Consider the following 72,089-nt stretch of genomic DNA (forward strand, 5'->3'; position numbering starts at 1 on the left):
CAGTTTCACAGTGAAAATACATTCTTAAAAGGAATGGTTTGAACTGAGCAGGGACTCTGGCTTGGTATCTTGTGTGGAGTAGCAGTGCAGATGCTCTTGCTTCTCTGCATCACCTTGTGCACCAACTGGAACAAAGAAGTAAGATTATTAAGCCTGAGCTTGAGTGCATCTTGATTTAGACTTTTTGTTTCATCTTATTCTCAATGTCGCTTGTTGGGTTTCTAGGCGCTGAAGGCCAATGACAGAGTTTTCAGTTCGTCTCTTCCTGTCGGCAACACGTTAACATCAGGTGGTAGCGAGCATCCAAATGGATGCAGTTTTGTTGGTAAGGATGCGCAAGGGACCATTCAGGGGACAAAGGGTTCTACCACTCCGAGCACAGGTTGATGGCATCATGTACTTGCTGCTTTGCCTTCGGTTAGAAGCTTTCTTCATCCTTGTGTCTAAGAAAAAAAATGCACTTAGGAATCTGTAGCAGAGGACTGAAGATGTATTCAATTGGTTTTAGAAGTCTGCACTCTCGGTAAGCAAAAATTCAGGTTTAAAAATGCGTTGCAAATGCTGACGAGCGTTAGTAAGACAGAGATACATAACGCCTACGCTCTGAGGAGAACTCGTCTTCAGCCCCAAATTCAAACATGTCGCCATGCCATTAGGCGCATTGGAATGTGTACGTAGGAAATTTACAAAACAGTTACACTGTTTTAGTTTGTTTCGTGAATGATTGGGAGATTAAGCGCTGTAACATCTAGAAAATCAAAGTTAACAGTCAGATTCAAAACTATTTTTTCTCTAAAAAAATTCAAAACTATTTTCAAAACCCATCTTGTGCTCTACCTCCTCTTCTGGTCGAAATCTCCGGCGTCTCCTGTTTTCATTTGCCGGCCCAAGTCCCAGCCCACCTTGTTTGTTTTGTGTAGCGCAAGCTATTGTCGCAAATTTTGACCAATAATTAGAGATACTAAATAAAATCAGTTTATAAAACTAACTCCACAACTCCTGCGTTACTTCGCGAGATAAATCTAATGAGGTATTTGACCGCACGATTAAGGATAGTTACTGTAGCATCACTATAGCCAATCATCGATTAATTACCGTCATTAGATACGTCACGCAAAATTATACTCATCCGTGAAAAATTTTTGCAAATAAACTTCATTTAGTACTCCATGCATGAAAGATTTTTTTAGCACGAGTAGCGCAAAGCAACCGAATGGGGCATGTGTAGTGCTCCCCTTGCCAGGCTGCCTGATAAATTACTTCGGCCTGTCAAATCTAACCTGTGTCAAGCCTACTAGAGCCCCGTTTGGTTTGTAGCGTGCTAATGAATAGTGACATTTTGACCGCTAATTATGGTGTCAAACAAATCCAGTTTACAAAACTAACATCAGAATCCCCGCGCTAGTGACCCTGAAGAATCTAACGAGGCATTTGACCGCGCGATTAGATGATGGGTACTATAGCACAACTGTACCAAATCATCGATTAATTACCGTCATTAGATTCGTCGCAAAAAGTTACACCCATCCCTAAATTTTTTTTATAAATTGACTTCATTTTATACTTCATACATAGAAAATTCTTTTGTAAAATGAAATAGCGCAGCGTGACAAACAAGGCCTAGATGCAACTTTCGCCCGTTTGGTGGAGCTTTGTCTACGGCTCCTACCCACGCCACATCAGCCTCGGGGAGCTGTAGCTCCACCAAACGGCCAGGGAGCGGTTTCCACGGTCGTCAGCAGCCGTTTTTTTGCAGTGCATGCAGTAGCCATAAAAATCAGCTGCATGACTCTGACTCCAGCCCCGCACTTGAAGCCCTCTGCGAGCCCTCCCAAATGAGCTCTTTGTGTGTGTGTGTATGCATGCGTGGCTAGTGTGCTCTCCTTGTTTGCTTTTTTCCTTTTTCCCTCTCAACAATTGACCGGTCTATCATTTGTTTTTTTCTTAATTTGTATCTTGCATTATTTTTTCATCTCTTTTGTTTTATTTTTCCTGTTTCCTTTTTAATTCTTTTTTACATTTTTCTATTGCAGCCCTGAAAAATAAATGATTAGTTTCTTTATATTTAGTTTCCTTTCCAATAGTTTTGTTTTATTCTATTTTTTCTTTTTCTACTTACTTTTTCCCTTTCTCATACTTACTTTTTTTAATCCTCGTATGATGTCGTTTTGCTCTAGTTCATAATTCATGACATGCACCTTTTATTTTTATAATTAAATCAAAGAAAATAATATTTTTTTTATTTTTTTTTGAGTTCACATAATTTAGTTTATGCATATAAACCTTTATTCCCGTAGTTCGTACAATATGTTCTTCGCGTATAGATCTCTACTCTGTAATTTTGTACAATTATTGTAGGAATATACATTATTTTTTTATTATATAACTTATTCTCAGTGCATAAATTTGGTTCCATGAGTTCATATAATTTGTACTAGATATAATTATTTTTATTTTATGAGTTCGCATAATTTGTTATAGATGTAAAGATCTTTGTTTTATGGTTCACATAATTTATTCGAGGTGTATAATTATTTTGTTCAATGATTTCATGCAAAGAATCTTAAAACTTGATCAATTTTTTTTAAAAATAATCTAACTATGTCAAGTGTGGTGTTATTCTGAAAATCTTATCATAAAAAACAAAAGACGCTACACATGTTTTGAACAACCCTCCGTAGTGGATCCATATATTGAGGAACACAAGAAGATTATGTGCTCTTAATTCCAAGGGAAGTATGATGCTTGGATTACATGCCAACACATAGATAGTTTCACCGTTTGGATGCTGAAACATCTAATGTGTGGTATGGACATAGATTAGTAGCTAGCATGGCTGACTAGGGGACCATATTGGATAATCATGACATTCCAAAGATATGTGCGAACTAAATGGCGAGGAGGCTCGCGGAGGAGGAGGGCGGCAACGATGGGGCCATCGGAGCCCACGTATGACACGGAAGCGGCACCGACATGACAAACGGGGCGTACTATCAAGGAAGGGTGCGGCGGGATCATTGAGGATCTCTGTTTTGTACGCATGCACGATGTACCACTCTCTACCTCTGCTTTGTGCGCCGACTCCGCCCCTTTGCTTACAAAAGGGAAGGGAAGGCTCCATGCGTGGGGGATCCGATCCGAGATCCTGACTCCGAGTGAATCAGGCACTCCATACACATACCCAACAACCCACAACGAACATACCCACTCAAGAAACTAGAGATTCGGGACCTCGCTCCCTTTTTCGTCCATTTGTAACCCCTACTACAAACAAGTGCAAGATATACGAGCAGCCGCAAGATGGACATAGGGACATTCCACCCGAACTAGTATAACACTTGTTTCTTCTTGCGTACCATCTAGGCCAGACGCACAAAGCATGAGAATTACTAGCCGGTGGTTTAAAACACTAACAGTTAGCGTGACAAGTAAGGGACTTTTGCGTAAAAGGATGGGACTTTTAGCGCATCTAATGTATATTCAGCAGGCTCGGATTGGATCTCTCCCGTCCAGCCCACCAACTTCATCAGCGCCAACTCATCGTTGAGGCCATTAAGGGATTTCAGTTGGGCGCTCTGCAGGCCCATGCCCCTGTGAGCGACACCACGACCCCAACCGTGGGAGCACGGAACACCAGCTCAGTGCCTTCCTAGGCACTCGACTAGCTTAGGAGGATCTACGCTGTGTCCTCTTCTCTTTCGCCAATGTCATGCTGCAACTCTCCGGAGGGAAACCGCTTTCCCGAGATATTCTCGCCGGAAATGCCCCGACGACGTTCTCGTTTGCCCTGTGCAACATAGCGCAGGTCATGCCGCGGCTCGCGGCGCCGCACGCTAGCCCGCTGCCCATGGACATCGAGTACGTGGGCATTGTAGATTACGTCTATGAATCCATTCAGGACCTTCTCGCGAGGAAATTAGATAACATCTCCGACTCGTACTCCAGCAAAGGGAGGCACCACCCCTCGCTTGAGTGCTTCAAGGCAAACACTCCAGACGGGCATGTTGTAGACGGTGATGATGGGGAGGCTACTTCCCCAATCGCTCCTTGTGACGAAGACGAAAGGGGCGCAAACACCCCACCACTCCCGCTTCGCGAACAGCTAGCTATGGGCCCGGCAGAAGGACCCCGACGAGGAGCTGCTCCAGCTAGAGCACAAATGTGCTGAACTCGAGTGCGAGCTGGGTCGCAAAGGCTATGGTTGGTGCGCGCATGCTGACGGACGTGTTGTGAACCAGCACATCTGGGAGGACCGCGGAGGACTCTTGTGTTTCAACCGGCCTAGCCAGAACATCATTGCAACGGCGACAGTGCTCGAGGTGATGCTAGAGTCTGCGATGTCAGAAGAGCATAGCGATCGCGAGAAGCTCCGCGCGTTCCTCCAATGTGCGGCGGAGCAGCAAGCCGAGAGCTCGGCCTCTCGGTGATGCGCGCTCAGCATGGCCAGCGCCCTCAACCAATACAGGGTGCTAAGGACATCTCCATCCACCAAGCACTGCCTAGGGGCCAAGCGCCTGCCAAAGCTCCTATCAAGAGCCGTCTTGATCCTGACCGAGACGCACGCAACACCCTGATGAACACCTATAGGCGTGGGCAGAAGCAGGAGCAGGGCGAGGGCAGCCGCTGCCCCCATCCACACCATGGAGGGTGCTACGACAGTGCAGAGGATAGGAGCCCCAACCTCGATGCTCCAGGGCCTAGGGTGTTCAGCTTGAGAATCCACAACGTGGCTTTCCCACAGCGGTATTGTTCCCCAACCAACATCACGAGGTACACTGGGGAGAAGAACCCTGGCCTCTAGCTCGAGGATTACTAGCTTGCCTGCCAAGCTGGCAGCACAGATAATGGCTACTTTATTACCTACAAGCTTGTTGGCACTCTTTAGCCTAAACGAATTACTCCGCAAGCACAGAGACCGATTGAAGCTTTCACCAGGGAATATACCTGGGATATCGAATCCAAGGAACGATAAGCTTCGACTAGTGGTCTGGAGCGATTCAGCCGGACCCGCCAAGGAGAAGAGGTATGAGGGTAGAGGGTTTATCTCTAGATAGATTCCTAGTTACTAAGCTAACCTGATAGTGTTACTAAGCTAACCTGATAGACTACTAACTTGTTCACGGGATTCCTCACGGTGTTGAGCTGCTTCATCTCGTGCCTCGATGAATGAAGCCTCCCCCTTTACCGGCTTCTGAAGAAGACTGAGGGGTTCACGTGGACACTTGAGGCTCAGGAGACACTCGACGGCCTTAAGCACCTCGTGGCCAGAACCCTGGTTCTCATCCCATCGGTCGACGGGGAGCTGCTCCTTCTCTACATTATGGCGACCACTCAAGTGTTCAGCGCAGCCCTCGTCATGGAGCGGGAGGAGGAGGAGGGATAGTCTTCAAAGTGCAACACCTCATGTACTTCATCAGTGAGGTCCTGGCTGATGCCAAGACACGCTATTCTCAGATCCAGAAGCTTTTGCATGCCGTCCTGGTCACCAACAGGAAGCTGCGCCAGTACTTCAAGTCACACCCAGTGATGGTGGTTACATCTTTTCCCCTCGGTGAGGATGTATAGAACCCGGACGCCACTGGGAGGATCGCGAAATGGACCCTCAAGTTGATGGTGCAAGAAATTTCATACGCCCCGCGGACCGCTATCAAATCCCAGGTGCTGGTGGATTTTGTCGTGGAGTGGATTGAGATCCAGATGCCTCCGGTGGCAGTCGACGAGGAGTACTAGACGATGTACTTCGACAGGTCAGTGCTGAAGAATGGCACGGGCGCGAGGCTCATCTTTGTATCCCCGCTTGGCGTGCAGATGAGGTTCGTGGTCCAGTTCCATTCCCCTGCATCTAACAATAAGGTTCGTAAGTCTCAGTTCTCAAGTCCGAACATCAGAAGCAAAACTATGGCCGTCAATTGTATGTTCTAAATTTTGTGAACAAATATGTAAGCCCTAGGTTAATTAAAAGATTAAATATGTCATCATATACATCATCAAGCACTAAACCTGATTAGATTGCACTTAGGGGTGAGAAAACTACAGGGCTAAGCCCTCTCAATCTTATAGAGGCGGACTGTCCACCCCTATATGGTGTCCACCCCTATATGGCGGACTGTCCTCAGTTCATCAGCACAACCCATTTCAGTCAACCACGACCAAGTAGTCTTTGCCATGTCAACACCCCTGGAAGGTCGCACCCCACTCGCGGATGGTCCGCTAGTGCATTCTAAGTGCGTGTCAAACGCGTAAAACTTGAACGCCACACGCCCCTCTTACATTCCTGAGCTTGACCCACACCAAAGCACCTGATGCCCTCTCTCTCCCTCCCCATTCACTCAAACTCTATTCTCTCTCTACCAAACCCATGGATCAGCTTCACCTTCTCCCCCACCATTGAAGCACCTCCACCTCACTAGAACAACGCTAGAGGATGCCAGAGATCGACTCCATCTTCTTCCCTAGGGCGGAGCTTCCCCCAACAAGCTTCTTCCTCAATTTCATTCCCTTCATCAAGCTTCAAGCAAGTAGGATGAGCTCGAGCTTCTCCAAGCCCTCTCCACCATCTTGAAGCCCTTTCCGGTGTTTCACTTGTCTCTAGTGAGCTCATCCCCTCCCCGATCGTACTGCCCTAGGTTTCGAAGCCATGAAGCCACTTAGAGCACTTTCACCATTGTTGACCTAGAGCTTTGAAACCTCAATGCATGTGAGATTTAGCTACCAAAATGGACTCCCCACACTTCTAGAAACCTTTAGGAACAAACCCCATCCCAAACCATAGCCGGAATCGCCGGCGGCAAACTCGCCGGTGAGCCTCGGCCGTGGGGCGGACGGTCCGCCTGTCATGGCCGGATAGTCTGCTAGTCACCCAACCCAACCAACAGCGTTTTTGGGCCTCCCTAACCTTCTAGAAATTTGTGAGGCGGACGGTCTCTGCCCTAGGGGTGGATGGTCTGCAGGTCATTTTTTAGCCTTACGCAGAAACACCCAGAGACCATGTTTTTCACCCAGAACGGTCCACGGTTGGCCGGCGGATGGTCCGCCGTTTAGAGCCGGACGGTCCACTTCTTTCAAATCGGACAGTCTGTATTTACCCATTTGTTACCCTTGCATATAACCATAAATAATCTGCCTATATAATATATGTCTAGCCTCTTTTATCATAGTTTTGCAATGTTGAAGTATGCTTTCTCATATCATTTGCATATCACATTGAAATCATTTATGGCATAATTATTTATCAAGCATCATTTGCACTCGTATAGAGACCGTGACGCTAGAGCAGGAGGAGGGTGAGCACGAGTCAGAGACTGTGGGTGATGACTGCACCGTTGAGAATCAAGGAAGGCACCTATGCATCTTTTACCTATATTTTGGATCAATGAAGTATATGTGACCTTATTGCGCATAAGTTACTATATGTATTATTGTTTGCTTAGAACCTATTCGATGCATTACCAACCACATGCATAATAATTGGACAGTAAGTCAACTAGCATGAGTCACACCTTGCCATGATCAGATTCGGTGCGAGTTGTGATGGAGTGTGATCGGCGGGTCCAGTGCACTTGTCATTCCCGACTGTTCGCTCATAGTCGGTTGTGTTTGTGTGAAAGCTTGAGGATGGATTAACACTTATCCTTGGTTGTGGGTATGTTCGTTTGTCTTGTTCTCGTCTGGGAAAAGTTGTACACCTCTGCGGGGTTTTTGATCTATTACAATAGCCGTGCTCTCGGTTGTTGAGCATGCTCTTTGAGGTTCACTCTAATGTAGAGTTTCGTGAATGAGTTCATGGAAGACTGAACTCAAATTATACATGATCACTTTAATTATGCAATTGTATTGACGTATGATATAGTGATCATAGATGCTATGTCGTTTGCTTATTATAACTTGATCAAAGTTAGATGTTTTTTATGCAAAATTAAATATCATGACCAAATGCATTCTTCTTGAAGTCGGGCAAGTATATACCCATATTGGATAAGTCCTGCGAGTATCCTTTGTACTCATGGTGCTATGATTAAAGTTGATGCAGGTGATACGCAACCGGAAGTCGCCTTTGGGTAATTCTATCCACGGACGAAGGTGCGAGTGAGGAGGAGTAGATGTCTGCTGGCTATGAGAAGGGCACTATCGACATAGTGTTAACTTTTTTATTTTGTGTTATTATGGAATGAGCGCACTTTCCGCTGCAAACTCAAAAGACCTGATGTGACTATAACCTCTTTTGTAATGTAAATTGTGTTTGGATATGCTTGTGTAATGGTTTTACTGTTGTGCGAGTGGAGTGTGTTTAAATCTTGGGCAATGTTCATGACACATTCCAAGAACTAGCGGGATTGGTTCTTTTTAATTGAGTTGATCAATAGATGATGACTCGATTAAATGGGATCAATTTGGACTGATTACTCACAAAATAGGCCTAAATAATTGTACCACGTCAACTAGGACAGAGGCATGAACCGACAAAATCATCAGGATAAAAGAACCCAACATGAATATCTTTATGGCACCGACCAGAATTGTTTAGGAGCTCAAATGGAAAGTTTTGAGTTGGTTGACCACATTCTTATTTTTATTATCCGATTGGACAGACAAATAGTTTCGGAACTTATAACTTCTTTATTATGATCCTCGCCTGTAAAAATTATAACGAGGACAGTTGGATGCAGACCATATCAACGATGCCCGATCCTGATAGATCCACTACCATTGCCACAACCACAAGTCCACAGCCAAGTGATGACGCAAGAGCAAAGCATGCCAAGCATGGAGGCGCCGCTCCTCACCCTCACGGGCACGGAGAAGAAGCAAGGAGAAGGCCTGGAGAGTCGGGTGTGGAGTGAGGTCAAGAAGCAGCTGTACCTCGCCGGGCCGCTCGTCGCCGGGCAGCTCCTGCAGAACATCGTCCAAATGATCTCCATCATGTTCGTCGGACACCTCGGCAAGCTCCCGCTGGCTGGAGCCTCCGTGGCAAGCTCCTTCGCCACCGTCACCGGCTTCAGCTTGCTGGTAGGCTTTTCCCAGGAACCCAAGGAATAGGATAGATGTTGTGTAAAATCTACTGGCCAGTGACCACGGGCGTTCTTGCCAGGGAGGCATGGCATACAGCCTGGAGACTCTGTGCGGCCAGGCCTTCGGCGCGGCGCGGCACCACGTGCTCGGCGTGTACAAGTTGCGGGCGATGGTGGTGCTCTCCCTGGTGAGCCTCCCGGCGGCGGCGGTCGGGGCCTACACCGGCGAGATCCTCGTGTGGTGCGGCCAGGACCCGGAGATCGCGGTGGTGGCGGGGAGCTACATCCGTTGGCTGATCCCGGCGCTGTTCGCGTACGGGCTGCTGCAGTGCCACGTCCGGTTCCTGCAGGCGCAGAACGTCGTCGTGCCGGTGATGCTGAGCTCCGCCGCCACGGCCGTGGGTCACGTCGGCGTCTGCTGGCTGCTGGTGCACCGGCTTGGCCTGGGCAGCAATGGCGCGGCGGCGCTGGGCACGGCCGTCTCCTACCTGGTCAACCTGTCCATCTGGGGCTCTACGTCAGGCTCTCACTGTCCTGCAGGCAGGGTTTACAAAACCGGTGGGAACCGGTCCGGTTCCGGTTTGGGCCGGTATCAAACTGGACCAAATTCAAAATTCAAATTTGAATTCAAAAAAATAAAAAATTCCCAAAAAAATTCTAAAAATACTTTAAGGTGCCATTTAACATACTTTTCTGGCATTTAAAGTTAAACCAAAAAAGAAAAGGAAAAAAATGAGACAGCCCATTAAGGCCCACTTGGTAAACCGGTCAAACCGGCCAGTATAACGTTCCAAACCGGTTACACATGCGATTTTAAATTTGAATTTGAATTCAAACCGGTCAAACCGGCCAGTAAACCGGTCTAACCGGCCGGTATACCGGTACGAGCCGGTTGAACTGAGTTTTTTGAATTAAAATTTGAATTCGACCAGTACCGACCGGTTTCCGGCCAAACCGGACCGGTATACCGGTACCGGACCCCGGCGGTTTGGCCGGTCCGGTCGGTAAATGAAACCCTGCGCGGGGGTTCTCCCGGGAGGCCTTCTCTGGCATCGGCGACTTCCTGAAGCTCGCCGTCCCGTCTGTTCTCATGGTCTGGTGAGCAAGAAGATCCGTACTGTACCCCCCATGTGGTTTGCTGTGAGATCTGGATCGTTGCCTTAATTAGGAAATGCGCCTGCATGCGGTGGCTGCAGCATGGTCTGGTGGTCCTTTGAGCTCCTCGTGCTGCTTTCTGGTCTTCTCCCGAATCCCAAGTTAGAGACAGCTGTGTTTTCCATCAGGTGAATATTCTATGTCATAATTTTGGCCTTTTTTATTTTAGAAACTACTACATTAAGATATGCTAATGTTACGAACATAGATACATACAAATGATGGACCAACGGTTAGCCATAATCCATCGTCTTTGCTCAATTGCTCTCTTTCTCTCTCTCACACACACGCACACATATTTATTCACACTTTAATGCACTACTCATTGAGATACCTTGTAATGGTTATTGGACTGTGATAGACTCTAGTAATAACATATTACAAATATATGTGTTTTGATCAATATCCATTGTTTTTCAGCTTTGCATGACCTTCATTTGCGTATAACACTTGTTTAAGATAAACCCTGCCTTGGCCTGTGTGTGTTTAACATGAAAATTGCTACATTTCTCACTTCTTCCATACATGGATAGTACGCGTGGTTATCATGGTGACACACATATCATTCGTATATTCATTGAATAACATTTTTTCTATATAATGCTAGAAATGAAATCGGTAATTTAGAAACATATATATAGCAGCACTTTGGAATGTTTTTCTATAAGGGTAGAGACAGGTAATTTAGATGCAGATTTAGAAGATTAATTTATGTTATTTTCAAAAAATAATGAAGGTGAGTAATTTAGATGCCAATATAGGGGGCTAATAATTAAGATTTCTTTTCACAATAGCATAGGTGGATATATAATTTCAATAAAGATGTAGGATGTTATTTAAATTATCTTTCATAATTGCAAAGGTGGGTAATCTAGATATAGACTAGAAAGGCTGGCGCGGCGTTGCCGCGCCATTAACTGTAGATTAGTGATTGTTATAAAGGCTAGTGTTTTTTTTTGCAAAATTTTAGACTGCAGGATATTTTTTTAGAAAGTTTAGGGTTTGTTTAGTAAAAATGCAGGGACTATGGGTTGATTTTCACAAAGCTAGGGGATTTTTGGCAAAATTTTGGACTGCAGTTTGATTTGTAAAAAGTCCAGGGTCTTTTTCATAAAAATATACGGGCTGCGGGTTGATTTCTGTAATCTTGAGGGATTATTTTGTAAAATTTAGACTACATGTTATTTTCTAGAAATTTTAGGGTTTGTTTAGTAAAAATGCAGTGACTACGGGTTGATTTCCGCAAAGCTAGGGGATTTTTTGGCAAAATTTTGCACTACGGGTTGATTTGCAAAAAATTCACAGTTTTTTATAAAAATATACGGACTACGGGTTGATTTCTGTAAAGTTGAGGGACTTTTCTGTAAAATCTACATGCGATCCGATGGTCCATAGAATGCGTCAATACAGATCAAGTCATAGAAGGTAGCGATGCATCTCATAGAATGTAGGTCATGGAAGGCCGTGCATATTTGAGCATTAAAAGGTGTGAGCGTAGAAATATTCGAGCATAGAAATCTATAATTCATGGTTGTGCTGATTATACTTTCACATGGCATATAAATTCTTATATGGAAACATATAAACTAATATCTATCTAGAATTTGAATCAAATAGATATGTTGCTCAAGTACAAAAATCATCTGTCATGGAAACTGCCATATGAATCATCATAGAAACTACTAGTAGCATAGAAACATAGGGCTGGTGTGTGGCTGCTCGCGCGTGGGGGAAGCAAAATTCAAATTTGAATGTCCTGGACGGGGGCTTTCTTCACGCGTGCGCTGGGGCTCAAGAGCGGGGCGGCGACGCGGTTGGGCGCCCTTCCAGCGCTAGGTCTTTAGAAGATTTAGGAGTTACATTAAATTATTTTTCATAATGGCAGAGGTGGGCAATATCAAAATATTATTATACACCCAATGGCTATTATGTTATCAAAATGTCTAGGATTTATCTATTTTTCTAGCATATCTTGTAAGGACAAACATGGAGCCTCTAGTTAGTAATAGTAAGATTACTCAGTTTATTTCTTCATCTCTATTCAAAGTTCATTTTTAACTTTACATCTCTCCTATATATGTGCTTGTTTGACATGGATATCGATATGCTCATACCTTCTTACATATATGCATGCGTGGAACATGGTGTGCCTAGAGACACGCGTAATGAACGTATAATTACAATACTGGAAAGTGGAACATCATGCACGTACATTTTTTATACTTTAATAATAACTATGGTAGGTAATTTGGATGCATATTAGGTTTACTTTAATTTAATCTTAATGATGTCATGTACTGGTAATATAGATATAAATTTAGAGGGTTGTTTTAGATTATTTTTCATAATGGTATAGGTGAGTAGTAGACATAGGTCGAGAGATCTTTAAGAAAATAAAATGGATCTAATGGTTATTATTAACAATGATGACTATAGTCTAACGAATGGATTGTCAGATGTTCCTAATCTTTTTAAGAATCTTTAGAGCGTACGAAGTATCTTCTTTTGTTCTACACATCTAATAACGAGGAAGTTATCAAGTACACAGTCATAGTTACACCAACCCTTGCCGTCGCCATCTTTCTCGATGGCTTGCAGGGTGTACTGTCTGGTAAAGAAGAAATATATTTATTTTACAAGAACATTTTTGTAGATCTCACAAATTCTTGATTGGTAGGAGTAAACAAATTCTTGATTGGTAGTATTTTTATAGAACATTTTTATAGATACAAAAACTATAACTCCACATTGGATACTTACCTGGACAGTACGATCTTAGACATTTTTATTCTCCCACATGATCTTGTTTTTAACTGGTATGTAGGTGTTATAAGGGGTTGTGGTCAACAAAAGATCGGTGCCTTCATCAGCATTGCTTCCTACTACATTGTTGGCATTCCTTCAGCATTCATCTTTGCCTTTTTGTGTCACCTAGCTTGGTGGAAAGGTTTGTAGTTCCTGATATGATTGAGAATGTGGTAACATTCGGTCATTTTTCTCTTACTGGAGGCCTATATAGAGAGAGAGAAATAATTAAATCCGGTTTGGACTCAATACAGGGACTTTGGTTCGGACAGATGTGTGGAATGGTGGTGCAGATGGTTTTACTTCTTGCGATTACTCTTTGCACCAACTGGGATAAAGAGGTGAGAGCATATTTAAAAATTACAACACATTTAGTGTACTAAATATTTCTCAACTTGTTCTTAAGCTCTTACTTCGGTTTCCAGGCATTGAAAGCAAATGAAAGAGTTTTCAGCTAAACTCTTCAAGTGAAAATGTTAACATGACAAGATATGCGACAAATGAATTATTGTGGAATGATGTTCTAGAAATGACTGAAGCGATTGGTTTATTAATCCTAGTGCAAGTATATATAGTAACTTTGGAGGTGATGCACAGATTACTTTACATTGTTTTTTGAGTAAAATGCACTGTGGGTACATGAACTTGCAGTGCTGTGTCAAATAAGTCCATAAACATAGAAACCGGACATCTAGCCCCTCGAACTTGCGAACCCGTTCACCCCAAGTCCAGTCTGGTTTTGCATGGCACTGTGCGCCCGCGATTTGCTACAGTAAACCCGGATTTGCTACAGTTACCGCGGTTTTGTTTTTTCTTTTTTAATTTATTTCGGCTGAATCTTTGAAATATCATAACTCTTCGATACGATATCGGATGAAGATGATTTTTATATGAAAATTATAGCCCTTGATGAGATATACAACTTTCAAGTTTTGAATTTTTTCATTTAATGATGTTAAGGTGCTCAAAAAAATTATAAACTTTTGTATAATTTATCGACATCTTAACAACTTTAAATGTAAAAACTCAAAACTACAAGAATCTAGATCTTTTAGAGTACTAAAATTTTAGTATACAAAGTGTCTTCATTTGACAACAAACAAAAAAATATATTAATTTTCTAATGCGACAAGCAAAAATACGCGATTATTATGGTGCTGTACTTTTGTATAATTTTTTTGGGCAACTTAACTTTATCAAATGAAAAAACTCAAAACTAGAAAGTTGTAGATCTCGTCGAGGGCTACAATTTTCATATAAAAATCATCTTCATCCGATGTCGTATCGAAGAGTTATGATTTTTCAAAGATTCAACCGAAATAAATTAGAAAATAAAAAATAAAACCGTGGTAACTGTAGCAAATCTGGGTTTACTGTAGCAAATCGCGGGCGCACAGTTCCATGCAAGCCATGCAAAACCGGACTGGACCTGGGGTGAACGGGTTCGCAAATTCGAGAGGCTAGATGTCCGGTTTCTAAGTTTATGGACCTATTTGACACAGCACTGTAAGTTCATGTACCCACAGTGCATTTTACTCTTGTTTTTTTTGCTTTCATGGCTGATTAAGAGTTTAGTGTTATTTGAAATGCTAGTGTAACACATCTCGTCAAACTGCAAAATTAATTGCAGCCACTTCAAAGCATGTCAGCTTGCAACATTTTCTGTTGGTGTGCAACGTGGGACGCATAAATGAACCACTACAAGAAATTTTTTAATCTATGATGGATTCTACATGGCAGTTTTAGGGCTAGTGTAACACATCTCGTCAAACTGCAAAATTAATTGCAGCCACTTCGAAGCATGTCAGCTTGCAACATTTTTGTGTTAGTGTGCAACGTGGGACCCATAAATGAACCACTACAAAAAAAAATTCTTTAATCTATGACGGATTCTACATGACAGTTTTAGAAAATGTTATAATCGTTCTCGATCTACGACGTTTGCAGTTTTTCGCCATGGATCTGCATCGTTGGATATTAGGCCCACTATATATAGTGACATTTTATCAAAATTGTCAGGAAATGGGCCACTACATAGTGATGTTTTCTAAATATCGTCATTGATCAAGAACTGCCTAGTGACGTTTGCTAAATATCAAGAACCGCCTAGTGACGTTTGCTAAATATCGTCATGGATCAAGAATGACCTACTGACATTTCCTAAATATCGTCATGGACTAAGCTGCGCGGCCCATCTATCAGTTTTTTTAGGCCCATCTGCAGACCACGCGGACTTAGTTGCGTGGCCCATCTAGCAGTTTATTTTTTTAGTGTGCAGGGAAGAAATCGCAAAAAAAAAAAATTAGTGTGCAGGGAAGAAATCGCAAAAAATTGCGCGCCTTGCAGGATTCGCATGCAGGACCCTTACTCCAGAGGCGCAATATTTACCACCGAGCTATCCATCTCCTTGTGTTTGAATATAGCATCTTATTTATTTAAAACAGAGTTGCCACGGGGATAACTATAATTCAGATCGAGCCCCCCCCCCCATCCCACCACCACCGATGCCGCCACGTTGCCCACCACCACCGACGCTGCCGCCGCCCACCACTACCATGGCCGCAACCGTTGACCTTTGATACGCCCGCCACCGCTGACCACCACCACTGCCGCCGCCACCCACCATCCTTGCCCCCGCCAATGCTTTCCCATGGCCAAGCGAGACAGCTGCATTGCGCCATGCTATACAATTTGCCGCTCTGAAGACAACGCCGGAGGCAGCCTTTCTTTCCCATATCCCTGTGATTTACTTCTTGATTTTGTTGGATGTAGCTTTTGAATTGGAGCAAACTTTTTCATTTGGATTTGTTTTTCTGCACTCTTTGACTAGATGGATCAAAGTTGGGTGTATGACAGACTGCTTTCCCTTGAATATGTTGATGGCGTCAACCAATTTATGAGATCTGTTCAATGAAATTTTTTTGAGAATGCTGAAATTCTGTGCCCATGTAGTAGATGCCTTAATCACAAGTACCTAAAGTAGCCTCTTGTGAAGTAGCACATGTTGAGGAATGGCATGGACAGTACCTATACTCGATGGATTCATCATGGAGAGAGCTTGGATGCAGATATCATTCAGCATCCTGTTGATGAGCAAGACAATGGTGAGGGTTCCATACCTTTGGAAGCCATGGCAGAGGATGTCAACTATGGTGCTGACCATTTGCACAGACTCCAAGGAGAACTACACAGTGTGGTAGAAGCCAGGGTAAAAAATCAAGATGCTCGTTGAGCGAATCCTGCAGGACGTGGATCGTCCAGTCATCGCTGAAGCCGAAGGGGTGGTCTGGATCGTCAGACGCCGGAGCGCAGGCACCGGGGTCGGAATCGGAGCTGGGGCTGGAGCAGGGGCCGACACAGGAGCCGGGACCAGAGCCGCAGCAGGAGGAGGTGAGGCAGGAAGAAGACGAGGGCGATAGCGGCGTGGGGGGCGGTTGGGAAGGAAGACGGCGGCGGCGACGACAACGACGAGTTCCTGGGCGTGCGGCGGCAACGGCTAGAGCGGGAGCCGGAACCCGACATTGTCAATGACGACAACAACAAGAGCGTCGATGCGAGAGGGTGTGAGGGGATGGCTATAGTGGCTAAAGTGAAGAAGATGGGAGCCGAGAGCGGCCGGGAGGCAGTATATAATGCACGGGAGAGCGGGAGCTGAGAGGGGCGGGCGCGGTTGCTGAGAGGGCACTGGCAGGATCCAAAGAGGGCGAGCGCGGTTGCTGAGAGAGAGGGCAGGAGCCGAGAGGGCATCGGCGGGAGCTAAGAGGGCAGGCGCAGTTGCCGAGAGGGTGGGCACGGTTGTCGAGAGGGAGGGCGGGAGCCGGAAGGGCGCGCGCACGAGAGGGTACCGACGATTGCGATTCCCAGAGCATCACATGAAATAGGTGACGTGCTACATATATCGTGCGTTACTTATGTAAACATAAAGGTGATGAGCCATGATGATGCCAATCACCTTGAACTCATACACAGGTGACGGGCCATGAGGACGCCTGTCACCTTGAACTGATACATAGGTGATGGGCCATGGTGATGCCTGTCACCTTTGAACTTGACCTAGTATTTAAGAGAAGAAGATGGGGTCGTGCAAGGTTAGAGCTTATCCTCCCTCGCCTCCTCCTGTCACGCCGCACTCTTCGCCGCCGCACTGTCCACCTCCTCGCCTCCTCCAGTCGCGCCACACTCTTCGCCACCTCTTCGTCGCACCACCCTGCGCCCGCCCGCCGGCACTGAGCCACCACCCGTAGGCAAGGAGGAGATCCGGGCACACCGTCGCGCCTCCTCATCGCACCACCAGGCGCCAGCCTGCCGGTCGTGCTCGCCGTCTCCTCTCCGATCTCCGGTCATGCCGCCGTCTCCTCGTCGTGCCCATTGTCCCCAGCCCTGACCTTCACCTCCTCAGCTCTCGGTAATTATCTGAGGCCTTATTCTTTTTTTATTATTTTTTTTGTGTTCATTCGTGACCATTTCTGAAATGCTAAATATTCATGGATACTTACTATCATATATATACTTGAGGCCTTCTTACATATTTTTGCATTCGTGAGCATTTTTGGCAAATGATGATATGGGAGATAGATTGACCTCAGTGGTCACAAGAGATTGAGAGATATACTTGTTGCTCACCAACAGAGATTGAGAGATCGATATGAGAGTACAAATTAAAGCAGATTGTTCTTATAAGCTATTGTGAGAACAATACATAAATTACCTCAGCCTCGAATGGCATGAAACAGATGCTGCAGTCAAGCCTGTATGGCAAGTACGCACCTGTTTATGCCTTTTGAGGCTGAGATCTTTATGAATGGTTATATAATCCAAACATATCTCACCCAATTCTGATGCCTTTTTTGAAATGCTAAATATTATTCTGATGCATTTTTGGAAATGCTAAATATTGTTCTAATGCTTCTTTTGAAATGCTAAATAGTCATGGATACTTGCTGTCATATTTATACTTGAGGCCTTCTTTTATTTTTTTTGTTCATAGTGGAGTATTTTTGGCAAATGATGATATGGGAGATAGATTGACCTCGGTGGTCGCCAAGAGAGATTGAGAGATATACTTGTTGCTCGTCAAGAGAGATTGTGAGAACAATATAAAATTACCTCAGCCTCAAAGGGCATGAAACAGATGTCGCAGTCAAGCCTGAGGTGCTTATGGCAAGTACGCATCTGTTTATGCCTTTTGAGACTGAGGTCTTTATAGATGGTTACCAAGATATACTTGTCGATTATGTTGAAATAGTGATCTGTTGCACAGATAAATTGAGAGATATACTTGTTGGTCACCAAGATAGATTGAGAGATATACAAATTAAAGCAGCTTGTTATAAGCTATTGTGTACTTGCACATATACACCTCAGCCTCAAAAGGCATAAAGCACATGCCGCAGTCAAGCGAGGCTGAGGTGTTTATTGTAAGTACGCAGTAGCTTATGCCTTTTGAGGCTGAGGTCTTCATGGATCATTATATAATCCAAACATATCTCTCCCAATTCTGTTACCTTTTTTCAAATGCTAAATATTGTTCTGATGCTTCTTTTAATGGTTATATACTTGGTGTCACCTATAGACTTGTTGTTCATGTTGAAATAGTGATATGTTGCCTATTTTTGCAGGATCACTGCAAGCAGCCATGTACACTTGGTGGTTGTTTTGGATGTAACATTTGTGATATATGAACCTTTTGTGATATATGATTGTAACATTTTTGATCTAATTTGGTGGATGTTTAAATTACATGTCTCCATTCAAATACAATATATGGTCTCTATTCTGTGTGTTTGCTGGATCAAGATGGCTGGCAAATCCTAGTTGTGCTCCAGGATGCAGCCGAAAGTAAAAACTAGAGCCCGTCACCTTTAATATTCAACAGGTGATGGCATATGGAAGCACAGCCCGCCACCTTTAAAAATTGAAATTTGACGCATGATGTCCTACGCCCGTCACTTATGCGGTAATCATAGGTGATGGGCCTTGTGTTTTGCTCGTCATCTGTATTTGACAAAGGTGACGGGTGTAGACTTCATACGAGGGTCTGGTCACCAAGAAAGGTGACGGTTCTCTTGTGAAGTCCGTCACCTATTACGTCACATAGGTGACGGGCAGATGACTGTTACCTTTCTTGACTGTTACCTTTCTATTTTGAACAGTGACGCAGTAGAAGTGACGGGCCCAATGCCCGTCACCTTATGGAGATAATGCCTGTCACTATTGGGCTTTTCTTACGTAGAATCTTTCTTTTACTTTTTGAGGGGCTTCATCCATCCAAGTCTTTTTCCTGTAACCTTTTGATCTGAAAGCATTCTCATTTAAAGCCATTAGTCTCTTCAGATCATTGTCATTAATCACCAAAACCCACACGGGCCTAGATATTCTTTCAATGGGGAAGCTGAAGTAGACGCGGCCCGATCTTCCGAGAGGTAAGATAAATTCGATTGATGGAGTACGTGACGTTGGCGATCCGACTTCTAATCAAACACGAATTCGAAGCCTGCAACCATTACACCACCGCTTCGTTGGTTATCAATCAAGCACAACTTGATTGACATCGCCGAGAAGGCTTTTCCTGCAAGCGAATCGAAGGACACGAGCAAGAAGATGTAAACAAGCAATCTGATAATTACAGATATGGATTAAGTGAATCACAAGAGGGGTTCAATAACTCGATTCCAAAGGACTAATTGACACAGTGAAGGAGATCAAGAACGGGGGCCTTGGATCAATGTATAAGGACTTGTCGTCACAGATACAACGAATCAATCTCAGTTTCACAAGGAAAACTAGAACTAAACAAAACCCAAATCTAACCAGCGGCGGCTACTGAGTTTATGGAAGAACCAAAGCGACCTAGGGTTGGGGGCGACCAGGGGGAGCGCCCACAACATGGGCTGAAGGCCCGACATGATACACGGTCCATTGGCCCAAAAGAAGTGGCGCAGCACCCTGACAATTTCTGGATGTTGACTTGTTTCATGATTTTCCATCGACTCCGAATAGATCTGGACCTGAATCTGGTGGCGTTGGAAAGGTTATGAAATTATCTTTCCAACCATATAAAGATCTCCTCAAATGGACTCCGTATGTGGCCGTGGCGTCGTTTTTGGTGCAGACTGTTTCTGGAATCCGAGAAGGAAACAAAGTCCAAGTTGTAGATGAGTCGGACTTCAACGTGTACGTATCCGATGCAACGATGTCCTCATCAGAAGCTCTACGTGGAAGAGGTAAGGCGATGGAGCCAACCAACCTCGGTATTTGCTGAGTGGCTGCCATGTGGGCCCTTATGTCAGGTGTAGGTGCGCTAGCCTTGTCCTAAGTCGGTTGCACCTATTTGTGCGCCCTTTGATTCGTGTGAGCCTGAATAATGCACTCTGATTGGTCGCCATGTATTGCCTTGGATCATGGGGTGCTTGTAGCATGCATTTCAGCTCAGTTTCTAGCATTGCATATTTTTCTAAGGCGCATTCGGTTTTGGTATTATTTTGGATAAGTATGCGCGTAAGAAATACAAACTCTCTTGATTTTCTGATCAAACTGACGCCTAAAAACGGTATGTATCGAGCGTCAACAATTGTCCAGAGTTAAATTCCTCATGTTCATTTCTAATCCAGATCTGATTGGGGAGGGGCCATCAATGGAGGCATTCGTGGAGGTGTATGCTCCATAAAGAAAAGAAATGAATTGAGCAGACATTTTTCTTGTCATGTTTCCTTGCATTGTCTTGCTTGTTTCTTTATACTGTACCTAGCTTGTGCATCTATAGCCTTTGCCTGTTTTTGTAGTCTATGAAAGAGGTGAACAATTCCTTGCAAAACGTAGGTTTCTGTGCATGATGGCCTTAGGGCAAGTACATTGCTATACGTCAGCAGTCTCATAGGTTGTCTCATTCAAATCAATGTAGGGTTTTTTATGCTGTGGAGGAGAGAGGGGGAGGAGAGATAACGAGGTGGTTGTTTCACGAAACGACTGCCTTATAGGCTAAAATTAAGGACTATGACACCACTTACTTACTATTGTACGAGTAGTTGTTGTCGTGCTACTCATAATGTTCCTTCTTTTCATTCCACAAATTTGGGGATATACTACTACGAGACAATGAAAACGACAACCTATTGTAGAGGTTGTCTATATCAATCGTCTCATGAAGATGGGTAATTGCATGAGACCACCTATTAGATAGGTCCAATGTACTTGCCCCTATATTGTTTCATACTATCCAAATAAAAGAAGACATAGTTTGAAAGTTATATGCTAAAACCGTAAAAAAATGCTTCTTTAAATTTTCTTCCATGTAATCTGTCCAATGGTTGATGTACTCTTGTCCAATGGCCTGATGATCATGGGAAAGTATAGCATAGTACTCTTGAACTAAAAATATTTACTCCAGTTTTCATGAATATTCTAACTTGGAGTGTTGTCTGCCTCTAGATGAAATGGTTGATGTACTCTTAGACGAACACAATTAAAGCATAAAGTGGTGAAGGCACACTCATATGTGTTGACTGGGTTGCAACTATGGAAGAAATAAGGTGCAATAGACTTGGCTTGTTACCTGATGGTAACAAAGACAAGTTGGTTGATGTTGGCAAACTACAAGCAAGTGTGCAGTTTAAATTAATTGTTGTTACGAGGTTTAGGTTGTACGTAAGAGAAAGAAAGTGTTCTGAATTTACTCTGCATCAACTTTGGCCGCCGAACTCCATGCGTGAGAGGCCTTTTTTTTTGGAAATGGGAATATTTTACTAATTTCAAGAAGTTACATCGAGTGGATACAACGACTTGAAACTGTTTCCGGCCTCTGTCCATTGGACACACAGCCTACTAGAGTATAGGTTTAACAGACACATTAATGACTTTTGATCCCGAGACTAGAACGCCACCCATGTGCCTGAGTAAAAAATCCTTTGCCACCCGCTCCAACCACCGAGAGGCCACAACAGGCACCTCCTGAAAAGTAGGCTGTTGTAGGGTAGCCCATGTACAAAGACAGTATGTAGTCCAGTAGATAACCTGCAAAAAATAAGATTGTTTGTTTTCGAATATAACGTCATTCCAGCAGAGCCAGACAGACCAACACATGGCTTCCGCTCCCACCATGATGAGTGGTTTATGATGTTTTGAAATGCCATTCAGCCAGCTCCCGAACATGTTGGATATACTTGTGGGTTGGCGGAGACCCCATGCCATGTATACCGTGGCCCAAGCCATCCACGCAAAACGGCAGCCTAGGAACAAATGCTGAATCGTTTCATTTTCATGACAGAAGCAGCACTGTTGATTACCCTGCCAATTTCTTTTCGCCAAGTTATCCTTTGTGAGAATGATGCCGCGCCTAATGTACTAGAGGAATATCTTGATTTTTAATGGTAGTTTCAGCTTCCATAGTTTCTTGTTGACATTGGAAACGTTCTGACTTATTAATCCCCGGTAATGTGACTTTACTGAGAAGACACCTGCCGGGTCAAGATTCCATCTGAACTCATCCTCATCGTGGCTGAGTGTGATGGGAGCCAGTCGGGCTGTTGGGTGTTGGCGCTGAAAGCACTTGACCCACCATATCCTATTTTCTCCTTGCAATATTATATAGTTGCCGGTATTGTTGTCTCAAGGGTGTGTTACCTAGCCAAATGTCTTCCCAAAATCTAACTTGTGACCCATTCTTTATAACAAAGGTCCTGAACCAGAGGAACTCGCTTTTTCTTTCATCAAGCTTGCCCAGAAATGAGAGTCATTGCTTTTTCCATTGGACTTGAACCAACGGTATAGTCCCTAGGTATTTGTTGCGTAGAATCTGCTGCCAAGTACCATCTGTTGTCAACAATCGGTACAGCCACTTGCTGAGCGATGCGATGTTTTTAAGTTCGAGATTCTGTATCCCTAAACCTCCTTGTTCTTTAGGTTGGCACAGGATATTCCACTTTGCTAGCCGATATTTTCATTTGTGATCATCGCTCTGCCAGAAGAACCGAGATCGGAAGTAATCCAACTTCTTGTGAACCCCTTTTGGAATCTCGAAGAAGGACATCATGTATATCGGTAGGCTGCTAAGAACTGAGTTGATCAAGGTTAGCCGCCCTCCCGTGGAAAGGTTTTTTCCCTTTCCAGCTACTGAGGCGCTTTTCAAAATGTTCTTGTACTCTCAACCAGTGCGTGAGAGGCCTTGATGAACAAAATATGGATACTTTGCTCTATAGTTCAGATAATTATCGATTTAACTAAGTGGACATCCCACCATCACAAAATGTGGCTATCAATAGAAAGCTTTGATGCATATGTATGTCATTGTGGCCGTAAACATGTTTTTTCCCCCGGAAAGGGTTTAAACATATTAGCTCATGTAGATTTTTTGTTACATTATATATATGAAACGAAGTTGTCATGCTGTATTTATGGTGTTGAAGTTATCAACCTTGTAGCAACGCGCATTTAACTAGTCAAGATAATAAACTATAATCCATATTTTGAAATGATATCCTTGAATGGTACGTGCTAGTAGTTCTATTTTCTAATTACAAGGAATCCCCTGGAACAGAAATGAGAAATGTATATAAATTTGAAGTTTTGTACATGTAACATTATAGTTCTGTATGTGACATCATATTTGGTAATTCAACATCTGAACCACATGGCCCGGGACACTATTTCTCTAGTTTTTTAACATGGTTACAAAGCTCAAGGGTTACAAATCTCCATAAATCTTCATACTCACACATCTGTGTTTTATAGCATAAGTACACATACATGAGGTTGTGATATTCTCTAATAACAAATGTGGCAAAGAAAAACACAATAAATGCAATGACTGACACCATTATTGTCTCTTCTATAGCAGGATGACCTTCTGTACCTTCGGTAGAGAACTCATCCTCATTTGAATCCAAATGAGGCCCATAGTCAGCGAAACGGAAAGACAGGAGAGGGTCTCCAAGAAAGGATTGCTCGTCGAATGTAGAAAGTTGGCCAGTAGATGAAACATTGCCAGAGAGAAGTGGATTATATGAAACATTAAACTTATTCAGTTTAAAGAGCTGGTTAAGACTTGGTGGAAGTCCATTAGAGAAGTTGTTAAAAGACAAGTCAAGGATCTCAAGGAGTATCATCCTACCAATCTCAGAAGGAATCGCACCAGAAAATACGTTCCTAGAGACATTAAGAGCAACAAGCGGCATTTGACAAATCTCTGATGGTAGGACACCAGAGAGCAAGTTATCATCAAGGAGGAGCAAGTGGAAGTTTCTCATTGCAGAAACCATGGGAGGTATATGCCCTGACAATAGATTCCTTGAGAACCTAACATAACCCAAAATGATACATGGTTGAAGCGAAGGTGGTTTAACAATACCATACCCCTTTAAGATTCGGTCCTCTAGGTCCCGGCAGTCCTTCAAAGACATCTCTGACTCAACATAGTTGAACCCTGGGTAACCAAGGGGGATCCACCGCATCAGAGACAGACATTTTTTGGTGCCAATCTCTAGTTGCACCGCATCCTTCTGATTCCTAACAAACGTTGGAGTAGGGTTACTCCCAATACCTGATATTTCTGGGGGAATCTGACCGGATAGCTTGTTTCCAGCAAGGTTGAGCCATAGCAAGCTGGTACAGTTCCCTATTTCCTTTGGGATCTCTCCAGAAAGTTGGTTTCCAGCAAGCATCAACACGAGAAGTGAGGAGAGGTTGCCAATATCTGCAGGGACACCACCGGAGAGATTATTGTATGATAAATCCAATACTTGGAGTTGAACAAGCTGTCCATACACTGGGGGGATCTGCCCATAGAAGTTATTGTGTGCAAGCACGAGGTATTTGATGCTTGTCATGCTTGACACCTCGGTAGGTAACTCACCAGTGAACCAGTTGAGGCTGAGGTCAAGCATGGTCAACTTAGGCAGCCTAAGAATGCCAGAGGACACAATTCCATGGGTGTACTTGTTTGAGTGAAGCTTCAGGTTCGTCAAACTCCTTAACTTCCCGAAGAGTCCTTGCACCTCACCACCAAAATTGTTGCCACTAATGTCCAAATACTTTAGTGCAGTGCAGTTCATTAGCTCATGTGGCATCTCACGGGAAAAGTTGTTGCTCCCAAGGATCAGTTTTTCAAGCCCAGGAATCGTTCCAATTCCTGGTGGTATCTTCCCATCAAAACTGTTCCCCCATATTGACAGGTATGTCAAGCCGGAACAATTTGCTATGGAATTCGGCAAGTTGCCAAACAAATGGTTGCCGGAGATGTCCAGAAACTGTAGTTTGCATCCTTCTGGAAACATGTTGAGAGAAATGTTTCCGGTCAAGTCATTCTCGGCAGCATTGAACTGGACAAGGCCGGCCATGCCCTGAGAGACCGGGCCAGAAAAGCGATTCAAGCTGAGGTCCACGTATTTAAGACTCGAGCAGTTGTTAAAGAGGACAGTGATGCTCCCTCTGAGGTTGTTGCTGGAGATGTTGAGGGTGGTGAGTTTGCCACAGGTTGCAGGGAAACTCATGCTAATTCTCCCCTCGAACCGATTCTGTGAGACATCTAATGTTTTCAGATTTGTCAGGCTGCAAATGTTAAGGACTCCACCTATGAGGTTATTTGAGAGGTTGAGGTGCTTCAGTCCCAAGCATCTGTTGAGGTCATCTGGGAGCTCACCAGTGATGCTGTTTGCGGAGAGGTCTAGACGATTGAGTCGAGTGAAACTGGAGAAATTTCCAAAGATGGGTCCTGATATCCTCGAGCTAGAGAGGTCAAGGGAACTCACATGGCGGTCGGCATCGCATCCAACTCCTTGCCAGTTGCATGGCGAGGCCTCTGACTCCAACCATCCATCATAGGCGCCTCGGTTTATTTGGTTGTGTGCTTGCAGGAATTTCTTGAGCTCGATGAGCAGCTCCATGTCATCTTTGTTCCCTCGTATCAGCTCAGCTGTAGAAATAAATAGGAGCGAACTTAAACCCAACTTGATCAAAGCAGAAGAGCAGACATGCAAGGGCTACAAGGATTGGCTCATACCGAAGATCAGTACTGAACACATCAACTTGAGGAGATGCTGAAGCCTGGACATGATGCAGGATTATGGATTGCTTGTGCGGTCCCTTCTGAATCCTCTCTGTTCGTGTTTGGTTTGCAACTCGCACAACAATCCTGTAATAGCACAAGTGCACAACAAATAGGTGGCTAGTCGTTGTCAATATATATGAAAACGAGACCAATTTTCTCTCTGGATCGTGTAAAATGCATACAAAGACCAAGACGAGTCATATAGCATATTAAATTGCAAAAAGTTCGCTTGGGACTGGTCTCTTTGTGCTGGAGGATTTAGTCAAAAGTTGCATGCTTTCAGACAGAAAAATAATCTGGGCACATGTATTGACTCTTCGCATGAAAGCGACAGAAAATGTTAGTCAATAGCTGCAAACCACGTGTTAATATGTTGCTTTGGTTCAGATTATATATTAAACTGGATCAGGTGTTCCCTCCTTTTTTTTGTTTTTTTCCTTTTTTTGGAACTGATGGTAGCTGTGGATGCCAACTACTCACGCTACCCCTAGAGGCTTGAATTTACATAACTTGGAACCTTTTCTTTTCTGGGACTGGGAGGCAGATGGAAGTTGAAAATCTGTTGAAGATCCATGAATTTCGCTCCTCCGTGAGATGCTAGTGTAAACAATCAACCGTGTGTTTCATTTAGAGTCTGGAGTTTTCTGGAGGTGCTATCTTGCACTAGCTGCTATATCTTTGAATTGTATAATTTGGACTTCCGGAGTGGTTTCAGTATTCGCGCCTCCAGGTGACGTGTATAGTAGCAGCGTGTCTTTTTGGGGGTGATGAGGCGTTTTGACCGTTCTACCTAGAACAAGCGCCACAGAAATTTCTAGGAACAAGGGATAGCAGCGTTTTTTGTTGACTCAGGGTGTGAAGTTTAGATTTTGACTCAGCCTGCAAAGGGGCCGGAGCGGAGCGCTCCTCATGCTGACCCGCTGCCCCGTTTACTCAACTACAGGGTCGAGAGTCGACCCGCCCCTCCTTTCACTTAGCCATACATTATCCCAGGAGCACCACGGGTTGAACCTCCCAGATGTCCAGTCCGTTTGGCGCATTTGCCTTTTCTCAATTTCAATCTCAGCTTGGTGCATCGCCATGTCTACTTTCAAGCAAATACGTACTCATTGTTCAAATAGGTATAACATGAAAAACAAATAAACTTATTAAGGTACCCACATATCTGACTTTGTATTCTAATTTATGTGTGAACTGAAAACACTACTTGAGTAGCATGAATATATAACATTAACATTTACAGAACAATGTTTGACTCCAAACTAACACATCGACATAATAAATAATTCTACAAAATATTTTTGGACTCGTAGGTAGAAAACGCCAAAAGCCTTGAGATCCCAATTTGAGTTTGCTTCTTTAGTATTACTTGCTTCTTGCTCCACTTTGCCGATTGCTCCAGGTTTCCTAGTTGCTGATAGTTCACTCTGGAATCTTATTGATCTTAATGGAACTGTACCTCTATTCTAAAGAACATAGTTCAAGTCAGCTTTGCGCAATTCATAAACTCACAAATGTCATCAGATAAATACATTGGCTGATTAATTACAAAAAATATATTGGCTGGCCATGGCAACATGATTCAAAGAAGTCATGCACAGATCAATCTTCATGGAAAGCAGTACCTACTCTGCACCATACCTTGTTCAATAATATCGTCAAAGTTTTGTGTACAGCATGATGTCACACGAATATCATCCAAGCAATTTAGCAATAAAGCATGGTTAGTTGCATGGCTTTTTTCTTAATCAAGCATAACTTCTATTATATAGGACAGTTGGGGACCTATTGGGTACAATTTGCAATAAGGAAAACCAAAGTTACCAGGAACTCCAGTTATGTGTCCCGAGCTCAAGTGCTAAGCGGTCGGACCCCTTCTTCTAATCCACAACTCCAGTTATGTTATATTAGCCGGTTTCAGCAACAAAAAGAAATTCTGAAACTCTGCCATCAACAGCCATCCCCAACAGAAGCATAACCAAAATACAATTGCAGGTTGCCTTTATTTTGATCTACAGAACATATCCTAACTGTAATTTTTCGGTGCCTTTATTGAAAGTAATTTTCCTTGGGCCCATATCAAGTCCTACATCTACCTTTACTAGACATCCCAGATAAACAAAAACATCAGCTTAATTTTCTTTTACCAGAAGCCCAAACCAGTAGCTACAGATTTTGCTATGAAACAGATATGCTGAATTGCTGGTTTCTTGCATGTAATCTTAATGCACAGGAGACAGAAAATAATAGAAGTATCAATTAGACAACTGATTCCAGGTAAAACAAGCATGATCAGCACAAAGCACAAACCAGTAGCTGATTCTGCGTGTTCAGAAGTTTGAACATATTAGGAGGTTGCTGATGACTTTTTTTTTACACCAAACTGTTTGTAATGTCAAATGGGCTCACACTTCGGATAATCAACTTTTTGAAAATTAATTTATCCAAAGCTACATCTTGAACCAACTATTTAATAAGCTATATGCCCGTAACTAATCCTTCTTTTGTAGCATCAAGTGATCATGTGTTTTCTTTTTTGTGAAACATAAACACCCATCCACCTACTTCAAGATACAACTAAAAGCATTCCAGCACCCAAAATCCAGGCATTTAGTTGTTCATTAGTGCATCAAAACCTACTCTGTAACACCCAGATGAAGCATGACTCTTTTCAAAGAGGCAACAAAATTAACTTATAAAGTTCTAATTCAGACTACCAATTTTCAACGCGTAATCAGCATTCCATAAAACACAAGGCGCTAGGTAGCAGCAGCGTGCCATCCTGGGTACCGCCTAGGCAACCGACTGTGAGACCTTATGCTAGTACACTTGTGTGACTTATATATGGCTCCATCTGTAATCCCGTCCATTAATCAGGTATTACAGCTTGAAGTTCTTGTACGCCCAATCTTATAGCAAACAAAAACTAAGCAGAAAATCTGCATATGTACGAAGCTTGGAGGAAGAAGGACGCAATTGGCTACCTGACCAAGTTAATCCATACAAAGAGAAAGAAAAGTGTGGGACACTTTGGGGGTTTTTTTGTTCCGGTAATGCTTGGGGGAAGGCTGACGTTGGGGTGTGCTCGTGAGGTGGAGATTAGGAAGACAAAATCCCCCAAAACGTTGCTCCCCGCGGATGGATTGAAACCTTAACAGAAGCAGCCGCAAACCAAATCGAAACAACTGGCAAAAAAAGAAATTGCAAAGAGGAACATGATTTCTCACCAAAGATCAGCATAAGGAGGGAGAGGGGTGTGATCCGGGCCTCGATGGTCCTCGTCATGGTGGCGAAGTGAGATATTTGGGGGTGAATGGGATGAAGGCAGGACCAACCCGTTCAAGGTCGACCTCCTTCGCTGCTCCTCCTGCGCCACCAGAGGGAGCTCCACGGACTCCTCCCCGACCGCCATCTTTCCGACCACTAGAAGGGGCGCCGCTGCCAGGCCCTCCTCACCGACTCCGCCGCCGCCGCTGTGCGGTGATAGCGCCGTGGCCGAGGAGGTCCGACCCTAGGGGCACCATGGATCGATAGGTTTGTGATCCTTTTGACCCTTTTCCTTTTAGGATCGACCCGCTTCGATCCATGGGCCAAATTGAGGAGCGGGCCAACTTCACTAAAGGGTCGACCCGAACCCCTTGTAGGGCGAATTTTGACACATTTTGTTGTTACTTGACAAATAATGTCCAATCATAGACTAATTAGGCTTAAAAGATTCATCTCATGCCAATCAGTTAGACTGTGTGATTAGTTATTTTTTCAACTACATTTAATATTTCATGCATGTATCCGAATATTCGATGTGATGGGTACTTTGCAAAATTTTTTTGGAAACTAAAGGCCTCAAGCGGCTCCGCCATGGGAAACGAGCCAGGAAGCACTGTTGGCTTTACGACATCGATGAACGCAGACGGTCTGGCGCGCCAGCTTATGTAGAGAATCGCGGTGTGAACCCAGAGAATTGCGGTGTGAACCCTGCATGCAGTGTGAAACCTCAATCCGACGCATGGAAAAAGGAAAGCAGACTTTGGATCGATGGTGTTGACAGCCGAATTTGGCAGGATTGAGCCTCAGACCGGTCGGCCTCCGAGCCTGCAAAATTTTCGCGATATCTGCCAAAAAGACACACAGCCTATAAAAAAGTTTAAAAAACTGGACAAACTAGTGATTGTCAATGCTACGACTAGACCGCCACTCAGGTGCCCGGGCAAAAAAAATCCTTGGCCACCTGCTCCAAAAAATGAGATGCCGCTACAAGTACGTCCCGCCAGGTATGCAGCTGAAGGATAGCCCACGTGCATAGCCAGTGTGTTGTAGAGTATATCACCTACAAAAAGATGGTTGTTTGTTATAAAAAATTACAGAGTTTTTGCAGCATCAAACAGACTAACATAAGACTGCCGCACCCACACAGACTAATTGTTTATACTCTTTGGGTACACCAATCATCCAATTTCCAAACATATTCGATACATCACGAGGATGTGCGATGTCCCATGCTACATGCACAGTAGCCCATATCAGCCTTGTGAACCGACAATCGAAGAACAGATGTTGTATCATTTCATTCTCATGACAGAAACAACACTATTGATTTCCGTGCCAGTTTTGTTTTGCTAAGCTATCTTTTGTTAAAACAGCTCCCTCCTAAGGTACCAAAGAAAGATGTTAATCTTGAGAGGGTTTTTCATTTTCCACAGATCTTTATTTAAGTTGGGGGTGTTCTGGTTAATTAGACCTAAGTAATGTGATTTTACAGAAAAAACACCTGACTGGTCTAATTTCCAGCGGAACTCATCTTCCTCCTCTTGACGTAGTTCAACATTTGCAAGACGTGAAACAAGGTTGTTCCACATCACAAGCATGTTACCAATTAAGTCTCTACGCTAGGAAATATTGGGTATAGGTGTATTGAGTATGTCAGCAATCGTGTCTTGTTTTTTCCGAGCGATATTATATAGCTGAGGATATTGTTCACGTAGAGTTGTGTTTCCTAGCCATACATCTTCCCAAAATCTTATTTGAGACCCATCTTTGATGATGAAAGAACCAAACTTTAAAAAGTCCTTTTTAATTTTCATCGGACTAGCCCAGAAATGAGAATCACCACTCTTTCATTGGACTTGTACAATGGGTTTCCTCCCTAGATACTTATTTTTAATGATCTGTTGCCAAGTACCTTCCATTGTCAAAAGTCGAAACAACCATTTGCTTAACAATGCTATATTCTTTAATTCAAGATTATGTATCCCTAGTCCTTCTTGTTCTTTCGGTTGAAACAGGATATCCCACTTTGCTAAGAGATATTTGCATTTGTGCTCATCACTCTGCCAAAAGAATCTAGAACGAAAATAGTCCAACTTTTTGCGGACGCCCTTTGGTATCTCAAAGAAGGACATCATATATATGGGTAGGCTGCTAAGGACTGAGTTTATTAATGTTAAACAACCTCCAGTTGAAAGGTTTTTCCCTTTCCAACTACTGAGGCATTTTTCGAATCTCTCTAGTACCCTCAGCCAATCATTATTTGATAACTTCCGATAATGAACCGGGATTTCTAAATACCGTATTGGGAAGGTTCCGGTACTGCATCCAAACAACTCCATGTACTCATTTTTGAAATTCTTAGCATCCCCAAAGCAGTAAATTTTGCTCTTATGGAAGTTTATTTTCAACCCTGACAGCTGTTCAAAGGCACAAAGAATTGTCCTCAGATTGTGAGCATACTCCAGGTTGTGTTCCAAAAAGAGTATTGCATCATCTGCATATTGCAAGATAGAGAGACCCCCCCTCAATTAGATGGGGTACAATTCCTCCCAGTTGATTGTATGCTTTGGCTCGGTTGATGAAGAGTGTGAGCATGTCGGCTACAATGTTGAACAAAATAGGTGACAATGGGTCACCTTGGCGAAGTCCCTTTCTTGTTTGAAAGAAAGGACCCACCTCATCATTGACATTTACCGCAACGCTGCCACCTGATATGAACGATTTAATCCACCCAATCCATTTGGGTGAAAATCCTTTCATACGGAGTGTTTGCAATAAAAAGTCCCACCTTACCTTGTCATAAGCCTTTTTGAAATCAATCTTAATGATTACCCCATTCTATTTTTTTGCGATGTAGTTCGTGTATGGTTTCATGAAGTATGACCACTCCCTCTAGAATGTTTCGGCCTCGCATAAAAGCAGTTTGCGTTGGGCTAATTAGGTGGTCCGCCACTGAATTAATTCGGGAGGTTGCCACCTTTGTGAAGATCTTAAAACTTACATTAAGTAAGCAAATAGGTCGGTATTTTGTATTTTGCTGGCTTCTTGGATTTTGGGAAGTAATGTGATGACACCAAAATTTAGGCTGAAAATAGGAAGTTCACCTTGATGTAAATCATGGAACATTAACATTAGATCTCCTTTGATGATATCCCAAAAATGCTGGTAGAATTCCGCTGGAAAACCATCTGGGCCCAGCGCCTTGTTATGTTCCATACTGAAAATGGCATCTCGAATCTAATGTTATGTGAATGGAGCCGTAAGGAATTCATTTTCAGTCGAACTTACTTGGTGAATATCATCGGTCCTATCATGCAAGGATAAAAAATTTCCTCCGCAGGACCAAGAAGTTCTTTGCAGAACTGTGTGATATAACCTTTAAGGTTTTGTTGCCCCTCAATTTTTCCTCCTTCATGTTCCAAAGAAAAGATACGCTTTTTGCGATGCTTGTCGTTGGCAACCATCTGGAAGTATCTAGTGTTGTTGTCTCCCAGAAGGATATCAGTGGCTTTGGCCCATTGATAGAATTTGAGCTCCTCTTCTCTGAGGAGCTTAACTAAATCATCACGAGCCAATTCCAGAGATTCCCTTTCACCATCCGAGAGTAATCTAGTTTCGGCCAAAGTGTCAAGATTTGTTACGACTGATTGGAGCTGCTCCTTTTGGGCTTTATACACCCCATGGTGATGGTGAGCCCATCCCCGCAGGTGTTTTCTGAGTGCTCCCATTTTCCTATTCCAACATTGCATGAATTTTGTCCGCCCACCGGTTTATTCAAAACTTCAATGACGCGCTATTTAAACTCATTATGCGTTAGCCAACTAAGTTCCATTTTGAATTGTTAGCCATCCCAGTAAAAGATGGATCCCCAGTGTCTAACAAGAGAGGCGCATGATCATATACCCCTCTATCCAGTGCATGGACCGTGACCATATGGTATTTGAATTCCCATTCTGATGTCATCAGTGCTCTGTCAAGTTTTTCATACGTTGGATCGGCAAGAGAATTTGCCCAGGTGAATTGTCGACCTGTCAACTCAATCTCGCGGAGATCGAAAGTATCAATGACCGCGTTGAAAAGAAAAGGCCAACGAGGGTTAACGTTATCTTTATTCTTCTCTTTGCTATGTGTCATGATGTTAAAGTCACCCCCTATTAGAGTTGGCATTGGGTTCTGTTGGCATGTACATATGAGTTCCGACAGAAAAGCTAATTTAAAATCATCCTTTGCCGGTCCATAGAGACCAATTTTAAGCATCAATTTTAAGTATCAATTTTATCACAAAATAGCATAACGCTTGCTAGAGACCAATTTTAAGAATCAATTTTATCACAAAATAGCAAAACGCTTGCTAGAGACCAATTTTAAGCATCAATTTTAGGCAAAATATTTAAACTCTTAACATTTTTTGATAAAATTGATGCTTAAAATTGGTCTCTAGCAAGCATTTTGCATCAAAATTATCACAAAAGATATGATTTTGCCTAAAGATATGATTTGCAGGGGCGGGTGGTGGCACCAGCTACCCCTGGAAATGAGCCCCATTTTCAGGGGCGGCTGATGCGGCCACCCGCCCCTAAAAATTATCACTAGGGGAAGGTCATGAGGCCACCCGCCCCTAAAAACAGCCATAAATATATTGGCGCTGCTTTCTTCCTCCTCCCGACAAAACAATGTCTTCTCGGGGAGGTGTTGTCCGAAAATACAATAAATCAAAAATAGAGGAGGGAAGGTTTTAAACTCGATTTTCTTGGAGTTGGGGGGCTCTAGGAGGTAAGTAGATGCTAATTCAGTGTTTTTTCTAAGCTTTTGGGTTAATTTCAAGGCTCAAATTGTGCTCTCATCCCTCTAGCTAGATGTAGATCTCCATTAGGTTGATTTACCATTTAAGCCATGATTTGCCTTAATTTTTGGATAAAGTTATGCTATTTTAGTTGGAGAACATGATTATGTAATTACTTGGGCCCAGTCTTCATGTTGTAGCCTCATCTCTAAGTAAATAAATTCCTAGATGCATAGAGGAGAGAGAAAAAGATTTGATTTTCCCCCTATATTTACACAAATGCATGATAATTTTTTTCCACAAAATGTAATGGTGCAATAATCGGTTGGGGCTTGATTTTTTTAGCCAGTACATAGTGAATTGACTTTTTCCAATATCTACGCTTAGGTGTAGGTTTATTTAGCATTTACTTTCCAAATTATTTAAGAGCTTGTTTTAATCAGTTTAAATTATTAATTGTCTGTTGTTGGTGTTTAGAGATGGATAGGACTTGGATGTACAAAGCATGAAGGGCGGATGCATATTTTCATCGAGAAATTGATAAATTCCTTCAAGCAGCGGAAAACCGTGCAAGAATTGAGAAGACACAGCTGATACATTGCCCATGCAGAATCTGCAATAATATGAGAGTATTCAGTGGCACAACTATGGTTAGATCGTATGTGTTGATTAGTGGTTTTGTAGACAACTACATGATATGGAATAAACATGGTGAAGAAGCACCACCTCCGAGAGAGAATCCACTCGATGAAATAATGCACGACCCTGATTTTAATATCGACTCGATGAAATAATGCAAGACCCTATGACATCCAGCCCAATTTGGATATGGCCCAGTAGTGGCCCATGAGTGCTGTGTGCATATGTTTAATACCACATTGCTAGTTAAACAAGGGTGGAGCTAACTTATAAGCTTTGGCTTCCAGCCATAGCACCTTCGGGTTAACCCTTTTATGCGAAGTGAGGACAAAAGCGTAAGTAAGGTGCTATGTGTAAGAGGGCTCGCCCCTCGGAAGGGCTAGGTTGTGCGGCGTTGGAGCCCGTGGTGTTACAGACCCCAATTTTAATATATTGTTTGATGATTTTGATGATGCTGGCGGTGATGATGAAGATGTTGGAGGTGGCTATAGTGATGGAGTCGTCGGGGGGCCCATCGATCTTAGCAGTGATGATGATAGCGATGAACTTGATGGTGGTGATTTCCTGAGCCAGCTGTTGCATCACACCAAAGTGGAGCTCTAGGTTTGGTAGTGGAAAGGGGTTAGAAAACTTCGAAACAGTGAAGAAATCAGCAGAGGAAAATGTATATGAGCGATCTAAAGGATGTCTGAAACACTGGATCGTCCTTCGTTTTGTACTTGAGTTGTTGACCCTAAAGGCTAAGCACAGCTGGTCAGACAGTAGTTTCAATGATCTCCCGTGTATGTTGGCTTGGTTGCTTCCAAAGCCAAATAAAGTGCCTGCGAACACATATCGAGCAAAGAAAGCTTGTCAACCCATTCACAATGGGTGTGGAAAGAATTCATGCATGCCAAAATCATTCTATTTTGTATCGTGGGGACCAGTGGCAGATCTACCGGTGGGGCAGGCGGGGCTCGAGTCCCCTACCACCGAAGAATACATGAAGCCCCCCTTAGCCCCCTCTAAATTTTTTGGCCATGGGAGGAAGGAAAGGGGGGGGGGTCTGGAGGTTGAAGATGACCATGTGATGCGGCTAGGCTGGCACTTGGGCCGATTTTTTTCCCCGTGCGCCAAAGCCCAGTAGCCCCGAGATGGCCTTTTTTTTCCTACCGGTCTCTTCCTCTCTCTCGGCCGTTCTCTACCTCCGTCTGTCGCTCTGCTCTCCACCGCTCGGCCTAGGGTTAGGCAGCTTCTGCGGGCGGCGGCGCTCTGCAGCTAGAGGCCGGCCTCTGCTCCTGCTTGGCATCCCGGCCAGCAAATCAGCTTGCTCGCAGTACTGGTTGCTCGGCGCAGCCGGGTGACAGGGTGAGCTACGGCCTGCGGCCAGCAGGCGACGGGGCGAGCTGCGGCCTGCAGGCGAGCTGCTAGGCCTGAGGTGGGCAGGCCGCAGGCAGCGGTAGACGGGAATGGTGGCGCGACGGTGGTTGGCGGCAGGCGGCCGCAGCACAGGCGGGCGGCCCGCGGCCGAGGCCGAGCACAGTACTGCCCGAGTGGCCGAGTTAATTGGCTTGTTCTAGGTAATGGAATTACTCAATTACTAGCTCAGTTTGGCTATTTGAATGCGTATGGTTCGATCCAAATGAGTTAATCTTGTATTCAATTGGGTAAATACAGATCTTTGATTTGTCTGTGAAGAACTCAAAAAATCAAAATGTCAAAAAGAATGCTGCTCACATATTATTTGAGTTCAAGCAGTGAGACTCCAATTCCAGCCACCAATGATACTTCCAGTGACAACGGCTTCAGTTGAGCGGATCTTTTCAGCTATGTCTATTATAAAGACAGATCTGCATAACAAAATGAGAGATGAATGGCTTAATGACTTGATGATATGCTACACAAAGAAAGAACTATTTAGAAACATTAGTAATGAAAAAATCATTAAGAGATTCGATTCGAAGAGATGAAAGAGTGTCGTATGTTAGTGCCTAAAGAGAATATGGTGGTATGCTTCATTCTACTCTTTTTTTATAATTAAAATTCTTTCAAGTAAATTTAGGCTTGTCTCTAATTTGTTGTATTGTTTCATTGTGTGTAGATTACTTCTCATGAAGATTGATTTTCATCGCAATAAGACCTCCCATGTCATCTACTTCGTTGGGTACGTAAATACCATAATTTGCTTATTCCCGTGATGTAAAACTTCATTGTTGATTTTATATGGGATACTATGAACTTGAACTCTCTTATGTTTCAGCCCCCCTATATATTTTTTCTAGATCCGCCATGGGTGGGGATACTCTCAAAGACTTTGACAAATGCCATGTATGTTCTGCAAGTAGATAAAAAAACAACGCTGGTTATTGTGGTGGCGATAATCAAGGTCCTGCAGATAGGAACAAAAGGAAGAGGAAGGGTGCAACGAATAGTGTTGCCTCAGTTGAGCCACCAGACACTACTTCAGGCATCTCTGAGAAGCAGAGGCGAATTCCTACGATGGTTATGCGGTACCTCCCGGTTGCCGACCGCCTAAGATGTTTCTTCTCCAACCCAAAGGATGCTGAACTGATGTGCTAGTGTGATTCAGATAATCGCAAGAAGGGTGACGGAAAGCTTTGTCATCTAGCCGATGCTCACAGTGGAAAAAATTCGATGAGCAGTATTATCTGGAATTTGGAAAGGACCCGAGGAATGATAAGTTTGCATTGAGTATGGACGGAATGAATCCGTTTGGTGAAAGGACTAGCACTCACAACACTTGGCCGGTGATCTTGACGATGTACAACCTGCCTACATAGTTGTGACAGAAGAGGAAATATCTTCTGTTGTCCATTCTTATACAAGGATCCCAAGCATACTGGCATCAATATTGATGTGGATATATGCAGAAGACACTGGATTGCATTTATGATACAGCCAAAGCGTGGATATATGCTTGTATGATACAGCCAAAGCGTGGATATATGCTTGTATTAGACTCCGCTGATTTTGCGTCGAGCAGATACGCTGAATTCGTATCCATCCTCAACATGTTAGCAAAATAGATATCCTCTAATTGGACATCATGTCAAATCTTGCACACATAAATAACTTTTTATTTCTTTTTTCATAAAAAACAGGGCTTACAAGCACTACATTTACAAAGAAGGAATTCACCCCCCGGTAGAAGAGATAAAATGGTGATGCACACAAACTTTCCATGCCACAAGCAACCTGCAGGTTCCATGTACTGTGGCTACAACATGTGCGAGCACATGAGGCAGCTCGGGAGATACACAAAAGATCCCGAACATGTAAGCATCTACTCTTTGCTAGGATAGATGCATAACTGCAAATTGTAAGTGATTGCATCTAACACTTAGCTTAATTTTTCCATGGTTTTTTATTTGCAGGAACAACGGGCAACCCACAAAGATCCACTCCATGAGTAACAACTTCTCCATGTAGTCGACGATTTATGTCACTTCATTTTGCATGAAGTGGTCTATATAGCTGGAGAATTTGTTCACCTGAGCATGATTTATTAGCTGACAAAAAATATGCAAGCCTCCATCAGTGGGACAATCAGGAACTTCGTGCCCGGCAATAGTAACGTTACTCAAAGGAAATGGGACAATCATGCATGTATTCTATGCGCATTTTCATGATGTCTATACTCTAATGATGCACTGTAATGATACTTTTATATGATTTTATTTTGAATTTGTAATTAGTTATGTTTAAGAAATATATTCATTATCGATCACAAATCCTCAATCGCGCACTAGCTTGATAGGTGAAAATTGGCGGGAAACAGAAATTTAAATAAAACAAAAACATATTTGGAAAAGCTGAATAGAATCACACACTAGATTGATAGGTGAAAATTGGTGGGAAATGAAAATTTAAATAAAGCGATAAACAGATTTGGTGTAAATTGGTGGGAAATAGAAATTTAAATGATTTAATACAATAGAAAACATATTTGAAATTTTGAAAACATGTAGGCAGGAAATCAATTTCCAGGGGCGGGCGATACCACGAACCGCCCCTGTAAAAACATTTACAGGGGTGGCTCAAGGCATCAACCGCCCCTGGAAACTCTATTTTCGGGTGCGGCTCACGACATGATCCACCCCTGAAAATCTGTTTCTAGGGACGGTTGGTGCCTTGACCCACCCTTGGAAATGTGTTTAAAGAGGCACGCCCTTTACCCGCCCCTAGAAAAGATGATTTTTAGCTACGAGAGACAGGGACGGATGTCGCGCCCGCCCCTACAAATGTTGTTTTATCCGCCTCTGAAAATGATTTTTGCAGTAGTGAGTTATATTTTTATATGTACAAAAATTTAGTGTACAATATTGCAATGATGTGTCTGTGTTTCCTTCCATCTATGTGTTATCTAACCTGCTGGTCAGAGCTAGGAATATGTAAACTTATTTCTTTGTAAAAAAATAACAAACACTACATTATAAATATCGAGTTTATAGGAATATGCAGTAGCTAATTAGAACCATATATGCATGGAAACACGTGCATGTTGTCTGAGGCTGAGCGAGGGGGCCTAGCTACCGCATCACGCACCCTATGAAGCATCAACGTGCACAGGTTCCGCGAACTGAGCATATTTCAGCTGGTAAAATTCCTTATGCTGGACCCTGTCCACCCGAGTTGAAGTCGTAGGCTCGACACATGTGCTTATTTTCTTTGATTATTTGTGTGGCAGAACCACCTGAATTATCCCGGCTCAAGTGCGCAGGCCATCACCAGAAAGGCAACACCGGCTCAAACACACTTCAAACGGAACAATTCTTGGTCTGTCGGGTAACGTCCCGATACAACCACCGGTTCTCGGAACGAACAAGCATACCCCGCGCGAAGGCGAGTCCAGAGATATTACAACCACAAGCTTACAACATAGGCAAAGTAGTGATTACAAACCAGTTCAAACCATTATTACAAAACCAACTTTGGTAAACAGTTATACAAACCATAAGTGTAAAACTTCAGAGTTTAACAGCGGAAGATAAAACACGACGGCTACAACACGTCGCCAAAGTATACCAGGCTAGCCCAAGCATGGTATTACTCGTCATAGTTATTGCCGGTCGAAGACGTATCCCACTCTACGGACCAGCCAGGAGGCAACGAGCAAGGATAGGTCAAGCTAGCGATTTGATCCTCAAAACTCAAACCTGAAAAAGGGTTCAACAGCAAGGCTGAGTATTCTAATACTCATCAAGACTTAACCGTCAACGGGTATACTTAACCCACTTTAGCTAGACTATGCAGGTTCTGTGAGGCTCTGATTTTCCTTTTTGCTGAAAAGCAAAAAAGAATAGATCCTTACTTTCAAGTTTTAACTTTCAAGATTCTAGTTGATTAACCATTCTATGTAAGCAACTACTATCCAATCATGGTAGAAAATTAAGCAAACATCAAGATTGATAAATAATATTGTTGCTCTTATTACTCTGTGTGGCAAAGAGATCAAACAGTCTCATTTCATCGTGAGAGGCGGACGATTCTGAATCGAAATTCAACCTGGCCAGACAAACCTAACACACACGTTTGGAATACCGTCGGGTCGTTTCCAAACAACCATTTGCCTTTCTTTCCGGCTTGTGGATAGGAACACTCTCCCCGACTACAGGGCTCCAAGGCCGAACCTTGTCCCTTGAAGTCGTAGTGTTGCGCAACATAAAATAAAACCTATCCCTAAGAGAGAGTGTCAGGTATATCCACTCCCCGGTCCAATCGGTTACTAGGCTTACCGCGTACCATATTTACGGCATGTGGCTAGTACGTTCAAAAACTTAACCAGCACTACCACACACCGCGACCTTAGCAAGTTCATCAACACAGACGGGGTCTCACCAAAGGTCATGATATCGAACACGACCCCGTCCGTCGTACTTATATTGATAACAGAAAGTAAACAAGCAATTCCTATAAAGCTCGCGAGTGACAGGCAATCACTCGACTTTTATCGGTCCTATATCTTAGCAAGTAGTCAAACTCAGGTACTAGGGTTTCAATTCAAATCCTAAGAATTGTAAATGCATAAGTAAAATAATAACAGTAAATGATAATAATTTGAAATATAGGTTATGTCCAGGGCTTGCCTTCTCGGTAGTTGCTAACTATTTCAGCCCTAGTCTCTTCCGAACTTTGGTCCGGGGCTTCAGTTAGTTCAGCAGTATTCACTTGAGCTTCGAGATCACCTCCGTCAGACTCCGGGATCAGCTCGTACGTCCCGTCCGACAAAGTAGTCGTATCTATATGTAATGCAAGAACAATATTATAAACACACATGGGCAATCGTTTATAGAGTAATTAAATAACAATTCTAACTACATAAGACATCATGATCAACAGCACAAGAAAGCTATATTAACATCATAGAGCGAGTGGTGGTTGATTCCTATAGCAATTAAATCTAGGTTTGCTAATAAATTAACAACTCAACTCTCAAACAGTAATAAACTTGGAAAAAATTACCCTAAATAGAAAATGAACAGATTAAGCTATCCTGTAAAAATCATGCCAAAACATGTAGCCAATTATTCATAACAATTCAATCATTCAGATCACACCTAGAACAAGATTGAATTACACAGATTAAGCTATAGAAAAACAGAGGCTCAAAATTTAATAGAAGGCCTCCACAGGGATAATTTAGCTTCTGTGAATTTTTCATGATTTTATCTACGCAGAAATAATTATGAGAAAATAAACAAAACAGAACAACAGATTAGCAAGATTCATTTTTAGCTCCTGTTCTAGTCATGAACTGATTCTCAAACTCCATGTACAAGCTAAGATACTCCAAAAGAACACTCAAGAATATTTTCATGATTTATCATCAGCATAAACTATTTATCATAATTAAAGTCTACTAAACAATGATTAAATCAAATAAATAGCTACACATGATAACTGACCACGAAATTTTTATAGCAATACTAGTGTTATAAGAACAAACTACCATAAAAGTTTCACTGCAAGAAATGGCTTCAAACATCAGTTAGGAAAAAGATAAAACACCTAGTATTTATTTACCTAGTGACACAAAACCATTTATACAGCAAAAACTTGCAACAAACACCTACCATATTATGGTTCTACTGTAAAGATCTTTACACAAGGATTCCAGAACATCAAGATTTGCTATTTTACGAATTTCCTACGAATTTCTACTGAATTTCAAATTCTCAGCTAGAAATTACAAAGGAGTCCTTAGAGCACTATTCACATGAGTCACAGTCTAATCAAAGAACACCCTGGAGTTTCTAGAATTCTAAACCCGAGGTCCCTGGGCCAGGTCAGAGGGGGAGGCGGGGTTTGACCGGCCGTTTCCCGGCGAGGGGCTCACCGGCGGCGAGGGTGGAGGGGTGTGGGAGCTACAGGGGTCCAAGGCGCACCTCTGGGTGGTCTTGGGGTGTAGAGAGGGGCTCGGAGGCGGCGGCTCGACGGAGCAGGGCGGGTCGGCGGCGGAGGCAAACGACGGAGGCGGCGCTCCGGTGAGCTAAAGCGAAAGGGCTCGGGCCGAGAAGGATCAGAGCAACAAGGAAAAGACGCTGGTCAAGCTAATTTGGGTCGAGGCATAGCAGAGGGATGGCTCCACGGAAGCAGGTGACCGGCGACGGATGTTCAACGGCGGCGAGGTTCTCTGGTGAGGGATTGGCAACAAGGGGAGGCTGGTGAGCTTCGCGGGCCCATGGTGGATCTCACTAGAGGGTCAGTGCGGGCGGAGGAGGGCTGCAGTGGTGGTCCCGCGGCGGCGTCGAGCTCGCCGGGGTTGCGGGTGGACGGCGGCGCTGGTTTGGGGAGTCTGGGCAGGGAGCGTGCGAGAGAGCGAGGGGAACGCGTTGTGGAACTTCCAGGGGTGCTGATGCGCGCGATAGATGGGGGTCCAGGGTGCTGCGCTGCTCGGGCCACGGCGGCGGCGAGGTGGCAGCCGCGCGAAGCTCGGCGGGGGCGCGTGGCAAGGGGAGGAGGTACCAGCGCGGGGGGATGGGTCCAGAAGCATGTGGAGGTGCCACGTGAAGCGAAGGCGAAGCTAGAGTTGGCCTGCGGCCGGCCCAGAGCGGTGGCAGGCGGTGCTCTGCGCTGACGGCGGGAAACAGAGGAAGGAGCTGGAGGTGGAAGAAAAAGGACAGAAATGCAATTTCCAAAAATTCCAGGGACCCCACTGTAAAAACAGCGATAACTTTTAAAATAGGGATCAAATGGAAAAGTGCCCAACATGAAAGTTGTTCAACTTTTCAAGATCTACAACTTTGATGTTGTGCAAAAATTTATTTGATCAAAGATTCAAGAGCCAATTTTTAAAACATAAGAGGGATTTTGAATTCTAGGAATTTTGTCTTTTTCAATGCAATTTCACTTCAAATTTAGACTTAAAAGCAAAATTTGCTGCCATGTAATAAATGCACTGAATTTTGCAAAAACACCCTCCACAAAAGCTATAATTTCACAACCTATTCAAATATAACTATAGAAAGGACCTTGCATAAAATCATAATTACACATATGACCTTTATATTTACAAAAAGGTCCTTTTTCAAGCAAAACAAGCACATGATGTATAAAAGGTATGCAACACTAATGTGCAGGCACCTAGGGTGTCACAATTTGAAAAATTAACAGGAGCTATTTAATCAGTGGTAGGCAACGTACCCATTAATAATAAGGTGCCTATAGTGATTTCATCGATCTCAGTTGGATCAGTTTTTCAGATGTGCTTATAATTCATACGGTTATGATTATTTATGTGTATTTATAAGTGTGAGTGTAAGTGTGCGTATATAAACATCTAGGCCTGTGTTGTGTTACAGAATTGACGTATTGGTTCCACACAACAGTCTCAGTGAGTTGGACAGCCTTGTGTGCACGAAGTCCACTACATCTGGGCATTTCTATGTATCACTTAAGGTGATGGCTACACGAACCATCGCCCGAAGGAAATATTAAGTGGGTTGTCGTTAGCCCAACTGTCCTATAATTCCATATGTAGCACCATCCCAAAAAGAAAAAGGTTGTCCATGCACAGAAGAATAGTGATTTTGACCTCATAAAGGATTCAAAAAAAGAAAGAAAAATAAATAGAAGGAAAGAAATAGGAAAGATCAGAAAAGAATGAAAGTAATAAATATATGGAATAAATAAATAAACATATGAACAAAAGAAAAGAAGTAAAAATATTATACAGATGCATTTGGAAGTATTAAAGATTAGCAATAAATAAAAAAAGTAAAATAGTGTACATCTAACTATCTAGTGGATCACATACATCTAACTATCTAGTGGATCACTTAAAAAAACTATCTAGTGGATAGATTTGCATGCTTATGAAATCAAATAAGTGATACTGACCTTAAAAGCAAAAAATTGTTTACATCCTTCTATACTTCACATGTATCGTATCTATTTCTAGATTCAATTATGAAAAATAAAGATAAATATCACGTATACATAGGAGAAAAAATCATACAACGAATGTAAGAGAAAAAAAGAGGAAAATGTAAGTATGAGGGATGGAAAAACAAAATAAGTAAAAAATAGAAAAATAAAAACATGAAAGAAAAAGAAAAATAAATATGAAGAAAGTAATCACTTATTTTTATGGATGCAAATGAAAAATATACAGAGTAACTAAAAATAGAAAAGAAAAAATGAAATAAAATAGATGATAAGCGAAGGATAAAACAAATAGCACACGGGTCAAAAGTTAAGAACTAGAGAAATGAAAAACAAAAAGAAAACATAAAGAATCCGTACTTTACACAGCATATTTAGAGATATGCATGCATGCATGTGCAGACATTCATGTGCACGAGTAAAAAGGAAAGAAGGATAAAATTAATAATAAAGAACTTAAGATAAGCATGTGCAGCCACGCATGGTATGAGGGCAAATGCCTGCCAAAAACATGATGGGCTGTGTTTAGTTCCCTCCCATTCCTCCAAAATTTCTAAATTTTCCATCGCATCGAAATTACATCGTAATATTAAATATAGCAAATGACTCATGCATGGAGTATTAAATATAGATAAATAAAAAAACTAATTGCATAGTTTTGATGTACGTTGCGAGACGAATCTTTTGAGCCTAGTTAGGTCATAGTAGGACAATATTTACCACAAACAAACGAAAAGTGCTACAGTGTGCTACAGTGTTCGATGTGACTTTTTCTACCAACTTTTCGCGGATCTAAAAACACCCATGATAGCGCTGCACTGCAAGTGGTGTTGTCAGAAACTATAAAAACGCGCAGAAGTAAAAAAGTTTATTTGAACCAATTAAATTTTTTTACCGGCCTACCAAATACGCTTCAGGCGATGGTTCCATCTTTGGTAAAATATATGTGGTATAGCCATCGCGATTATATCTAGCCTCATGCGGTTCATGCATATAAAAAGCGTGCAACTTTTTTTTTCTTTGAAGGGAAGCATTACATTTGCTTTTGGGTGCAGCCTTTCAGACCTGCAGCGCTGGGCCGGGAGCCGCGGCACTCGCGTGGCGCCACGCTTTGCGGGAAGCCCGCTCCTTTAATAAACCCAATAACATTTCGCAAACGCACCCATCGGGGAAAAAAAAAGTGCTGACAAGGGGGGTTTGCATCACGGCCCAATTCTGGGACATCCTCGGTAAGATTTTCAGAAAGTTAAGCACAGAAACGAGATCATGCAACTGTTCATGGCTAAATAGGGTATTATCCATCCATTTCAATAAAAAAAATAGGCATTAGTAATTCCGTGTCTTTGTAACATCCTTCTAACAAGCATTTACTGAAAATATAACCGGCAGGAGGATATCGAGGCACAAATCTTCTCCAGTAAGATACTGAAGACGTCAACCATATCGGGATTACCCGCAAAAAACAAAACATATCGGGATCAAAACAAGATACAAGACAGGCACTGCAACACTTCGAAGAGAAACATACTTGGAACTTGGAAGACGCGCGCACACAGAGGCTATATTATATAGGTAACACGGAGATGTTGTCTATTCCTTAATCAGGGCACTACGACAGTTTCAAGATACATCCCTGGAACTTGCAACATCCCCAGCAGCCACTATGCAAATCGCAAGGGAGATACTTCGATTGTTCACAGCTGTTCACAGATTGCAGAACATAGCATAGGAAACTGGAAAACACAAGCACAGGGACCAGATGTAGAAGTTGTTTTCCCCCCATTAACACAACTTATCAGTTACTGTTGTTGAATCCCAAGATGGGCCACCCAATTCTTCTTTAGAAGAATGTCCCTTCCGGAGGCTGCACTAGCTTGCGATTGTGTGAGGCAGCCATCTCCTTCTTGAGCTGGGTTAGGATGTTTTCCATTGTGTAATCCCGCTGCCAGTTTGCCAGCAAACCAAACTTCTTTGGATCAACCTACATGGGTATACCAAAACCAGAAATTTATTCACTGCAGTTGTGTGTGTCCCCCCTTTTGTATGCTCACACGGGCATTACAGACGAGAGAGAACAAGGTCTTACCACTCCTGTCTCGTGATTAACACATGTCATGTTGATTCTTGAATGGAATCTGACAGATGGTGGCTTCTCAGGATAATCCTTGTCACAGAACAACTTAAGCTGGTAGATGCGGCCCTCATGTACAGTCTGACAAGAGAAATAGAAAGTGGAGTTGATTTAGACAGTATGTTAAGGAACTAAATGAAAAGTGCAGCATGCAAATTCGTTACATGTTTCTTGTATCTTCTGCAAACACTGGAAAGGATATACACACGTATTTCTTCTTTTTCTAGAAGGAAAAACCATCAAATTCAATTCTATTTATGCAACTACAAATTGTTGTGACCAGCCATTTCTCCCACACTGTTAATGATTGAACAGCAATGTGGGTTTAAAAAAACTAAATTAGACATGTTTAGGTAGAATTAAATGATGCAGCTGGGGTTCACAAACAAGGACTAGTTGAAATGTTGTCATGTTCATATTTCAAGAAAGGCAATGGCGAAATACTTAGGAGGTTGAGACTGTGCTCTCACATTGTGGGGGCCAATGATGGTACCAGTCCATGACCTCATGTAGATGTCATCTGCATCATCCATTCCATAGCTCACTGTCCCATCACCAATGCCCTTCTCTCCACGCTCAAGCTCTTCCAATAGCCTGAAGTTCCTAGGAACTGCAATTCTTATCATATGTCAGTTAAACAAGCAGGCAATGCAATGAATTCTACAAGCAATCTACTAAATCAATCTTATACTCTTAATAACAAATACATGTTGTACAAGATCCCCTCCTACAGAACCCGAAGTTTGTCTACGGAGAGCTAATCTAAACCTACCTCATTTGGTGAGAGATATGGGTGTACACCCACCACCCAAGTCCTGTTGGGCTCGAATTTTGGTGCCTGTTTCCTCTTATTTAAAATTTACAATGCCAACCGATTCCCTCCAAGGTTGGTCAAATTGACAGTAAAATAGACATTTTGATATCAAGAAACAAACAACACTAAAGAAAGTGTTCAACTGAAGTAGAATGAGATATGGGGCAGAAATAAGGAAGAAGATGATTGATACACAATCAGTATGCAGACAAGGTACAGAAACACAAATGTAACCGAGAAGATGAGTTAATCACAACCAAGACATTCGCATGACTGACCCAAAAAAAAAAAAGAAAAACAGATTTTCTTTTTTTATCTCGGTGCTCATCTTCGGTTTGCACAGAAACATCTTTTGCACAAACAAAATACAGAAGCAAGGCTAAACCATTTTCTGCTATATAATTCAACAATTCATAGATCTAGATGGAAACGAGAATCACGTTGTCTACATGGACAAAAACAAAAGGCACATATGTTTCTATGGTTATCTCCATTTCACCTCTCACTCACATTTTCCATGCACTTTAAGAACACTAAGCTCCCTATTGAATAGAACAGATGCCTGCAGTAAAGGAAAATCATCCACAACTAGATATGAAAACTCCATGGAAGCAAAAGGATGCAAATGCATCCACTGCCAGCCATCAGGCATAAAGTCAACAGAAAAAATCACACAAGCGGTGTCATTTTCATGATCAAGAGAACATAGCTGCTTACTGAATTTTCATAAAAACTCAGACCATCAAGCTGCGGTGCTACCACAATAGTCGAAATGCTTAAAACATTTTACTTTGTAGCAAGAATCACATACTCTAACCAAAATCGGGATATTCCTAGCAAAACCAGCACTAATTACAAGCCAGGTTAAAGCTTCCAAAAGGCTGATAATCCCGCATGCACACAGCCCCCGCCCCTTCTCTAGCCCCCCTACGCACACATCTAGGTTACCCGCGTCGCGCCATCCAATCAAACAATTAGTCCGACCCAACCCTTATAAGGGCACCGCACACCCGTCCATCTCCGCCCCTGACCGAATCGGATCGCACGGGGCCAGATCGGGGGACGGGCGCACCACGCCCCAATTAGAGCTACACCGGATCGGATCGGGAGATCTCGGGGCCGAAATCTCCGTCGGGGAAAAAAAAAGGAGCAGCAGAAGGGGAGTAGATTCCTCACCGACGACGCTCGATCCGGCGACGGAGCTGCCCATCGCCGACGGGTGGATCGGGCGGGGGTGGAGGAGGGGAGGGTTTGGGGGTTTCGCCGCGGGTAGAGGATGGAGAGGAGGAAAAGTTGCGGCTGCGCACACGCAAGGCGGAAGAGGTAGTGGGCGACGGGGTCGTTCGCTCGCTTTCCTCTTGTGGGTGGGGCTGAGGGTTGAGGGTGGAAGGATTGGTTACCGCGGACGGGAGACCGTCCATCGGGAGATCAACGGGTGATGTTCGTTGGATTTCTTTTTTATCGATATAAATAACTTCTTGTCGCCCTAAAGAAATGGGCACAATTATGATGCTAATACCCTGTAAAAATATGATGCTAATACCCTGTAAAAATATGATGCTAATTGATCTCCGTCCCGGTCCCTGCGCCTTGATCAGTGGTAGTGTCTCCCTAGCGAGCGGCAAATCGCCGCAGTCCAAAGAAATGAAGAGGGATGCGGAGGCAAGTTACAACCTATATCCATGTATCCATGTTACAACCTAGGAGGCCAGCGTCAGCAAAAAAAACATGACTCCGCTACCGGCGCCCATGTCCAGCGACGAGGCCAAGACTTGAACACACTAAGTCCCGAACCCAGCTGCCAAGGGCGAGCCCACTATTTCACCACATGAACATATGATAATTGAGAGGCAGGCAAGCAGTAATCGTTTTGGTGTAATTTACATAAAGGTACTGCAAATTGCAGATTATACTGTTGTGACATTAGTTTTACTTGAAACGCCCTATACTATTGTGAGATCTTACAGCAAAATCCAATCCATGCAATCTGCACCTGCTGGCTGTCCAGAACGTCTCCACCTAGCAGCTATAAACAGTCATGTGTTATTTTAATTAGAGGACATTGCTTTCTCTATTTTTATCCATTGCTACTCATCTGGTTCCCTCACTCTAGAGCAACACAAGCTCTCTTGCATTCCTCATGGCCGAAAGGTTTCATATTTTCCTTTTGGACTCAAAAATTAAGGTAGGGTTTACTTTCTACGCATCACTTCTCATTCACCTTTGCTAGGACACCTGATTCACAAAGTTCCCCTCTCCAGGTTGCCTGCAAGACAGGCTCACAGGTGGTTCAACCCACAAATATCTTGACAAGGCTTTTATTCTTCAATGTTTCCACTGAATTATCCTTTGATGTTTATCCTTGTGTATTGAATTATCCTTTATGTTTATTCTTTTGCGTTTATCCTTCCTGTCGTGTTCCTATGTTTTAGGTGGTACTCGGATTTCAGTTTAAAATTTTGATCAAGGAAACATTAGAATTGTAAGCATGCTAATTTTTTTTTGTTAAACATACAAATGTGGAAACACCCTGAGAATTGTCCTTCGCTGTTCTGTAGAATTATCCTTGTGGTATTCATTCCATTATCCTTTTAGGTCTATCCTTCGCCGTATCATGAGAAGCATCCTTTCTTTTTAACCTCATAGAATTATACTTTGTTTTCAGAGAACCATCCTTCTATGTTTCCACTGAATTATCCTTTGTGTTTATTCTTTTTTGTTTATCCTTCTATCTTTCCAGTGAATTATCCTTCGTGTTTATCCCACCATCCCTAAGAATTATCCTTCGCTGTTTCCGTAGAATAATCCTTGTGGTATTCATTTCATTATCCTTTTAGGTTTAACAACAGCATTGTATAGCACTGAAGCCAACAGCATGGTGCGGCCATGATAAAGATTGACATAAGAGTTATTACAAATAGAGCTAGACTGACCAACGATATACTTCAGACACAAACTGGGACTGAAACTAAGATACTGAAGAACAATAAATAGCAGTGGTGCAAAAGAATTTGATAGAGAGTAGCAAAAGTACTACTCCCTCCATCCACTTTTGATAGCTATATTTCATCTTAACACAATGACCCAGAAAAATAACTTTACTTGTCATATAACAAATGCAACTTAGATTTTTTGTTGGTCCTTCAATGTTTTAACTGGGCATTCCTCGTTACTAGGGCTATTTATTAACATAGCTCATGCCAATTGCAAATATATCTATCATTTTTGAACATTTGAGTTTTTGGAATATAGCTATCAAAAGTGGATGGAGGGAGTATCTACTATGTTTCATCTTCAGCACCAATGCATAGACGCTCGATCTATTCACATAATGGCCTATCTGCTTGATTGATCTTGTGAAACATCAAATATACAGAACCCTTGACCTTAAAATATCACTATCTTCCTGAATATAAAGAATTAGAAGTTAATTACATGGATTCTTGATCTTGTGGTATTTTTTCATAGGATCTTGTTTGATGTAACTTGAATCAAGAATGTCAATTTGTCCATGGATCAAGTTGACAACATATAGCATCCAATGATCTCGATAGTTGACAGGCAAATATATCTGAACAGTTGAACATGGTGTACGAAGAAAGGAGCGCGGACAAGGGGAAGGTCCAGCAAATACATTACATAAGTTGAACGTTTAAACTTACATAGCTCGCTTTCTCAAATTGTTCACACTAGTAACAAGATTTGAGGGATTCCACCATATCTGCAGCACCATAGGTGGATTCTATCCCTGTTCCGTCAACCACTGAAGACCTATGATAGATACCAATTAAAAAGATGAATCAGAGGACATGTCGCTGCAGGAAATGGGCGACTACTAAACTACTCGATTGCTCGTTTGTTGTGCGCTTGACCGGATATGGTCTAGCACACAAAGACTCGAGGATTTAGACTGGTTCGGGCCGAATGTGCCCTACGTCCAGTATGGGGGTGGTGTTCTTGCTCTATTGCTCTCGAGGCCGGGTGCTCAAAGTTCAGAGGGGAGCTTACAAGCTGGTCAAGCAGTGTCGAACCTCTAGGAGTCCAACCCTTTCCTATGTGGGGGGCTTTCCCTTTTATAGTCCAAGGTGGGGCCCCCACTTACATATATCTAGCACTGTGTCTTGGTACTGTTGGGGTGTCCTTGGTTCTTGTTAGTCGTCGGGGCCCACTCGGTCGGTCGGGAGTGGGCAGGCTTGATCCTGGCGATCTTCTTGGGCAAGGGATGATCCTGGCGATCTTCTTGGACAGCGCGTTCCCCCGGTGTTGTCTCATCCTGTTCAGTCGGGGGCGGCCCGACCACTCGGATGGTCGCTTGGGGGTCACCTCCAGTCTTGTCCGCCTGAGCCTACGTTCCTTGCCTGCGGGGTTATCTTGCGCCTCTCTCGCGTAGCCCCTGTCAGCAGGACGGCGTACCCGGCGAGGAGTGCCTTACCGAGGCCTGGCCGGGGGTGTCCGGTCACGCTCGCTGGCGTAATGAGATGGCGCGCAGGGGCAACCATCATTACGGTGGGGGGAGGCACCATCTATCGACGCCCCCTCCCATTGCGTCGTGGGGCCCGCACGAGCGGCGCTATCCCCTTGTCAGGGGTCCTGCTGCCTAAGCCCTCGCCGCAAGATAAGGAGAGCTGGCGTCCTAGAGCCTGCACAGGGCCTGTCTTGGCTGGCACGCCTGTCAAGGGCGCAGCGTTCTTGGAGCGCACGTCCCGGGTCATCCGGCATGGTTCTGACCCAGGGCGCTAGTTCGGGGGGCCACCACATGTCCCGGGAGGTCGGGCTCCCGGACTCGTTGGCTTAGGAACGAAGGCAACCCCCACGCCGGTTGGCGGGCCGTCCCGTTCTTGGCCCAGTAAGCCTGCTGGGCCTCCCTTTACAAGAGTCGGGCCTGTCAGGGATCCCGGGTTTACACCCCTGTGAGGACACGAAAGCAAAAAACAAATAATTATAGATGGAGCTTTCAACTTTGATATATGAAAGAATGCAATAAGGTATATGTGTCCTTTGTAGGACGTTTTAAGTTGAAACTTTAGGTTCTTAATCTTACCACATCTTTCATCTTCTCTCTAGTGGAATTTGATGGAAGGGAATCCAGTATTTATATTTTTTCTTATCAAAGTCCATCACGAGCAACGACAAATGTACACCATCACCATTGTGATCTCGAAAGAGGATAGGAACAAATATCTAGAAAAGTTGAACTTTGTTTAATTCATGGCTGAATGCAAAAACCAAAATGGGATGAAAGAAAAGCACAAACCTGCTTCTTGTTCTTTAGGTCAAGCTCAAGATCCATTTTCAACACTTTGCAACCTATTCCAAACAACTAATTCTGGATGCAATAGAAGATATGATGAACATTGATAGTATAAACATGGATAAAGTTTCATGTACTCAAATTGATACTTATGACAATAGGTTGACTAAGTATAAATTTGTGTTTTCATTCTTCCTTTGCCTTCCTTATGCAGCATTGCACATCCACAATGAAGTTACTCAACCATCCATCCAGTTTCTTTCTTTTGTACAAAAGGAAATTCAGAAATTTGAATGGCATGTAGACCCACTGCAGCATTTCCATCGAAATCTTCCTTTTTCCAATTGGCTTTTGACAAAATGTTTTCTGAGTAGAATTTATCAGATCTGGAAAAATCAAGCGTGTATTAAGAAATTTGTGCTATAGTAAAGGAAACTCAAGAGTTGATTGACTAAAGTTGGACTTTTCCTATAGTAAATGATTCTGTGGAGAGATCGCCTTTGTTGAGCACGAACTTGTCCACAAAGCCTTCAATTGTGGAGGGAATCTGTGACTAAATCTTCAAGATCTCCTCATACTTCTGTACAATTGACAAATTGTTTTGCTTTACAGTTTCCATAAATTCATTGTGAAAAATAGGAGGCACATCCTTCAAAGAAGATTTAGTGAAATCCTCTAATGCAGGAATGTGCAGAACCATGTCGTTCTTGCCACCACCGCTTTTCTCAGCTTTCTAATGATCTCTATTCACATATTCCTTTCTACCGTAAAACAAAAAAATGGGGTACCAAAAGTCTGATTGAGTTACCACTGCAAAGTACATAAGGTTGAGATTATCTTTCAAATTGTTGAACTGTGAGCGACCACTGCAAAGTACATAACACATATGCACTTATTTTGGGGTTGACATGTGTGCCCTTTTCTTGTTTAACCCTTTTTGTGTCTTTGTTGATGCCAAGGCAAGTAGGCTCGTTCTTCTTCTGAAAACGAGCATTTTCATTCTGCTCTCTAGCCACTTTCTGCACCTTACTGTAATCATAATCCACTAGTAGAAAACACGCCAAAGGTCCACCCCAAAAGTACTAGAATGAAGATGAACCGGTACCAATGCTAGTATTGGTACCGGTTCATCTTGGTACTGGTACTTTTGGGGTGGATGGGACCTATGGATGAGCCTTAGGTACCGGTTGGTAACACCAACCGGTACCCAAGGCTCTCCATAGGTACCGGGTGGTAACTTTTACATTAGTATCGGGTGTTACTACCAACCGGTGCCTATGGATGAGCCTTAGGTACCGGTTGGTGTTACCAACCGGTACCTAAGGCTCATCCATGAGTTACTTCAAAAGAAAAATATCTATCTTCTCATCAAAAGTGATGTGTAGGCGAGATGGTAAGAAAGATACACGCGAGACAAGAGATTCTGTGTTCGAATCCTGCCCAACCACTTTTTCCAAAAAATACTAGCCATAGGCACCAGTTCTTTTACCCAGTGTTCATGACCGTGACTATTGGTCTTGGTTTCCGGGTACCGGTTCAAAAACCGGTACCTTAGCCCTTCACCAACCGGTGCCTATGGGCACTTTTCTAGTAGTGATCATTATATTTCCTAGAATAATAGGCACCTTCTTCGCTCTTAAACTGAAAAGGGGCATGGATATAAGTGTGTTTAATTGTAACATTATAGGAACAATGGCACCATCCTTCAAAACTAGATTCTTACCTCGAGCTTGTCAAAACTCTTGCAATAAACTTGCTTAGTTTCCTCCAATTTGGCCACCATACTTGTGTTGTAGTAACAGATTCACAGAGTCACAAAGGCACTTACTTCGATTTGACTCGACTTTAAGTAGTTCAAGTAATATATTGTAGGCATAAGCATAGGATAAACCTCAAAGGATAGTTCGGTGGAAGGATAAACCTTAAAGGATAATTCAGTGGAAACACAGAAGGATAAACATAAAAGGATAATTATCTAAAGACAAAGGATATTCTACAAGGATAAAAACAAAGGAAATTGATATTTTTTACTATTCATGAATCATGAAATTTAATAGCTTTAAATATACTTACAAGTAGCACAATCACGGAACCACTTATGTTTTCTATTTTGCGTGATGGGCTTTTCGGTTTCATCTAGGCTGTAACACCTTGTACCAACAGGTTGAGAACTACCTTCCGCCAATTAATTTTGAATATCCTTTCAAGTTCCATACCCACTTGCATCTGGGATACAACGAGATAATGTTGTGTGGATGACATCAGTAGAGTACTGAATGTAATGAGGAAGAAGCATTTAACATATGAAACAACATTTTCGTTCTCTTTGGCATCTTTCATCACATCACATAAATAGTCAATGCTGATAGTGCCCTCAATAGCAGCATTTTTCTTTCCTTTTTCTCCTTCTCTTTTTTCTCAATTTCTCCTCCATGTCATTATTCTCCTCGTCCTCCATGAAACCAAACACCTTTTCCTTATTGCCATGGAGCCCCAGCATTATGTGAACAGCTTGCAAGATAATTCCTTGAAGAGCTTTTCTTTGCTCAATGAAAAGACTCTCACTAGATCCTTCTGGAACACCACAAACATGTGCCTCCACATTTTCCTTGACAATTAGAATCTTCGTTCCAATCTTGATCTCAACTCCGCCAAAGGATACTTGAGTATTTTTCATCAACAACCATAATATCTCTCTGTTATCAAATGCTTCGAATGACATATATAGCAGCTGCTCAAAGCTCATGTCTGTAATGCCCTCTAGCACAGTTGGTGACAATATTTAAACTGCTTTAATGATGCTGCTCAAACTGGTCCGCATCAGAATCTTTATGTTTTTTGGAGCAGCAACCTCCTCTTCAGAAGCGGAAGCCTCCCCCTCTTCATTAGAAACAACACTATCACCCTCCTCTTCGGATCCCTCGCTCGCTGAAGTGCCCGCTGATTCTCTGTCCAATCTAGGCTCTCGGTCACTATCCTATCCGGATCCCTCCATCTCTGAGGAGCCCATTGATTCCCTGTCCAATCTAAGATAAATGTCAAGATAGAAAGCAATATGGTAATCAATAGCAATGTCTAATGCAATAGGGTTAAACTCAGCATAATCATAGTCCTGCAGGATAGAAGAGTTCAACATGATAGCATTCAGTCACTAAACCGGAAAGGGTAAAAGACACAAGGATAAAACCAAGAATAATTCAGTGACTATTGTGAGAAGGATAAACCACGAGGATAATTAATGAGAAGGATAAAAGGACAAAGATAATTCAAATTATCCAAAGTAGTCCGAGCGCATGGTAGACAGCGGATAATCACTTTGGTAATTATCCTTGTCGATTTATCTTTCTCACAATAGTCATTGAATTATCCTTGGTTTTATCCGTGTGTCTTTTACCCTTTCTGGTTTAGTGACTGAATGTTATTGTATTGAACTCTTCTATCCTATAGGACTATGAATATGCTGAGTTTTAACCCCGTTGCATTAGACATTGCTACTGATTACGATATTGCTTTCTGTCTTGACATTTATCTTGGATTGGATAGGGAATCAATGGGCTCTTTAGAGATGGAGGGATCCGGAGAGGATAGTGACCGAGAGTCTAGATTGGATAGGGAATCAGTGGGCACTTCAGGGATACGGAGAGGAGGGTGATAGGGCTACCTCTAATGAAGAGGGGGAGGCTTCTGCTACTGAAGAGGAGACTGCTGCTACAAAAAACATACAGATTCTGACGCGGACCAGTCCGAGCAGTGTCATTAAAGCAGTTCACTGAAGAGGAGGCTGCTGCTCCAAAAAAACATAAAGATTCTGATGTGGACCAGTCTGAGTAGCATCGTTAATGCAATTTAGATACTGTCACCAGCTGCATACAAGAGGATTACAAACATGGGATTTGAGCAGCTACTATATATGTCATTCGAAGCATTTGATAACAGAGAGATATTACGGTGGTTGATGAACAATAATCCAATATCCTCTGGCAGAGTTGAGATCAAGATTGGAACGAAGAATTTAATTATTAAGGAAAATGTGGAGGCACATGTTCTTGGTGTTCCAGAAGGATCTAGTGAGAGTCTTGTCATTGGGCAAAGAAAAGCTCTTCAAGGAACTATCGTGCGAGCTATTCGCATAATGCTCGGGCTCCCTGGCAATAAGAAAAAAGTGTCTAAGATCATGGAGGCGAGAAGAATAATGACATGGAGGATGAAAAGGAGAAAAAGGAGAAGGAGAAAAAGAATAGAAAAAAGGCTGCTATTGAGGGCACTATCAGCATTGGCTATTTAAGTAATGTGATGAAAGATGCCAAAGAGGCCCAAAATGATGATTTGGAAGTTAAATGCTTCTTCTTCATCACATTCAATACTCTGCTAATGGCATCCACACAAAATGATCTTGATGTATTCTGGATGCAAGCAGGGATGGAACTTGAAAGGATATCAAAAATTAATTGGCGGAAGGTAGTTCTCAACCAGTTGGTACAAGGGCTCCATTTGGTTTGTACTGTGCTAGTGAATAGTGCCATTTTGACTGCTAATTACGGTGTCAAAGAAAGCCAGTTTACAAAACTAACTTCAGACCCCCCGCGCTAGTAACCCTGAAGAATCTAATGAGGCCTTTGACCGCGCGATTAGAGGATAATTACTGTAGCATCACTATAGCAAATCATCAATTAATTACCGTCATTAGATTCGTCGTGAAAAGTTATACCCATCTCTGAAAAGATTTTGCAAATAGACTTCATTTAATACACCATGCATATGAGATTCTTTTGTAGAATGGAATGGAATGGAAGGAAACAAACAAGGCCCAGATGTTACAGCCTGGATGAAACCGAAAAGCCCATCAGGCAAAACAGACAACATAAGTGGTCCTGTGATTGTGCTGCTTGTAAGTATCTTTAAAGTTATTATTTTTCATGATTCATGAATAGTAAAATTATCCATTTCAGTTGTTTTGATCCTTGTAGAATTATCATTTGTTTTCAGAGTACTATCCTTTAGCGTTTATCTTTCTATGTTTCCATTGAATTATCCTTTGAGGTTTATCCTTCCATTGAACTATCCTTTGAGGTTTATCCTATGCTTATGCCTACAGTTATGTTCCATGAACTACTTGAAGTCGAGTCAAATCGAATCAGTGCCTTTGTGACTCTGCGAATCTGTTACTATAACAAATGTACGGTGGCCAAATTGGTGGCGGAATCTAAGCAAGTTGATTGCAAGAAATTTGACAAGCTCGAGGTAAGAATATGATTTTGAAGCATTATGTCATTATTCCTGTAACACAATGTTACAGTCAAACACACTTATATGCGTGTCCCTTTTCAGTTTAAGAGGAAAGAAGATACCTATTATTCTAGTCTAGGAAATATAATAATTGCACTAAGGTGCAGAAAGTGACTGGAGAGCAGAATGAAAATGCTCATTTTCAGAAGAAGAATGAGCGCACTCGCCTCCACAAAAACGAAGATAGAAAAAGGGATAAAGAAGAAAAGGGCACACATGTCAACCCCAAGTGCATATGTTTTATGTACTTTGCAGTGGTCACTCACATGCTCCAACAACTTGAAAGATAATCTCTAATTTATGTACTTTGCAGTGGTAACTCAATCAGACTTTCGGTGCCCCATTTTTTGTTTCAAGGTAGAAAGGAAGATATGAATAGAGATCATTAGAAAGCTAAGAAAAATAGTGGTGGCAAGAATGACATGGTTCTGCTCATACATGCATTAGAGGATTTCATGAAATCTTCTTTGAAGGACGTGCCTCATATTTTTCACAATGAATTTTTGGAAACTGTAAAGCAAAATCATTCGTCAATTGTACAGAAGTACAAGGAGATCTTGAAGATTCAGTCACAGATGCCCTCTACATTGAAAGTCTTTGTGGACAAGTTCGTGCACAACAAAGGCGATCTCTCCTCAGAATCATTTAATATAGGAAAAAGTCCAACTTTAGTCAATCTACTCTTGAGTTTCCTTTACTATAGCACAAGTTTCTTAGTACATGCTTGATATATGAAAAATTCTAATCTAAAAACATTTTATCAAAAGTGAAATGGAAAAAGGAAGATTTCGGTGGAAGGCTGCAGTGGGTCTACATGACATTCAAATTTCCGAATTTCATTTTGTACAAAGCATGAAACATGATGGATGGTTGAGTAACTTCATTGTGGACGTGCAATGCTGCATATGGAAGGCGAAGGAAAATGGAAAGACAAATTTATACTTAGTCAACCTGCCATTGTAAGTATCAATTTGAGTATATGAAAAGTTTATCCATGTTTTATACTATCAATGTTCATCATATCTTCTATTGTATCCACAATTAGTTGTTTGGAATAGGTTGCAAAGCGTTGGAAATGGATCTTGAGCTTGCTAAAGAAGCAGGTTTGTGCTTTTCTATCATCCCATGTTGTTTCTTGCATTCAGCCATGATTGAAACAAAGTTTAACTTTTCCAGATATTTGTTCCTATCCTCTTTCGAGATGACAATGGTGATGGTGTACATTGGCCTTGCTCGTGATAGACTTTGATAAGAAAAAATATATATACTGGATTCCCTTTCATTGAATTCCATTAGAGAGAAGACGAAAGATGTGGTTAGATTAACAAGATTAAGTTTCAACTTAAAATGTCCTACAAAGGATTCATATGAAAGCTTACCTTATTGCATTACCTTTTAAAATGTCCTCTAATTGAAATAACACATGACTGTTGATAGCTGCTAGGTGGAGACGTTCTGGACAGCCAGTAGGTACAGATTGCATGGTTTGGATTTTACTGTAAGACCTCACAATAGTATAGGGCATTTCAAGTAAACTAATGTCACAACAATATAATATGCAACTTGTAGTGCTTCTATGCAATAACAACAAAATAATTACTACTAGCCTGCCTCTCAATTATCATATGTTCATGTGGTGAACTAGTGGGCCCGCCCTTGGCGGCCGGGTTCAGGACCTCGCGAGTTCAAGTCTTGGCCACCTCGCTAGGCACGAGCGCCTGCAGCAGATTCATGCTTTTAGCCGACGCTGGCCTAATAGGTTGTAACATAGATGTAGGTTGTAACTTGCCTCCCCGTCCCACTTCCTTGATTCCTTTGGATTGCGGCGATTTGCCGCTTGCCAGGGAGACAATACCACTAATCAAGGCGTTGGGACAGAGAGCAGTGCTACCAGCATGTTGCGGCGAGGAAGTGCAAGATGAGGGTGAGTGGTGGAAAAGGTCGCCGCCTTCTGGGAACAGAGCAGCTCTGAGAGGGTTTCGCTCTGGCTGCAGTACATCATCGTCAGGGGATTCTCAGTACGGCATGGGTGCCTACTAGCCTAGGGTGGCCATATAGCTTTCCAAAGATCCAAACCGAGGTGATGGGAGCCTCAGCAATTGATGTTTTCGACATGATGAAAATTCAGCAATCAACACCGACCAAATGTTGTGCAGCATCAGATTGCAAGCAAATCGTAAGACAAGAACGTCACACGAAGTTCATTAACACCGACCAAATGTCACGCGCCACCAGATTCAAAACAGATCATAAGACAAGAACTTAACTTAAAGTTGAGATGCATCTACGACAAACTGAGAATCATTGTGATCAATCAAACCCACATGCAAATTGAACTGATGAAGTATTGGCAGATCAAGACTGGTAAGGCCTCCCATTTCAAGCAGAACTCTGGCTCGCGTGCAGCGGAGCCTCAGTGCCACCAAGCTAGTCAAGGAACATGTCGATGGCGTCATCGTCCTTGTGCACGACCTCATCCAGCGTCTGCGTGGCGCATATGTGGTGGTCGGAGGGGTCTAGGAATCCGACAGCCTTGGAGACGAGCGAGTGCTTGCTGCAGTACATGTTGATTAGCCGCTCCAGCTTCACATCATGCCTGACAAGGAAGAACTCATCAGTGGTGGTCTGGCTATGAACCGTAATGTTGATGAAGTAGTCGTCGATGCCTGCCTCTGCCTTCACCTTTGCCGGCTTAGTGGCTGTGCCCCTCTCCTCCTCAACCCCAATCCGATGAACTACCTTCATCGTCGTCGTACCAGTGGCCAATTGCCCCTCTCCTCCTCAGCCCTCGTGCCCTACCTTCACCGGTGTGGTGCCCTTACCCCTCTCCTCTGAGACCGTAGGACCTAATCTCACTGGCGTCGTGCCCGTGCCCCTCTCCTCCTCCTCAGCCCTTTGCCCTATCTACGCCATCGTCGACATTGATCCTCTTCTCGGTCTCTATGGCCTTTCCTAAGAGTGCCATATATAGGATTTCAACAGGCTACAAGAAGCACGATCCTTCCAAGTTCCAAGATTGATGACTACATGAAGATCGAGAACGCTTAATGAGAGGAATGATAGAAGATTGTATATGCCCTCTGCAAGCTGCTGTGCTTAGGCTGGCCTACGGGCCCAGGGTGCCTGACCACACCAGCCATGTTGGCTGCTGCGCTGACCCTAGGAGATTAGGTGTGACTGCTAGAATTGGCAAGACATCCCTTGATTGGCATTATTTCTATAAGCTATAGGCATCCTTGCCAATATATGTGTACCTCCTTTGCACTCTATCAATCAATCTACAATTCCTGGCCATACCTTCTTTCATGGTATCAAGAGACCAGGTTCCTCACCCGCATCTCATTCCTCTGCACTAGCGCGCCTCCCCTTGGTTGCACCCTCGCACTGACCTTCATCGTGCTGCGCTCCCATCTATGGTCGGGACCCCTCCCAACTCCCCCACCACCTCTAACAAGGCCAAAGCTGCCGCTCAGGCCAATCGATGTGCCGCTCGCGAGGCTACTCTTGATTGCATTGCCAAGACGGGGGATCAGGCCATTGCCGCCGCCTGGGATAGCGATGCAGCTGCTGCACGCGCGCGCGACGCCAAGGCGCGCATTGAGCATGAGTGGGCTGCCATCCCTCCCCCCTCCAATGATGAGGAGAACGCCAGCGTTGCCAGCGACCAGTCCAGCAGCCCTCACGATCTGCACCATGCCTTGCTGTTTCACGAAGCCGCCGCCATTGTGAACCTCCATGTGCTGGCTGTGGCTGTCCAAAACATGCAAAGTCTCATTCGAATTATCCTCGACATCTCCTTCGGCAACTACACCGCTGGAGGGATCAATTCCTTCTCACCATCAGTAATTCTCCCTCTAGGACCACGTTCTCCTCGATGACCCTGCAACCCCCAATGCCGACTAGGTGCGCATGGATTGCATCATCAAGTCCTGACTTCTTCGGATAATCTCCGACGACCTCGCCGAGATCATCTCCGTTCGCGGCTACTCCACGCATGCTACCTAGGTTGTAGTGGAATCCAAATTCCATGGCAACCGCGAGACCCGGGCACTCTACCTCGACGTGCAGTTCCGGGACTTCTCACAAGGTGATCTCTCCATCACCGATTATTGCAGGTGTCTCAAGCATATGACGGACGATCTAGGTGACCTTGGCGAGGTCATCACTGATCGTACTCGTCCTCAACCTCATCCGCGGCCTCAACGAGAAGTTCTGTGACGGCCCAGGTTTTTAAATAGCCAATTTAGGGTAATTAGAACCAAATTATGCATCATGTGCTTGAATTGGTTGAAAAAGGACCTTTTTGTAAATATAAAGGTTATATGTGTAATTATGATTTTATGCAAGGTCCTTTCTGCTGTTATATTTGAATAGGATGTGCAATTATAGATTTTGTGGAGGGTGCTTTTGCAAAATTCAGTGCATTTATTGCTTGACAGGAATCTTTTCAATTCAGCCCAAGTTTGAAGTGAAATTTCATTGAAAAAGACAAGTTTCCTTTGAATTCAAATTCCCTTCTATGTTTTCAAAATTAGCTCTTGTATCTTTGATCAAATAAATTTTTGCACAACATCAAAGTTGTAGATCTTGAAAAATTGAACAACTTTCATGTTGGGCACTTTTCCATTTGAGCTTTATTTTAAAAGTTATCCTTGTTTTACATTTAGGTCCCTGAAAATTTTGGAAATTGCAAATAGATCCCTTTTCTCCTTCCCCTGTCTGCCTCTCTGCTCTCTCGCTGCTGGTGCCGTGCGCCGCCCGCCCGCCGCTCTGGGCCGGCCGCAGGCCAACTCCAATTTCGCCGCCGCTCCACGCGTCATCCCTTGACCCCTGGACCCACTGCCCCCTCGCGCTGGAGCCTCCACCCCTCGCCACGCCACCCCGACGAGCCCAGGCGGCCGCCACCGCGACGCCGCCGTGTCCCGTGCAGCGTAGCACTCCGGTTCCCCAACTCGCGTGCGCCCCAACCCCGGGAGAAGTCCCGCATCATTTTCCCCTCCTTTTCTCGCTCGCTCTCTGCCCCAAGTTCACAGAATGCCGCCGCCGCTCCACTTGCACGCCGGCGAGCTCAAACCCGCCGTCGCCCCGCCATTCCAGAACCGCTACGCCCAAATCGACCACGCAAATAGCTTTGCCTCCGTCTCGCGCAGCTCACGGGCTACTTCTCGTCGCCTATCCTCCACCAGAACCCCTAGCCGTCGAGCTCCGCCGCCGCCTGCTCACCGTGGAGCTCCTAGCTCCGGACCTCCTCCGCTCAATCCAACCCCTCCACTAGATCCGTCTCGCCCTCGCGCAACTAGTAGACCCCTTCTCCTCGCCCAATCCTCATCGGAGCACCCCCGCCGACGAGTTCCCTCCGCCGCCGACCGCCTGCTCCCGTCGCGCCGCCACCACAGGCCACCCCGACCTCGATTTCGGGCATCTACAGGTGCGTCGTGGTCCCCTCTAGCTCCCTGACCTCTCTCTTCTTGCCGCCGACGCCTCCCTTCGCCGGTAAAGGCCGGTCAAACCCCGCGCCCCTCTCTGACCTCGGCAAGGACCTCCCTGCTAGAATTCAAGAAATGCCAGGGGGTTATGTGAATAGACTGTGACTCATATGAATAGTGCCACTAAGGACTTCTTTGTAATTTTTTGCTGAGAACTTTGAAATTCCATAGAAATTCTTAGGAAATTTAGAAAAATATAAACTTTGATGTTTTGGAATCCTTGTGATTAGCTCTATGCAGTAGAATCATAATATGTTAGGCTTTTGTTGAAAGTTTTTGCTGTATAAATGGTTTTGTGTAACTAGGTAAATAAATACTAAATGTTTTATTTTTTTCTTATATGATGATTAAAAGGTTGTCTTGCTCTGAAATTTTTATGGTAGTTTACACATGTGACACTAGTTTTGCTATAAAAATATCTTGGCCAGTTCTCATGTGTAGCTATTTCTTTGATTTAATGTTTGTTTAGTAGACTTTAATTATGGTAAATAGTTTCTGTTCATGATAAATCATGAATATATTTTTGAATGTTTTTCTTGAGTAGCTTAGTTTTTTCGTGAAGTTTGAGCATCAGTTCATGACTAGAACAGGAGCTAAAAATGAATCGTGTTAATCTGTTGTTCTTTTTTTGTTTATTTTCTCATAATTATTTCTATGTAGATAAAATCATGAAAAATTCACTGTAGCTAGTTCATTTCTGTGTCGACCTCGTGTTAAATTTTGAGGTTCTGCTTTATTCTAGTTTGACCTGTATAATTCAAGTTTGTTCTAGGTGCTGTCTGAATGATTGATTTGTTCTGATTAAATGGCTACATGTTTTGGCATGATTTTTACAGGATAGGTTACTTTGTTCATGTTCTGTTTAGTGTAATTTTTTTTTGTAGAATTTATTACTGATTTTATTCTGAGTGGTGGATTTATTAGCAAACCATGACTTGCTTGTTATAAGAAAACACCCCCCACTTGTTTATGAAGTTAGTCAACTTCATTTGTGCTGTTGATCATGATGCCTTGTGTAGTTAGAAATGTTGAGTTACTACTCTATAAACGTTTGCCCATGTGTGTATTTGTTTTGTTTGCTTAAGCTTCGCTACATCGTGTGTGTGTTTATAATACTGCTCTTGCATTACATATAGATACGACTGTTTTGTCGGACGGGACGTACGAGCTGATCCCGGAGTCTGACGAAGGTGATCTCGAAGCTCAAGTAAACACTGCTGAACTAACTGAAGCCCCGGACCAAAGTTCGGAAGAGCCTAGAGCTGAAATAGTTAGCGACTACCGAGAAGGCAAGCCCCGGACATAACCTATATTTCAAATTATTACCATTTACTGTTATTACTTACTTGTGCATTTACAGTTCTTAGGATTTGAATTGAAACCCTAGATGCATGATCCTAGGAACCTATGTACTGAACACTAGATCTAAGTTCGACTACTTGCTAAGCTTATAGGACCGGTAAAAGTCGAGTGATTGCCTGTCACTCGCGACCTTTATAGGAATTGCTTGTTTACTTTCTGTTATCAATATAAGGACGACGGACGGGGTCGTGTTCGATATCATGACTTTTGGTGAGACCCCGTCTGTGTTGATAAACTTGCTAAGGTCGCGGTGTGTGGTAGTGCTGGTTAAGTTTTTGAACGTACTAGCCACATGCCGTAAATATGGTACGCGGTAAGCCTAGTAGCCGATTGGACCGGCGAGTGGATATACCTCCCACTCTCTCTTTAGAGATAGGTTTTTAAATGTTATTTTTGATCAACACTGCGACTTCAAGGGACAAGGGTGGACCTCGTAGAAGGGTGGACCTTGGAGCCCTGTAGTCGGGGAGAGTGGCACTATCCACAAGCCGGAAAGAAAGGCAAACGGTTGTTTGGAAACGACCCGACGGTGTTCCAAACGTGTGTGTTAGGTTTGCCTGGCCAGGTTGAATTTCGATTCAGAATCGTCCGCCTCTCACGATGTAATGAGACTGCTTGATCTCTTTGCCACACAGAGTAACAAGAGCAACATTATTATGATTAATCTTGATGTTTGCTTAAAGTTCTACCATGGTTGAATAGTAGTTGCTTACATAGAATGGTTAATCAACTAGAATATGGAAAGCTAAAACTTGAAAGTAAGGACATACTCTTTATTGTTTTTCAGCAAAAGGGAAACCAGAGCCTCACAAAACCTTGCATAGTCTAGCTAAGGTGGGCTACTTATACCCGTTGACGGTTAAGTCTTGCTGAGTATTAGAATACTCAGCCTTACTGTTGATACCTTTTTCAGGTATGAGTTTCGATAACCAGATAGCTAGTTCGACCTATCCCTGCTCTTTGCCTGCTGGCTGATCTGCTGAGTGGGATCCGTCTTCGGCCGGCAATGAACCTGACGAGTGATACCTTGCTTGGGCTAGCTTGGTATACCTTTGCGATGTGTTGCAACCGTCGTTGTCTCTTCCTCTGTTAAACTCTGAAGTTTTACACTTATGACTTGTATAACTGTTTACAAAGTTTGGTTTTGTAATAAGTACTTTGAAACATGTTGTAATCACTACTTTGACTGTGTTGTAAACCTGTGGTTGTAATATCTCTGGACTCGCCTTCGTGCGGGGTATGCTTGTTCGATCCGAGAACCGGTGGTTGTATCGGGACGTTACCCGACAGACCAAGAATTGTTCCATTTGAAGTGCGTTTGAGCCGTGTTGCCTTTATGGTGATGGCCTGCGCACTTGAGCCGGGATAATTCAGGTGGTTCTGCCACAAATTCTCCAGCATTAGTCTGCATCTTTGTCGCAGCCATCCTTTCCCCTCATTCCACGAGGCAAAGGATGAGTTGCGCTTGAAGGAGCTCACCTTCGCACACCAGTCCTCCATCGACTGCACTCATCGCTGGTTAATCGGCCTCCCACGCGCGTCCGGCCTCCCAGCCACACGATGGGGGTAGCGGCTCTAGAGACAGTGGCACCGGCTCCAGGTGCGGGACAGCGCCCGCACCCAAGAACCCCTGCAGCAAGCGCACGAAAAACACGCTACCTCCATCGGGCAATCCAGCGTCAATAGCAAGCAGTCCTAGCCGACGTTCCTCAACCCGTGGCTCGGGACCATCTAGATGTGGCTGGACCCCAGCCACCATTTGCACCGACTCCTTAGGCGTGTCCGGCGACTCAGCTGTAGGAGGCCATGCTAGCCTACCAGCAGGCCCTACTGGCGGCCCCGCAGTAGTAGGTCGCTGCTGCACCTTCGGCTCCTAGCGCCACCACTGCTGTTCAGTGGCCTGCACCGGCTCCATTCTACTACAACCCGGTTGCTGGTTCCCCGCCTTGGGACCAGTAGTCACTCGCCTCGCTGTTCTGTACCATGACACTGAACCAACCGCAGAGCAACGAGTGGTATTTCAACTTAGGTGCTTCCTCTCATATGACTCCTCACTTACATGCCCTGTCTCATTCCATGCCACCACAGTCACTCATTCCATGCATTGTTATCGGTGGTGGCTCCCTTTTGTCTGTCACTACTACTGGCTCCGCTGATTTATCCAAATCGTTGTGTCTTAATAATGTGCTTGTGTCTCCACAGCTTATTAAGAGTTTTCTTTCTGTTCACTAGTTTACTATTGATAACAGTTGTTATGTTGAGTTTGACCCTTCTGGTTGCTCTATGAAGGATCTCTAGTTTAGGAAACTAATCATCAGGTGCAATAGCTTCGGGCCACTATACACGCTGTGCCTCCCTACTACTCACTCCTTGGTCACCACCTCTGCATAGTCACTCTGGCATCATCGCCTCGGTCATCTTGGACGCGACACCCTCAACAAGCTTGCCTCCATTCTCCCGACGAGTACCAGTGATGATATTTCATCTCTATGTCATGAGTGTCAGCTTGGGCATCATGTTCGCCTCCCTTTTAGTGTGTCATCATCTAGAGTGTCTCATAATTTTGATCTTATACACTATGATCTTTGGACCTCACCTGTCGTCAATGTATCTGGTTTCAAATGTTATCTAGTTATTCTGGATGATTTCTCTCATTACTTGTGGTTGTTCCCTTTACGCTTCGAGTCTGACACTTATACTACTCACCCATTTTTTGCTCATGTGCATACTCAGTTTGGTACCACTGTCAAGGCAGTTCAGTGCGACAACGGCAAGGAGTTCGACAACTCTAGTGCCCGCACGTTCTTCTTGACCCATGGCATCCACTTGCGCATGTCTTGCCTCTACATCTCTCCCAGAACGGTAAAGATAAGCGTATAATTCGTCCCCCCAACAATATTATCCGCTCTCTTGTTCCAAGCGTTCGCGCCTCCCTCCTTCTGGATTGAGGCCCTCCATACTGCGACCCACCTCCTCAATCTCCTCCCTATAAAGACACTCCAGTCGTCCACGCCGTACTTTGCCCTCTTTGGCAAGTTGCCCACATACGACAACCTTCATGTATTTGGGTGTAAGTGCTATCCCAAACTCTCCGCCACCGCTGCCCACAAGCTAGCTCCTTGCTCCAATGTGTGTGTATTGCTTGGATACTCTGCTCACCACAAGGGCTATCGTTGTTTTGACCATGCGACCAACAAAGTCTTTATCTCTGATCATGTTATTTTTGACAAGTCTTTCTTTCCCAGCAGCAGGTTCCTTCCCCCTCCGCGGTGGATTTTGAGTTCTTGGACAGCATTGACCTTGTGTCAGCTCCTATCGGACCGCCACAGCCCTTAGTGTCCGCAGGTACCCCCCATGACTCTACTGACCTCACACTTCGCTCGCCATGCGCAGTCCCTCTGTTGAGATGCCTTCCTTCCTAGTTCCCCCGCCGCCTGCACTGCCATGTGCGGCTGTGCATTCCTTGACATCTGCCACTCTTACAAGCATGCACCTATGCGCAGCCCCCACCGGCATCTCCCGAGCCAGCACGCAGCCACATGGGGCTTCGACCGGTGCATCCCCAGCCAGCGTGCAGCGACGCGTGGCTCTGACTGGTGCTTCCCTAGCCAGTGCACAGCCACGCGCGGACTTGACTGGTGCATCCGCAGCTAGCGCACAGCCCCGCGCGGCCCCTGTGCGTACCCCAGTGTGGGAGCCCCCTAAGAGTGACATCCGTCACATCTACACTAGGCGAGTACCTTGCGTGCTACTTGGTTTCGCGCCACTGTCGATCTACACCACGGAGGGTGCTCCCTTGCCCAAAGGCGCGGTCTTGACTACTCCTGTGGCCAACGAGAACGCCATGCGGACGTGTGCTAACAGCAGCCTTTGGATGGGACAACATCCGCTGCTCCATGCCGCTCCATTATCTTCGCTCCTTGTCGGGCACCACAATTAGGGGCACCCTAACCCAGGGACTAGGATGCCCTCAAAAATGCAAAACACAATTAAGCAACAGGGAAGGAAAAACTACTCGGGGGCAGAGTGATTACTCGACGGCGATCCTGGAGAGGAAGAAGTCACCAAGCCAGCCGGTGGATCACGAAGCCACCAATGATGACAACTCCGTCGTCGCTCTACACCCGGATACTATGGAACTCCTCCAACTCTACCACAGCAGCCAGATCCCCTCCAGGTCACAAAAAGGCCCAATCCACACTCGACCCATGGCCCAGCTTCGCGGTACGGCCCATCTGAGGCCCCCTCAAACCCGTGGAGCAACCTCCGCCTCGCTCGAGGCCTCCCCGCCGAGGCCTCTAGCGGTGCGCCGCATCACCGCCTCGCTCGAGGGTAGCGGACCTACCCTCGGAAACAGGCCAACTCCGCCTAGATCGAGACCCCGTCGGCGAGCCCTCCACGGGCCTCGACTCAAGGGAAACTCTGCCTCGCTTGAGGCCACCCCTCGGCAGACGGAACTAGCAACCCATCTGCTCACCCACCCGACTGACAGAAGCATTTAATGCCAACCACTCCACCACTAGGCGCGGGAGTCAAGCGGCGTCAGGCCGCCATGCCGCACAGCAGGTGTCACCGGAGCCCCATCCACCAACTCTGGCCACTGTAACACAATTCCCGGCACTGCTCCGGTCCTGTGGGAACCTGCGACGCCCTGTGCGGACATGACCTGCACTGCTCCTGCCACTGTGCTGCCAACTCCCCATACCTTCTTCCACTGCAGAACTCTCGGCAAGCATGTGTGCAACCCTCGGACAGGGTACGGACCTTGACCAGAGCAAGACCTCCGCCAGCAAGACCCTCGACGCCTCGCCAGCTAAGGCACAGAGGATAGTACCCTCAACAGCAACCGCCACAACACCCACAAGAGTCATCAGGACGCCGGCGTGGGCTCCGCGAAGCCAAGGGACTGCCCAGGACGACTGCCACGCCCGGCGCCATGCTCTCCAGTACTCCACAGTGTACTTCCAACAGTGACCATCCACTTCACACCCCCGATTCGGGGAGAAGACGACGACTTCTGATCTCCCCATACATGTACTCGGCCCCTCCTTGTGTCTATAAAAGGAGGGGGCGGGCTCCTTCCCCATTCATCTGGCTTCACTCGCACACAATTCGCAACACACCCGCTCTCCTGAGCACGATATTGGCACTTGCCTCAATCATTCGCTCCTCTAGCAGAGACTTGGGAGCTTCTCTCCCACTCTCGCCTCGCTTGTACCCCCTACTATAGGCACTCAGGTGCAAGATAATACAGTGCACTCGCACACCCCGATAATACAGTGCACTCGCACACCCCTGCTGGACGTACGGCCCCGTGGCCGAAACTAGGATAAACCTTGCGTTACTGTGTTATCCCTTGCATCAACCATCTAGGATTGGGGACACGCAGCATCGATTACTAGTTGGTGCTAGGCCGCCGGGTCTAGACACTGACAGTTGGCGCGCCAGGTAGGGGGCGCTGCGTGACTTTTGTCTTTCATTCCCTCTTGTTTCCTAGATGGCAGTTGTTGACGCTCCTTAGAGCGCCAATTTACGTACCGCAAGCGCACGGATCGTGTAGCTTTTCCCTTAGAGTATTCCCCCAAGGTTTATCAATCCACGGAACAAGTGTATTACTATGCTTAACTAAGCACTAATGATGTTGGTAAAAGATGTATATTGAGTGATTGAGTGTGAAATAGATCTAATCTAACCAATCTAATCTAATCTACACTAGTGAGCGATGATAGGTGTGTGCACAAGATATGAAGAGCATTTGTCCATAGGGTCTGGGATCACTAGAGATGTAATCGCCAAGCAACGAAGAACGGATCTAATCTACCAAAGGTGTGTTCCAAGATCAAAACCTTTCCCTCCCGCATACTGTCACTACACGAGGATAATCGGTAACGAATCAACAAGAACACGATAGTTGATGTAATCTAAGTAAACCATGCAACTTGAATATCGACAACACTTGCTTTTCTTGCCATCCTTGGAGGTTTTTTTTTCTTCCCCTTTTTTTTTGTTTTTAGAAGAAAAATACCCTGCAACAAAGGTTAGACCAAAAATTCTTGCGCAAGTCCTTTCATGTCTCTCGATATAAGTGGCTATCCTATTATTATTTGCAAACTCTCATCTCCCAAAAGTCTCTCAAGTATAGAGTGGGGCTATAGGTGAGGCTAGCAAAGTATATACATATATTGTCTAGTTAAGAAAACCTTCTAATGATTGCTTACCTTCCGAGCCAATGATCAAGAGAGTTTCTCCATAATGTAAGGTGTTCAAGGGTAAGAAGATTTAGAATGGTGGACATGTGCAAAGGCATACAAAAAGATTGACTTCAAGGCACAAGCGTCGTCCTCGTTGTCGGATTGCACATGGTTGGAATTGAGGATATTGTTCAAACAACAAGTTGATATCTCTTTGCACTTCTCTAACCATAGAATCCCTTCATTTATTCTTTTCTTCACTTCTTATTTTTTTTTCTTTTCTTTCTTTCTCCCGAATTTTCCTTCTCTTTTCCGAACCTTTTCATAGGACACTTTCTATAAAACATAGATACGCAAATCTCCAAAGTGGCTCCCTGAATTTTTGGAGCCCGAGCCGAGGCCAGAGGGGCCTAGGCCGGCCGGCTCAAGAGGTGTAGGCCGGCTGGCCGGGGGCTTTCCCAGCTCGGCTTCGGTCCGTCTTTCCAGTACTCCTTCCTTTCTTCATCCCAAAATTATGTTTCATACAACTCATGCACAGGAATAGAACGTATCCTCATAATTGGGTTGTGGTCAAGGAAAAGAATAATAAACAAGATAATCTCGGGTTCGGGTTTTGGAATCCGGTAGATCTCATGAGTTGTTCCAATGAGGAATTCTCATTACCGAATATTGACGGGGCTAGCAATTCAGAGATGAAAAATACGGAAATGATCATTGCTTGAAATTAAAACTCCCAAGAGAAAGAAATTGTAACTCAACTCAACGTACATCCAATACTTATGGTGGAACGAATATAGCTTGTGGATGATAGGATTTTTACTCTCAACTTGCCAAGAACTTGATCAACCTTATGTTTGTAGGGGTTTTATTATTTTTATGAAATTAAAGTCCTCCAAATCATGCCTTACTCGCAAGCGTAATCAAAACCAAGCGGTAGATCAAAGCTCAAGTGAGGGTATTAACATGGACGAATAATTTACTAAGCTCCACAAATGAGAATTAATTTTCATGATAACGCTCGTGAACAATTGCTTTAAAAAAATAAAGTAAAACTGAATGCATAAATAAAATTGCACGATCCAACAAAAAACAAAGACTCTTTTTATTTTGTTTTCATGACTCAACACTAATTTAAGACTCACTCTCACACATGCGAAAAATAAAGCACACAACGCTAGACTATGACTCTCACACAAACGAAATTAAAGACATGGACACGACGAACTTTCGACTAAACAAAGACTAATAAAATTCAATCTACGAGCCGTCACACCTCTCCCCCCATGCTTAGATTATGTGGCGTCCTCGTCGCAATGATATAAAAGACGGGTGTGACGCTCGTCGGTGTTCTCAACGGCACCTAGGGCAATTGCATCTACGGCGCCCTCCTCCTCCTTGCTTTTGTAGATCTCCGACCATCCCGAATAACTTCCTTATGTTGCGGAGAAGGAAGTTGTAATCTCCTTTGACCAAGCGCTCGATGTCGTC

General features: G+C 43.8%; 3 protein-coding genes, 1 long non-coding RNA gene and 1 pseudogene across 8 annotated transcripts in view; 2 read left to right on the forward strand and 3 right to left on the reverse strand.

Moving 5' to 3' along the window:
- Positions 1-582, forward strand: part of LOC120655463 (protein DETOXIFICATION 16-like) — a 3,093-nt gene extending 2,511 nt beyond the window's left edge. For all 3 annotated transcript variants that reach the window (XR_005667535.1, XM_039933297.1, XM_039933298.1), the window contains exons 7-8: positions 52-138; positions 226-582. Coding sequence is in view for 2 of the 3 variants with exons in the window: in XM_039933297.1 (XP_039789231.1) it covers positions 52-138; positions 226-387 (249 nt within the window). In the remaining variant the exon portion in view is untranslated. The remainder of the gene's footprint in view (positions 1-51; positions 139-225) is intronic.
- Positions 583-8,746: 8,164 nt separating this feature from the next.
- Positions 8,747-13,118, forward strand: LOC120654011 (annotated as a pseudogene).
- A 10,373-nt stretch (positions 13,119-23,491) lies between these two features.
- LOC120655464 (probable LRR receptor-like serine/threonine-protein kinase At1g74360) lies at positions 23,492-26,177 on the reverse strand. Of its 3 annotated transcripts, XM_039933300.1 has the most exons (3): positions 25,960-26,177; positions 25,709-25,872; positions 23,492-25,623 (listed from the first exon to the last, which is right to left on the reverse strand). In XM_039933300.1, exons 2-3 carry the CDS (start codon positions 25,770-25,772, stop codon positions 23,606-23,608), a joined length of 2,082 nt encoding a protein of 693 aa, XP_039789234.1. In that variant the 5' UTR covers positions 25,773-25,872; positions 25,960-26,177; the 3' UTR covers positions 23,492-23,605. The 3 variants fall into 3 exon arrangements, with proteins under 3 accessions (XP_039789234.1, XP_039789233.1, XP_039789235.1); XM_039933299.1 differs by having other exon boundaries at positions 23,492-25,872; XM_039933301.1 differs by lacking the exon at positions 25,960-26,177 and having other exon boundaries at positions 23,492-25,607; positions 25,709-25,848.
- A 948-nt stretch (positions 26,178-27,125) lies between these two features.
- LOC120655465 lies at positions 27,126-29,572 on the reverse strand. The gene is made up of 2 exons (XR_005667537.1): positions 29,235-29,572; positions 27,126-27,473 (listed from the first exon to the last, which is right to left on the reverse strand). It is a non-coding gene; the product is annotated as an uncharacterized LOC120655465 (long non-coding RNA).
- A 16,033-nt stretch (positions 29,573-45,605) lies between these two features.
- Positions 45,606-48,380, reverse strand: LOC120655467 (ubiquitin-conjugating enzyme E2 variant 1C-like). The gene is made up of 4 exons (XM_039933303.1): positions 48,202-48,380; positions 46,682-46,821; positions 46,167-46,292; positions 45,606-46,061 (listed from the first exon to the last, which is right to left on the reverse strand). The coding sequence occupies exons 1-4, from the start codon at positions 48,233-48,235 to the stop codon at positions 45,921-45,923; spliced, it is 441 nt and encodes a 146-aa protein (XP_039789237.1). The 5' UTR covers positions 48,236-48,380; the 3' UTR covers positions 45,606-45,920.
- Positions 48,381-72,089: the final 23,709 nt, after the last annotated feature.

This window comes from Panicum virgatum, chromosome 1N (assembly GCF_016808335.1).
Source record: "Panicum virgatum strain AP13 chromosome 1N, P.virgatum_v5, whole genome shotgun sequence".
Classification (NCBI taxonomy): domain Eukaryota; kingdom Viridiplantae; phylum Streptophyta; class Magnoliopsida; order Poales; family Poaceae; genus Panicum; species Panicum virgatum.

Excerpts from the sequence above, each read along its gene's own strand:
- LOC120655464 (XM_039933299.1), bottom strand. The coding sequence starts at position 26,011 with ATGTCCAGGCTTCAGCATCTCCTCAAGTTGATGTGTTCAGTACTGATC. Across the intron at positions 25,873-25,959 it reads GTGTTCAGTACTGATCTTCG|CTGAGCTGATACGAGGGAAC; the intron begins GTATGAGCCAAT and ends TTATTTCTACAG.
- LOC120655467 (XM_039933303.1), bottom strand. The coding sequence starts at position 48,235 with ATGGGCAGCTCCGTCGCCGGATCGAGCGTCGTCG. Across the intron at positions 46,822-48,201 it reads CGCCGGATCGAGCGTCGTCG|TTCCTAGGAACTTCAGGCTA; the intron begins GTGAGGAATCTA and ends TAAGAATTGCAG. Across the intron at positions 46,293-46,681 it reads CCATCATTGGCCCCCACAAT|ACTGTACATGAGGGCCGCAT; the intron begins GTGAGAGCACAG and ends TTCTCTTGTCAG.